The following is a 72089-nucleotide window of genomic DNA, read 5'->3' as shown; positions in this document are numbered from 1 at the left end:
CCATCTCTACTAAAAATACAAAAATTAGCCAGGCGTGGTGGCGGGTGCCTGTAATCCCAACTACTTGGGAGGCTGAGGCAGAATGGCTTGAACCGGGGAGGCGGAGGTTGCAGTGAGCCAAGATCCTGCCATTCCACTCCAGCCTGGGTGACAGAGTGAGACTGCGGCTCAAAAAAATAGAATAAATAAAATAAAAATTGTACTGCGATGAACCTTTAGGACATTATGCTAAAAGAAATAAGCCAGTCACAGAGAGATAACTACTGTATGATTCTACTTATATGAAGTACCTAAAGTAGTCAAATTTATGGAGACAGAAAGTAGAATGGTGGTTACCAGGGGCTGGGGAGGGGAAATGAATAGTTGTTGTTTAAAGGATAGAGTTTCAGTTTTGCAAGATGAAAAAGTTCTGAAGATCGGTTGCACAACAATGTGAACATACTTAATACTACTTAACTATATACTTAAAAATGATTAAGATGATAAATTTTATGTTGTGTATGTTTTACAATTAAAACATTTAAAAGATATATTTGGGCCGGGCGCGGTGGCTCAAGCCTGTAATCCCAGCACTTGGGGAGGCCGAGACGGGCGGATCACGAGGTCAGGAGATAGAGACCATCCTGGCTAACACGGTGAAACCCCGTCTCTGCTAAAAAATACAAAAAAAAAAAAACTAGCCGGGCGAGGTGGCGGGCGCCTGTAGTCCCAGCTACTCCGGAGGCTGAGGCAGGAGAATAGCGTGAACTCGGGAGGCGGAGCTTGCAGTGAGCTGAGATCCGCCACTGCACTCCAGCCTGGGCGACAGAGCAAGACTCCGTCTCAAAAAAAAAAAAAAAAAAAAAGATATTTGACTGGTAAATTTGACATAGGCCACTATGCTACATACAATACAGTATACAAAGTTCAGAGAGAATTAACCCTAGATTTTAGTCATGATGGAATACTGGAAATACCAATGACATTCTGGGTAGAATTAATGACAGTTTCAATTTCAGCTCTTCCTCTTTTTAGGCACGAGACTATTAAAAAGTTGCTTCATTTTCACTTCATCTTAAAAATAAGTATGAACATTCTTATCAGTCAATGCAAAGATATTTTTCGACAAAGAATACTGTATAGAGAATTTACCAGTAATATTCTAGACTTAAGGCAAATAATCAACAAAGTTCTCTCACTTTAGAAGAGAAATCTCAAACTAGTAATAAAACAATATCAAGCAGTGACTCTTGCAACATATGCATACAATTGAATCTAAATGGATGATGACGGGGCATTTGGGTTTGTTGTTGCCTTTTTTTTTTTTTTTTTTTTTTGAGACGGAGTCTTGCTTTGTTGCCCAGGCTGGAGCGCAATGGTGCGATCTCTGCTCACTGCAACCTCCGCCTCCTGGGCTCAAGCAATTCTCCTGCCTCAGTCTCCTGAGTAGCTGGGATTATAGGCACCCACCACCACGCCCAGCTAATTTTTGTATTTTTAGTAGAGACAGGGTTTTACCATGTTGGCCAGGCTGGTCTCGGACTCCCGACCTCAAATGATCCCCCCACCTCAGCCTCCCAAAGCACTGGGATTACAGGCGTGAGCCACTGTGCCCAGCCATGACTGGGCATTTGAAATAAATATTTTCTACTATAAGGAAAAAAACAATAATAGCTCAGGACTTTATTTTTATTAAAGTAAAATAAAATATAGCTACATAAAGCCATGTAACACCAAAGTATAGCTTAACTGGTTCTTACAAGGCAAACACCTTTGTAACAACCACCAAATTCAAGAAAGAACTTTGCCAGACACCCCAGAAGCCCCATCCAATTTCAACTCACCAACTTTGAGCTTGACTTTATAGTAATTACTTCCTTGCATTTCTTTGTAATTATATCACCCAAGTGCACATCCTCAAACATTATACATTAGTCTTGCTCATAAAAAAATGATTAATTTTTAAAGTCTCTTTTACTTTCAAGGTCCTCACTCAAATCTAGATTTTTCACAGCCTGGATTGGGTGATTGCATGCGCATGGCAATGTATTTCTCTTTACTCCACGTTTCCTGCAAATTGGCAGGTCCAGGAAGGGGCCAGATCTGGTTCAAGCTTAATTCCTCTATCAAGACTACAGGTGGTGGCATGTGCTCTCATCAGGGGGCACAGAATATCTGGTTGTCACTCTTGTGATGTTAGCAGCTGAGATGCTTCAATGCCTAGAAGATCCATGAAATTCACTGGTGGTTGCAAAATGATAATACAAATTCCAACCAACAATTCTTTTTCATTTATTAATTGCAACACTTTTATAGAGATGCTTTTGTTCATTTATCATTTGGTTACTGATACTACAGTTTATTTAGGAAAGGCAACATAAATGCTTTATTCTTTGTCCCTTTATCGGTTTTCAAGAAAATGATTTGGTTCCCTATCATTCTCCAAAGGTAACTATTTTTAAAAAGATCATTGTGAACTCATGAATTTAAGCATATTAGGCAGGGTTCAGTCAAATTGCATTTATTAACTTCTTGAAGTTCAAATTGTCTTATTTACGGCCCATGAGAGACTCCTGGAGCTGGTTCCCACATCCTTTTGACTTGACCCTGATAGATATTAACAGCTTTCTCACTCTCTGCTCTTATGACAAGATTCCAGCATTATCTTATATATTTCCAGCACCAGATCTGGTACTGATTCCTTTTCACGGGAAATGGAATGTCAAGGTCACAATTTGGGTGCCAAGGTTGCTCATTACTGCTGTGTTGGTTGTTGTTTGTAGGCCTTTTCAGCAGACAGCACTATAAAGTGTGTGTGTGTGTGTGCGCGCGCACATTCTTTTTAAAATAAACTCTCGTGAGATCATATTGATATCTCCAACTCAAATTCAGGAATATAGCTGTTTTCTTTTTTTTTTCTTTTCTTTTTTTTTTTTGAGACGGAGTCTCACTCTGTCGCCGGGGCTGGAGTGCAGTGGCCGGATCTCAGCTCACTGCAAGCTCCGCCTCCCGGGTTCACGCCATTCTCCTGCCTCAGCCTCCCGAGTAGCTGGGACTACAGGCGCCCGCCACCTCGCCGGCTAGTTTTTTGTATTTTTAGTAGAGACGGGGTTTCACAGTGTTAGCCAGGATGGTCTCGATCTCCTGACCTCGTGATCCGCCCGTCTTGGCCTCCCAAAGTGCTGGGATTACAGGCTTGAGCCACCGCGCCCGGCCTCTTTTTTTTTTCTTAAGCTCTTCTGTATTGTATCTGTATTCTCTTTCTTTCTTTCTTTCTTTTTGAGACGAATTCTTGCTCTGTCACTCATGCTGGAGTGCAGTGGTGCGATCTCGGCTAACTGCAACTTCCGCCTCCAGGGGCTCAAGCGATTCTCCTGCCTCAGCCTACCAAGTAGCTGGGATTAGAGGCGGCCACCACCATGTCCAACTAATTTTTTGTATTTTTAGTAGAGATGGAATTTAATCATGTTGGCCAGGGTGGTCTCGAACTCCTGACCTCAGGTGATCCACCTACCTCAGACTCCTAAAGTACAGGGATTATAGACATAAGCCACTGCACCCGACCTGTATTCCATTTCTTTCACAACAAAACTACAAGTTCTCAAAGATGCAGGGATGATAGAATTGGAATATCTCATAATTATTAATTTACTTTACCCTATTCTGTTGGGGGACCCAGGACCACCCCCCACGTTCAGTGACTTGCTGGAAGAACTCACAGCACTGAGCATAGCATATAATTGTCCTCACAGCTAAGGTTTATGACAGCAAAAGGATATGTGACAGAATTGCCAAGGTAAAAAGACATAGGCCGTGTGTGAAGGATGCTGTACACAGGCCTCCTCATGCTGTCTCCCCCTCCCAGGAGGCTTGCACAGAGCCATCCTTCTAGCAACAAAAATCCAGGAACACACGTGTAATGCTTCTCCCCAGGGAAGCCCATTAGAGGTTTGGTGCTCAAGGGTTTCATTGGGGGCTGGTCACTAGGCACCCTCTACCTAGTGCTTACCAAAATTCCAGCTCCCAGAATGAAAGCCGGTGATCAGCAGAAACCACTGTTTGCACAAACAGGTTGGGAACAGTACGCCATCCTTATCAGTTAAGGAATTCTGGAAATACTCCCAAAATCCAAGTTCCCAGTTGCCAGCCAAGGGCCAAGCTTGTAAGCAGCACTTTCAAAGGATAGTAGTTACAGGACTGCTATGTTAACCCCCTTCTGCTTAGTCCACGCCTTGGCCCTGGCATCTTCACAGCAAAATTATCAGTAGGACCCCATGCAGCCAGGTGAGACCACCCTGCAGATTTAACCTCACTTATACCCTCCAGGGGTCCTGGATTTAGCCAGTTAAAACAAATTCCAGGTGGGCCACAATGGCTCACACCTGTAATCCCAGCGCTCAGGGAGGCCAAGGCAGCAGGATTGCTTGAGCCCAAGGGTTTGAGACCAGCCTGACCAACATAGTGAGATCCCCTGTGATGGTTAATACTAAGTGTCAACTTGATTGGATTGAGGGATACAAAATATTAATCCTCGGTGTGTCTGTGTGGGTGTTGCCCAAAACAGATTAACATTTGAGTCAGTGGGGTGGAAAAGGCAGATCCACCCTTAATCTGGTGGGCACAATCTAATCAGCTTCCATCGAATATGAAGCAGGCAGAAAAACGAGAAAAGAGCAACATGGGCCTAGCCTGCTAGCCTCCATCTTTTCCCTGTGCTGGATGCTTCCTTCCCTTGAACATTGGACTCCAAGTTCTTCAGTTTTGGGATTCAGACTGGCTTCCTTGTTCCTCAGCTTGCAGACAGCCTATATATATATACATATATCCTATTAGTTCCGTCCCTCTAGGAGAACCTTAATACACCCCCCATCTCTACAAATTTTTTTTTTTTTTTAATTTAGCTGGGCATGGTGGCATGCGCCTGTAATCCCAGCTACTTGGGAGGCTGAGGTGGAAGGATCACTTGAGCCCAGGAGTTTGAGGCTGCAGTGAGTTGATCATGCTACTACACTAACACTGTCTCAAAACACACATACACACAAAAAGAAAAAAAAAATCCATTAACCACAAAAGTTCATCGTCGTGAGTCAGGGGCTTCTTCCTTAAATTTCTGTATTAACCCCCTTTTGCCTAGCCTGTCACATCAATTCAGGCTCAGCACCGCTCTGGCCAGTAAACTGAAGCTGATGTCAGTGTCTTCTGGGCTGAGGCAGTGTCAGGATGGTTAGGTTGCACACGCAAGTACAATCCCAGAGGGAACACGTGATAGCCCTGGAAACCAAGAGTTTACAATTGTTTGGGTACCCTGAGCAGGGCATACATTAGTCAGCCGGGGCAGGTTAACAGGGTTCCCAGTGTGGCCTCCCATGGGGAAAACTCCCACCGAGTCTTTTCAAATAATTCAGTTTGGTCCTTGGTTTCAGCGGGACTGCCCAGAGGTAGTCAGGTTCCCTCAGTTTTGCTTATCCATGACATCAGTTCATCCCTCTCATGCATGTGGATGGCACCTGCAGGTGTTCTGCTGGCAAAGCATAGGAACAAGTGCCACCCTGCTGTGTCATAGTCAGTGTTGTCAGGGGTGATCAGAGGCTCAGCAGCCAATTTACATTCAAAGCACTCACAGCAGCTTGGAAATGAAACATGGGGCATTCTTCTACAGAAAGAGGGGAAAGCTGCCAGGAGCCGTTCTGAAAAAACAAAGATCATTAATACTCTCTCTACACCCCGGCACCTCTCTGGGCTTTTCTTTTTTCTCCATTGTTACAAAATCAGTGAGTCTCATTCAGTAATCATGACTTCATATTTCCAATCATTTTACTATCATCCAGACCATTTGTCTGGAAGGGTTAGATGCTAGAGGGAAAGAAACACTTTTCCAGGGAAATATTTTTATGCAATTTAACCAGAAAGACACATCATGTCCAGGAATTGGTCAGGAAGAATCCTGAACTTTCCAATTTTTCAAAATGGGTTTCCATTAACTTCCCATTCCTTTCCTCCTCATCATTTACCCAGTGAGCAGCCTAGGGGGAAAAAAAATCAATCTCTTGCTGGGGACAGCTGCACTGAATAATCAAACTGTTTTACTAAGATGTGTGCACCAGGAGAAGGTGAGGGTAGTAGGCTAGGCTCAGTGGCTCATGCCTGTAATCCCAGCACTTTGAGAGGCCAACGTGGGCGGATTGCTTGAGCTCAGGAGTTTGAGACCAACCTGGAAAACATTGGTGAAACCTCATCTCAAAAAAAACAAAAAACATGAGCTGGGTGGCACGAGCCTGTAGTCCCAGCTACTCGGGAGGCTGAGGTAGGAGGATCACCTGAGCCCAGGAGGTCGAGGCTGCAGTGAGCCATGATCATGCCACTGCACTGCATCCTGGGTGACAGAGTGAGACCCTGTTGAAAGAAAGATAGAGAGAGAGAGAGAGGAAGGAAGGAAGGAAGGAAGGAAGGAAGGAAGGAAGGAAGAAGGAAGGAAGGAAGGAAGGGAAAGAAAGAAAGAAAGAAAGAAAGAAAGAAAGAAAGAAAGAAAGAGAAAAGAAAGAAAAGAAAAGAAAGGTGAGGGAAATAGAGTCAGGCTATCAGTCCATTGGCACAAAATACATCTAATCCTGAAAGCTGAATGATGCAACAAGTCAACAGCAATGAGACATCTCAAAGAGGGGCACCAGTCCAAACTGTGTGAAGTAGGTGAAGGGGTCACATTCCTTGTTATGTGTCCTTCCCTGACCTGAAGCTTTCAAGATAAATCACAAGTTAGGAATGCAATAGTCTCTGTATCAGAAATCTAGAGCCATTCAGCCACCCAATTTTAGATGGTCTCATGAGACACACCCTTTCCTGTTGGCATTTTTATGTGACCCAGACAGTTGGTCAGCGTCTGTATTTTCGTCATTTATAGCCTCACAGAGGCTGTCTTAAATGGGCAACAATTCAGAATCTGAGTCCTGTTCTTTGAGATGAGCCTTCAGTTCCGCACAGCTCACCGCAAGGCTGAAACAGCTGCAGAAGACAGCATCAAGTTTCAGCTCAGAAGCAGGCACAGGCAATTAGGATCTATGAATCTGGATTTTTAAAAAGCCCCTGGCTTTCCTTCAGTAGCAGCAAAGCTGACACAAGGAAGAGCCAGACAGCTGTGTTCCAAGCCCAAGTGACACACAAGACTTTTCTAAATGTCCTTTTTATCTTGTTCATTTTAGAGGCAAAATAGACCTACTCAAATATATGCACAGCAGGCTGAAAACCATTAGCCTCTATGGGTCAGGCAGTTCATGGCAGCAAGAGCACATTGACAAACTAAAAGCTGTTTTTGAAAACTCCCAAAGCATGTTTCTACCTGGGGATTGCCTCTCTTTTTCTGTTCTCTCCCTTTTTCCAGAGGCTCCAGTGGGCAAAAATCAGTGGCTATGGAGACTTGTTCTGTTTCCAATCCTCAAAGAGTTTAAATTGCAATCCACCCACAGGCAGCAAAAAGCAACGGAGCTCTGATCCACTAACACTGTTTTTTGTTTTTTGTTTTTCTTTGCAGCTTTCCCTATCAGGATGATCTGTCTAACATGATGAAATAAAGCAGATAATATTTTACATCAGATTTTATCATACACCCAGATGCGACAGCCACAAAATACAAAGCCTTTGATAAAACATTCCCCTCTGTTTTCCCCAAACCCCTAACTGTAAAATCAGCATGTTCCACAGTGAGCAGGTCTATACAAACCTATCCCCAAAGTCCAAGGAAGCTGAGAGGCCAAAGAAAGAGGCTGACATATCCAATTTTAATTTCTTAGAAGGAAACATTTATAGGGACTTGCAAACAGAAGCCATGCCTGCATCTCAGGCAGCGGTAAGAGGAGAAAGTGGATCCCTGTGCCATCATTCCCCAGACTCAGGGCTTATATACCATAGGGAAGGGGTAATTCAGAAGTGATGTGTAGAATTGAAGAACAAACATATTGAGGTTATTTTAACCTAAGCGTAGGATTTACGGTAAGTATGTGCTTTTACACAAGGAAAGATAGCTAGACTGGAAATCTGAGAGGCCTTCCTGCACTGGAGTTAATCTGAAGTCAACATGGTGGATTAGCATCCAAGATGGAGTTGCTTTAGTTTCCACACAGCATTTACAAGGTTAACATTACAGCTGCCGGAGATGAAGGTTGCAGTGTAAGGAGGGCTTTGAGTTGCAGAGGCAGCTACTAAGCTGTAGAAAAGGCTGGAGTGGTTTTCTTGTTTGGGGGGAATGTTTTTTACTTTCTCCCCCTCTGGTTTATCTAAAGCCTTGCGCCAGCCCTGGGAACTGATTTAACTATTTTTCTTCCACTTGGAGGAGCGAGCAGTGCAAACTTTGAACATTCTCGATCCACCCAAAGCCTGCCTTCAGAAATTTTCTGACCCTTCCCCCTCCCACCTAGAAGAGAGAGCAACTCCATGAACTGTTATTGTCTTTTCGTCGGTTGTGTTTTGTTTTTTTTGAGACAGAGTCTTGCTCTGTCGCCCAGGCTGGAGTGCAGTGGCACGATCGCGGCTCACTGCAACCTCCGCCTCCTGGGTTCAAGCCATTCTCCTGCCTCAGCCTCCCGAGTAGCTGAGACTACAGGTGCGTGCCACCACACCCGGCTAATTTTTGTATTTTTAGTAGAGATGGGGTTTCACCATGTTGGCCAAGCTGTTCTCAAACTCGTGACCTCAAGCAATCTGCCACCTCAGCCTCCCAAAGTGCTGGGATTATAGGCGTGAGCCATTGTGCCTGGCCTGTCTTTAGTGCATAGGAAGCTCATTGAGGGGAATGTTTGGGCCCTTTTTCCTCCCAGTTGGAGGAGAGAACAAAACCAAAGTCATCCTTTGAGCTGCACTTCTTCCTATTTTTAGCCAGCATGGCCAAAAGCAGCCAGGACATCCAGTAAGCCAAGTGTCTATGGCTGGATTTATCATTTTCAAATGCCAAGGGTAACTTTTACCTCTCATAAGAGATAGCAAGCAGCTTAGCTGCTGTTTTATACCATAGGTAACTCCATAGCGACCCAGGCATGATTTTCTCATCCCTCCCAGGAAGGCTCCCACATCGTGCACCCTCCCCCAGCATCAAAAATGCAGCAACAAGCATGTCATGTTTCTGCCCAGAAAAGCCCATTAGAGACTCAGTGTCAAAGGTTTTTATTGGGAGTTAGGCACTGGGTGCCCTCTGCCTAGCATGCACTAATATTCCAGACTCCCAGAAGGGAGGCAGATGGCCAGCATAAACCAGACTGTCAGCACAACGTAGACACAGTGAGACACTCTTATCAGTTAGGGAAAAGTGGGAACCCTCCAGAAATCCAAGTTCCCAGACACCAGCCAAAGGCAAACCTTGAGAACAAGCTTTTCTCAGCATAACAGTCTCAGGCCTGCTCTGTTAATCCCTTTCTAGGCACCCACATTATCCAGTCTCTGAATAACAATACTGAAATGCCCTTGCAAAAATTATAACTGAAAAAACATATGACAGTGAAAGAGATCTGACCTAACCGACCCTATCTTGCCCTTAACCTCCAAACCTCCAAACTGCCCTTGTTCATTCCTGGGCATAGGCTAGGCCAAGCTAACTATTGGAAAAATTTAGTTTATAAGTTTTTTTTTTTTTTTTTGAGACAGGGTCTCATTCTGTCACCCAGGCTGGAATGCAATGGTGTGATCTTATCTCACTGTAACTTCTGCCTCCCAAGTTCAAGCGATTCTTCTGCCTCAGCCTCCCGAGTAGTTGGGATTACAGGCGTGTGCCAACATGCCTGGCTAATTTTTTTATTTTTTGGTAGAGGCGGGATTTCACCATGTTGGCCAGGCTGGTCTCAAACCCCTGACCTCAAGTGATCCACCTGCCTCGATCCCTTAAAGTGCTGGGATTACAGATATGAGCCACTGTGCCCAGCCTTAGTTTATAGTTCAACTTTGAAACAAAGATGATAACAGGCCTTTCCCAAAGCAAACACTGTTTTTGCCTGGGGACCAAACAGCCTTTGTAAAACTAACAAATTAGCCACAAGATTAGAAATTCCTGTTTAGAAGTCATGCTGCCGGAGGTCACAAGATTCCTAACCACTCCAGTTGCTCCTTTTGATAACATCACTATTGCAAAACCTGATTGGTGCTTGAGATATTTTTCAGAACTGCATTCTTTTTTTTTCTTTTTTTTTAAATTCTTTTTTTCAAGACAGGCTCTCACTCTGTCACCCAGGCTGGAATGCAGTGGTGCAATCTCGGTTCACTGCAACTTCCACCTCCTGGGTTCAAGGAGTTCTCATGCCTCAGCCTCCCGAATAGCTGGGACTACAGGTGTGTACAACCTTGCCGGCTATTTTTTGTATTTTTAGTAGAGATGGGGTTTTGCCATGTGCCAGGCTGGTCTCAAACTCCTGGCCTCAAGTGATCTGCCCGCCTTGGCCTCCCAAACTGCTGGGATTACAGGCATGCACCACCATGGCCAGCTCCATTGTTTCATATATTTTATCATTTTTGTAATTGCTTCAAGTGAAAGAGTAAATCTGGTTCCTGTAACTCCATCTTGACCAGAAGCAAAAGGAAGTCTGATGTGCTCTTTCAATATGTAGTTTCAATTCTTTTTTAATTCCAGGAAGTTTTCTTGAATTATAGTTTTTAGTATTTGTTTTCATCCTTTTGTCTTTGTTTTCTTCAAGGACTCCTAGGGTATATGAATTGGATCTTCTTTTTCTAACTCTGATATTTGTCATTTGTCCTCAAATACTATTCTTTCACTTTTTAAAAAATATGTTCCTCCTTTCCACCTTCTATTTCTTTTAAGCCATCATGTGTTATGTTTATTGGCTCTGTGTTCTTTGCAGTTTAATTTTCTATTCTGAAAGATTTTTTCTTTTATTTCCAAATATTTTCTGAGATCTATCATAACTTGAGTTTTTCTAGTTCTTATTTATGTTATTCTTTCATTGTCTTACATCATTTTCTTAATGTTGTTTAGCTTGTTCAAAATAGTTGGCTATAATTTTGATCCATTCTGTGAGCATGTGTTTTTGGCATTCTTTCATTGTGTCCAAGAATGGTATTCTACCCCTTATTCTTTTATTCTTACAGCAATATTGTATGGGATTTGTCCTCTGTATGTTTCCATTGCTTTTCTTTATATCAAATTAGTTTTCCTGAACTTTCAGAAGGAGGCGGGGTTCAGGGTAGCTTTTCAAATGTCAGAGCTCCCTCTTCTGTTGTTTTTGCATAGTGCTAAAAATTACGGAAGCTTGTTCTTGGCTCTGTTCCCCCACTTTTATTTAGACAGTTTCTTCCCTTATTGAGGTAAGCCAAATAATGACTCCCCAAGAGAAATTCCTGGAACCTGTGTATGTTACCATATGATAAAAGGACTTTTGGGGTGTGATTAAGTTGAAGATTTTGAGATGGAGAGATTATTCTAGATTATTAACATAGGCCCTAAATGCAATCACAAGTGTTGTTATAAGAAGGAGGTAGAGGAAGATGACACAAATAGGAGAGAAAATATGAATACAGAGGCATAGATTGAGTGTTGTGGTCACAAGCCAAGGAATGCCAGTGGCCACCAGCAGCTGGAAGAGCCAAGGAATGCAGAGAGTACGGCTTTGCCAACGCCTCGATCTTGGCCCAGCCATACTGATTCTAGATTTCTGGTCTCTAGAATTGTGAACAAATAAATTTCTGTTGTTTTAAGTCACCAAGTTTGTGGTAATTTGTTACACTAGCAAAGGAAACTGATTTGGTAACAAAAGTGCAGTGTTGCTGTAAAAAATACCCAAAAATGTGGAAGTAGCTTTGGAATAGAGTAATTAGATAATAAGTGGAGGCTGGAAAATGTTGAGAAACATTATAGAAAACTCCTAGATTACCCAAAACACCCTGTTGGTAGAAATATGGATGTTGAAAGCACTGCTGGTGAGGACTCAGAAGAAGTAAAGAAGATGTTAGAGAAAGTCTATATCATCTTAGAGAAGACATGTATCATCATAAGCATGTTAGTATAAATATGACCATTAAAAGTGCTGCTGGCTGGCCGGGCGCGGTGGCTCAAGCCTGTAATCCCAGCACTTTGGGAGGCCGAGACGGGCGGATCACGAGATCAGGAGATCGAGACCATCCTGGCTAACACGGTGAAACCCCGTCTCTACTAAAAAATACAAAAAATGGGCCGGGCGCGGTGGCTCAAGCCTGTAATCCCAGCACTTTGGGAGGCCGAGACGGGCGGATCACGAGGTCAGGAGATCGAGACCATCCTGGCTAACATGGTGAAACCCCGTCTCTACTAAAAAATACAAAAAACTAGCCGGGCGACATGGCGGGCGCCTGTAGTCCCAGCTGCTTGGGAGGCTGAGGCAGGAGAATGGCGTAAACCCAGGAGGCGGAGCTTGCAGTGAGCTGAGACCCGGCCACTGCACTCCAGCCTGGGCGGCAGAGCGAGACTCCGTCTCAAAAAAAAAAAAAAAAAAAAAAAAAAAAAAAATACAAAAAATGTAGCCGGGCGAGGTGGCGGGCGCCTGTAGTCCCAGCTACTCGGGAGGCTGAGGCAGGAGAATGGCGTAAACCCGGGGGGCGGAGCTTGCAGTGAGCTGAGATCCGGCCACTGCGCTCCAGACTGGGCGACAGAGCAAGACTCTGTCTCAAAAAAAAAAAAAAAAAAAAAAAGTGCTGCTGGTGAGGGCTGAGAAGGAAAATCTTATTGGAAACTATAGGAAAAGTGATCATTATAAAGTGACAGAAAACTTGGCAATTAAGTTAATTGTGTCCTACAGTTATATTAAAAGCAGACTTATAAGCAGTGAACTTGCATATTTAGCTAAGGGGATTTCCAAGCAAAGTGTTGAAGTGCAACCTGGTTTTCTTGCTGCTTATGGTAAAATGTGAGAGGAAAGTGACAAACAGAGGAAGAACTGCTAAGCAAAAATGAATCAGGGCCAGGCACGATGGCTCCCGCCTGTAATCCCAACATTTTGGGTGGCCGAGGAGGGAGAATCACTTGAGGTCAGGAGTTCAAGACCAGCCTGGCCAACATGGCAAAACCCTATCTCTACTAAAGATATAAAAAATTAGCTGGGTGTAGTGGCACATACCTGTAATTCCAGTTACTTGGGAGGCTGAGAATTACGTGAACCCGGGAGGCGGAGATTACAGTGAGCCAAGATTGCACCACTGCACTCCAGCCTGGGTAAGAGAGTCAGACTCCATCTCAAAGAAAAAAAAAACAGAAAGAAAAAGAAAAAGAAAGAATCAGGACTTGATAATTTGGGAAATTCTTAGCCTATCCAGGTTGCCAAAGCTACTAAAATTAGGACATTTGGGTTTAGGAAAGCATGCTCTGGAGAGAAGAACAAAGGTATGGCTGGGCAACCTTTTGCTACTACCGAAGAGATTAGGCATGTAATTCATGGATCCCCTCAATCTTCACAACAGAAGCCAGAAGTAGAGATGGGATTAACAAGGAAAAGCCTGTGGAAGGCCCTCTTGCCTGATGGTGTGAATCCCTGTGATATATACAGGAGATCCACAAGGTTTTCAAAGAATGTTATGCCAGCAGAAACATTGCCAGCTTATACTGAGAGACAGAGATGGAAAGAAATGAAGGAAGGCTTCCAGATTCCAAGGATTCTTCAGGCAATAAAACTACTAAGCTTCAAACCTGAACTAACCTTCAATAAAAAGGAAGAATGACTCCAAGGATGGAGTTTTGGGCCCATAGTGTCAATTCACGAATTACAGAGGATTATTTCAAAGCCTTGAACCCTAATGGAATCTCTCCTGCTGGGTTTCAAAGTAGCTTGGTAACTATGACTTCTTAATTCCTTCAATTTTTCTCCCTTTTAGAATGAGAAAGTCTATAACTGTTATCCTATGCCTGTCCCACGCTTGTATTTTGGGAATAGATAACTCATTTTCTTGTTTCGCAAGGTTCACAAATGAAGGGGAATTGTACCCTGGGTTGCCATAGAGTCTCACTGAAACCTGATTTACATGATGAGATTTGAGACTTCTAAGCTGATGATACTTAGCTAAGATTTTGAACTTGAGTTGATGCTGTAATAAGTTGATGCTTTTGAGGGTGTTGGGATAGGGTGAATGTATTTTGTATGTGGGATGAACATCAATGTTTGGGAACCCCAGAGTGGATTGTGTAGGTTGAATAATGACTGCCTAAAAGATATATTATTTGGCCATAATTGGCATATTTGGCTATATTATTTGGCCAAAAAAAAGGACTTTGCAGATGTGATTAAGTTAAGGAACTTGCCATGAGAAGATCACCTGAATTATCTAGATGAGCCCTAAATGCAATAATAAATGTTCCTATAAGAGAGGGGTAGAAGGAGATGGCACAAAAGAAAAGACAATGTGACTACAGAGGCAGAGGCTGGAGTGATGTGGCCATAAGCCAAGGAATCCTGGCAGCCTCTGGTGGGAGCAGGGTCCTGCTGATACTTGATTTTGGCCCAATGATATTGATTTCAGACTTCTGGCCTCTATAACTGTGAGAAAATAAACTTCTGTTGTTTCAAGCCACCAAGTTTAAGGTATTTCGTTACAATAGCCACAGGAAATGAATACACAAGTTCAAGAGATCTATTGTACAACACGGTGACTATAGTTAATAACAATTGATATGGTTAAGCTTTGTGCACCCACCTAAATCTCATCTTGAATTGTAATCCCCGTAATCCCTATGTGTCAAGGGAGAGACCAAGTGGAAGTAATTGAATCATGGGGGCAGTTTCCTCCATGCTGTTCCCATGATAGTGAGTGAGTTCTCACGAGAGTTGATGGTTTTATTATGGGTTCTTCCCCCTTCGCTCGGCACTTCTCGCTACCACCTTGTGAAGAAGGTGCCTTGCTTCCCCTTCACCTTTTGCCGTGATTGTAAATTTCCTGAGGCCTTCCCAGCCATGCGGAACTGTGAGTCAATTAAACCTCTTTCCTTTACAAATTACCCAGTCTCAGGCAGTTCTTTATAGCAGTATGAAAACAGACTAATATGCAATGTACTGTATACATGAAAACTGCTGAGAGATTTTAAGTGTTCTCACCACAAATAACATTTGAGGTTATGTATATGTTAATTAGCTTGATTGGCCATTCTACAATATATACATATTTCATAACATCATGTTGTGCACCTGTGATATTGTGATTTATAATAAGATATATATATTGGTCTTCATCACCTGATGTGGTTTGGATCTGTGTCCCTGCCCAAATCTCATGTTGAATTGTAATATCCAGTGTTGGAAGAGGGCCCTGGTGGAAGGTGACCGGATCACGGAGACAGTTTCTTATGAATGGCTTAGCACCATCCCCTTGGTGCTAAGTTCTCAAAAGATCTGGTTGTTTAAAAGTGTGTGCAACCTCCACCCTCTCTCCCTCATGCGCTGGCCATGTTAAGACATGACTGCTTCCCCTTCGCCTTCTGCCATGGTTGTAAGTTTCCTGAGGCCTCCCCAGAAGCAGAAGCCGCTATGCTTCCTGTACAGCCTGTGGAACTGTGAGCTAATTAAACCTCTTTTCTTTATAAATTACCCAGTCTCAGGTATTTCTTTATAGTAGTACAAGAACAGTCTAATACATTCCCCATTTCCTGGCACAGAGTTCCTAAAAGTCTTGGAATCTCCAGAGTGATGAGTGACTTTTTACACTAATGAGATGATGATGACTGGTGGCCCCTAGATGGCCTCAGGATGGCGGATGGTCACCAGAAAGACCAAGGCATGATTAGAGGATTAAGACTTGCAGACTCACTATGAACTCTGGGGAGGGGAGATGGGCAAAATGTTGACTTGATTACCAATGGCCAATTATATAACCAATCATGCCTACATAATGAAGTTTCCATAAAAGCCCAAAAGAACTGGCTTTGGATGAGTTTCCAGATAGTTGAACACAGAGATTCCTAGAGCATGGCATGACTAGAGAGGGCATGGAAGCTCTGCATCCCTTCCCCCATTCCTCACTCTATGCATCTCTTCCATCCGCTGTTCATCTGCATCCTTTGTAATATCCTTGATAATAAATAGGTAAATGTAAGTAGTGTTTCCCTAAATTCTAGGAGCTGCTCTAGCAAGTTAATTGAACCCAAAGAGGGGGTCATTGATTTATAGTTGGTTGGTCAGACGTGTAGGTCACAACCTGGGACCTACAATTGGCATCTGAAGTGGAGGCAGTCTTGTGGTACTGAGCCCTCTAATGGTAGTATTTTCAGGGAGTGTCAGAATTGAATTAGAGGACACCCAGGTGGTATCCACTGGAGAATCTGATGTCAGAGGTGTTATGTTGGCTGTGTTAGGCTAAAAGAAACACTGTTTTGGCCAGGCGTGGTGACTCATGCCTGTAATCCCAGCACTTTGGGAGGCCGAGGAGGGCAGATCACCTGAGGTCAAGAGTTGAAGACCAGCCTGGCCAACATGGTAAAACCCCGTCTCTACAAAAATACAAAAATTAGCTGGGCATGATGGCGGATGCCTGTAATCCCAGCTGCTCAGGAGGCTGAGGCAGAATTGCTTGAACCTGGTAGGTGGAGGTTGTAGTGAGCCGAGATCATGCCACTTCACTCCAGCCTGGGCAACAGAGCAAGACCCTGTCTCAAAAAAAGAAAGAAAGACTGTTTTTCCCTCTACCTCTATTAATACCATAATACATACAATTTTTCTTTGTCAATTAAAAAAAAAAAAAAAACCATGAGAGCTGGGTGCGGTGGCTAATGCCCATAATCCCAGCAATTTGGAAGGCCTAGGTGGGTGGACTGCTTGAGCCCAGGAGTTTGAGACCAGCCTGGGCAACACAGTGAAACCCCATCTCTACAAAAAAATACAAAAAATTAGCCAGCTGTGATGGCATGCACCTGTAGTCTCAGCTACTCTGGAGGCTGACGTGGGAGTTTCACTTGAGCCTGGGGAGGATGAGGCTGCAGTGAGCTGTGATTGCATCACTGCACTCCAGCCTGGGCAACAGAGCAAGACCATCTCAGAAAAAAAACAACAAAAAAATTACATTTACTATTGCCCTATCCTGCTCAATTTTTGTTTCACTCCCAGCAGTTTCTTAGTGTAGTCTGCTGTCCTAGAAGAGAGCCCTGGTAATATCATCATACGGTAAAGAATTAACTTAGGAGGTCTGGGTTGTTTAAACCTTGTGCATTCCAAGGAAAGGTTTGGCCCTTGCCCCAGCTCCTGGGATATAACCTGTAAGTCAGGGGTCCCCAGCTGCCAGTCCACAGACAGTACGCGTCCATGGCCTGTTAGGAACTGGGTCGCACAGCAGGAGGTGAGCAGCAGGCAAGGGAGCAATACTGCTTGAGCTCCACCTCCTGTCAGATCAGTGGCAGCATTAGATTCTCATAGGAGCATAAACTCTATTGTGAACTGTGCATGCAAGAGATCTAGGTTGCACATCCTTATGAGAATCTAATGCCTGGTGATCTGAGATGAACAGTTTCATCCTGAAACCATCCCCCTCTGCCCCATGTCCATGGAAAGATTGTCTTCCACAAAACTGGTCCCTGGTGCCATAAAGGTTGGGGACCACTGCTCTAAACCCTTGAAATATACTGCCTGTTAAGAAACCTTTGTTTACTTGAGTGTATGAGCCATGCCAGATAGCTGTGATTTTTGGTATGAGTCTTGGGCTGTGCAGTATCGGCGTGAACCTTGGAAGGACTGAGTAAGGTCAACCACGCAGGTAGTTGGCCATGCCTGAAACTGACTCCAAATAAAAGCCACAGACACCGAGGCTCAAGTGAGAGTCCATGGTTGGTAATACTTCATGTACATTACACCACATCTTGCTGGGAGCATTAAGCACTGGCCGTATGACTCCACTGAGAAGGGAGAACCCAAAGCTTGATCCTTGTTTCCCCTGGACTCTGCCCTATGTGCCCTTTTCCATTGCTGAATTAAGTCTCTATCCTTTTGCTCTAATAAACTGTAACCATCAGTATAGCAGCTTTGCTGAATTCTGAGTCCTTCATAGTGAATCAGTGAACCTGAGGTTGGTCCTGGAACCCCCAGCACAGTCAGTCTTAAGAGTTCATAGAAGGCTGGGCATGATGGCTCACACCTATAATCCCAGCATTTTGGGAAGCTGAGGCAGGAGGATCACTTGAGCTCAGGAGTTCGAGACCAGCTTGGGCAACATAGCTAGACCTTGTCTCCACTAAAAATTTAAGAAATTAGCTCAGTGTGATGGCATGTGCCTATAGTCCCAGCTCTTCGGGAGGCTGAGGGGAGAGGATTGCTTGAGCCTGGGAGGTTGAGGCTTAGGTGAGCCAAGATCATGGCACTGCACTCCAGCCTGGGTGACAGAGCAAGACCCAGTCTCAAAAAAAAAAAAAAAAAAAAAAAAAAAAGGAGTTCATAGGAATTATTATAGTCTGCTCCAACCCCTTCCAACCTTCCTGCAGACCCCTCAAACTCACTTGTTGCTGAATTTTGCAAAATTCCTCAGTTTCAGCTGCTGAATTCAAGTTGGTCTGTCATGCCCACTGGCTGTTTTGGTATTGTGTTCTCAGGTCTAGCAAATGCTACTTACTTCCCCCTGCTTTTTCCTATACAGATAATTGTACCATGAAGTTGTTGTGGCTATTGGTGACTTGTCCTTACTCATGCGTATTTTGATATTCATGGATATTTCAGCTATCTATTGCTGTGTAAATAAACCACACCAAAACTTAGTGGATTAATAACTATTTTATTGCTCACGAATCTGGGCGTGGCTCAGTGGGGATGGCTCGTTTCTTCTTCTTTTCTTTTCTTCCTTCTCCTTCTCCTTCTCCTTCCTAGAGGTGGGATCTCGTCCTGTTGACCATTGGAGTGCAGTGGTGCGATCACAGCTCACTGCAGCCTCAAAATCCTGGGCATGGCAATCCTCCTGCCTCAGCCTCCCGAGTAGCTGGGACTACCAGCATGTGCCACTGTGCCTGGCTAATATGTTTTAGTAGAGATGAGGTCTTGCTTTGCTACCCAGGCTGGTCTCAAACTCCTTGCTTCACTGCTTCAGATGATCTGCCCGCCTCAGCCTACCAAAGGGCTGGGATTACAGGTGTGAACCACCACGCCCAGACTTGTTTCTTCTCTATATGATGCCTGGGGAAGCTGGAATGGTACTGGAGGATGCAAGATAATTTCATCACATGACTGGGACCTCAGTGCTAGCTGCCAGCAGGGGCCTCAGTTATGTACATGGCCTATATTTAAGAGTCTCATGCTCTACCGACTGAGCTAGCTGGGTGGCCATCATAGCGCTGCATGACCTATTTTTAAAAGGTGTCTCATCCTCCAGGACCTCTGTCTTCAGAAGAACAGCACAGACCTCTTTACAGGGTATCTAGGTTCTCCTCTCACTAAAGCAAAAGTTCAATGTCTTTTAAGGCTGGGCTCAGAAGTCCCAGAATGCCATTTCTACCATACCTTATTGGTCAAATGGAACACAAGGCCAGCCCAGACACAAAGGATGAAAAAATAGGCTCTATGTCTTGATGGGAGGGTGGCAAACACGTACAGGGTTGGAAATACAGCTGGCAGCCCTATCTGCAGAAAATCTGCCACACTGGGGACACTGTGTCCACTGGCCCCACCATAAATGTTGTCCATGGGTTTTGATTTTGTCATCTGGTTGCTCTGTCTGTATGCTGGCATAACAAGAGAGTGGAAACTACACTGCTGCCATCATATTTCCAGTGTCTCTTCTAATTAAAAAAAAAAAAAAACTCAGAAAAGAACAGAAATTTTGGGTGAGGGTAGAATGAAGAGGTAAAAATATTCTAAATGGTTCATTCTCCTGAGAAATTAGGAGTGAAGGCCAGTAACACATCTGTGTATGTGTGCCCATGTGTGTGCTTAATCTACCAACAGAGAAAACGTGAATTATGCTTATAAGGAACAGAAAGATAATCACCAGAAGAATTGATAAGCAGAGCAGAAGTTCCAAATTACTAAGGGAGGGAGAAGGGAAATAAACAGATGCTTGACAGAGCCAACAAATGTAAGGAAATTGAAAAGGTGGTAACAATAACAAAATCAAAAAAAAGGAAACGAAGTCCAATGGAACACACAAAAACAGGCATATCGCTGATAAACTGAATGGACTGGGTTCTCCTATAAAAGAGAGGGACTATAAAATTGGGTTATAAAACAAAAGTTATGTGTTATTTACTAGAAGCACTTTGTGTGTGTGTGTGTGTGTGTGTGTGTGTGTGTGAGAGAGAGAGAGAGAGAGAGAGAGAGAGATGGAGTTTTGCTCGTTGCCCAGGCTGGAGTGCAATGGTGTGATTTCGGCTCACTGCAACCTCCGCCTCCTGGGTTTAAGCAATTCTCCTGCCTCAGCCTCCCAAGCAGCTGGGATTACAGGCATCTGCCACCATGCCTGGCTAATTTTGTATTTTTAGTAGAGACAAGGTTTCTCCATGTTGGTCAGGCTGGTCTCGAACTCCCAACCTCAGGTGATCCGCCCGCCTCGGCCTCCCAAAGTGCTGGATTACAGGCATGAGCCACTGCGCCCAGCCTACAAGCACATTTAAAATAAAGAGACTGGGGCTGGGTGTAGTGGCTCATGCCTGTAATCCCAGCACTTTGGGAGGCCAAGGCAGGTGGATACCTTGAGGTCAAGAGTCTGAGATCAGTCTGGGCAACATGGTGAAACCAAGTCTCTACAAATACAAAAATTAGCTGGGCATGGTGGTGCATGCCTGTAGTCCCAGCTACTTGGGAGGCTGAGGTGAGGGGATCGCCTGAGCCTGGGAGGTAGAGGCTGCAATGAGTAGAGATCATGCCACTACACTCCAGTCTAGGTGACAGAGTGAGACCTTGTCTCAAAAAATAATAATAAAAAATAAAATTAATAGCCAATGAGCTTAGTGGCTACCTTATTAGACAGCTAATACAGTGAAAAAATAAGAAATAATCATATCAAATGTCAGATAGGGAATATTATCTATATCTGATATGACTATACCATTAGAAAACCTAAGAAAAAACTGTACTGAGAAGCTACCAGAATAGGTAGATAGTTTTGATAAGGAGCTGGATACAAGATAAAATTATTACCTGTAGTCCCAGCCATTTGGGAGGCTGAGGTGGGAGAATAACTTGAGTCCAGGAGTTTGACACCAGCCTGGGCAACACAGGGAGAACCTATCTCTACAGAAAAATTCAAAAATTAGCTGAGTCTGGTAGTGCACACCTGTAGTCCAAGCTACTTGGGAGGCTGAGGAGGGAGGATCATTTGAGCCTGCACGGTTGAGGCTACAGTGAGCTGTGATCATGCCAGTGAACTTCAAGGCAAGATCCTGTCTCAAAAAATAAAAATAAAAGAGAAAATTATAAAAATAGATTCTTCCTATACTAGCAGTAAGCAGATGGGACTAGCAAAAATAAGTCTTAATGACAACAAAAATATAAATATGCAAAAATAAATTTAACCAAAAAAGATAAAAAGATGACGGATTTCGAAAATTATAAATATCATTGCAGCATATAAGACATAATCCAACAGACACATCAATCCCTAGATACAAAGAAAGGCTTAATGTAATAGAAACATTAAATCTCCCTAACTATTATATTAATGTAAATATAATTCCAATCAAAAGCATAATAGTTTAGTTTTTTTGTTTTTTGTTTTTTGTTTTTTGTTTTTTTTTTTTTTGTTTTTTGTTTTTTTTTGAGACAGTCTTACTCTGTCGCCCAGGCTGGAGTGCAGTGGCACGATCTTGGCTCACTGCAACCTCTGCCTCCCGGGTTCAAGCAATTCTCCTGCCTCAGCCTCCCGAGCAGCTGGGATTACAGGCGTGTGTCACTGTGCCTAGCTAATTTTTGTATTATTAGTAGAGACAGGGTTCACCATGTTGGCCAGGCTGGTCTTAAACTCCTGACCTCAAGTGATCCGCCCACCTGGGCCTCCCAAAGTGCTGGGATTACAGGTGTGAGCCACCTCGCCCAGCAATAGCTGAGGTTTTTTTTTTTTTTTTTTTTGAGACAGTCTCACTCTGTTGCCCAGGCTGGAGTGCAGCGGTGTGATCTCTACTCATTGCAACCTCCATCTCCTGGGTTCAAGCAATTCTCCTGCCTCAGCCTCCCAAGAAGCTGGGATTACAGGTGCATGCCACCAGGGTGGCTAATTTTTATATTTTTTAGTAAAGACAGAGTTTCACCATGTTGCCAGGCTGGTCTCAAACTCCTGGCCTCAAGTGATCTGCCCGCCTTGGGCTCCCAAAATGCTGGGATTATAGGCACGAGTCACCTTGCCCCGCCACAACAATTTAGTTTTGTAGTGTTTTTGGATTTTTTTGGGGGGGGGGTGGGGGACGGTTTGGTAGCATTCATTTTGAAACTTGATTAAATGATTTTAAACTTCAGAGAATTCCTAAAAAATAAATTTGCAAGAACAAAAATCCCTTGAAATCAAATAGATTATAGACACAAAATAGAGTTCAGGTCAAGCTAAGTATATTTGTGACCTTATATGACTGAATTGTGGGTACAAGGTGGTATGTTTCATAAATGGTGCCAACTGACAATACTGAATTTTACCTCAGCCTGGTGAGCAGTGCAGGTCAAAAAATCCCCTTACTCTAAGGGAAAATGGCTTTTCTGGAAAATGGCTTACTGCAAAGAACCATCCTTCCCCATATGACTTAGAAGTCACAGATGTCCCGTTTACCTATGAGAAGGCCTGACACCCACTCTCCAAATTCCCATTCTTTGCCTCATAGATGACAAGCCTAACTGCTTGTCCCCACTGATCAATCGGAACGAAATGCTCTTTAGCCAAACTTGAACCAGGCTTCTTTCCTTCAAGCTCCTAACTCTGCTTGCCCCTAAGCCTGGGCAAGCATCAAAAAAAGTCGAAATTCCACCCCTCCCGACGGACCCTGCTTCTCAGCTTCTCCTGGGAATGGGCAGACCACAGTGGGACAATTTCCTGGCAGACCCCACTGGCCATTACCCCTTGTTTGTGCAGCTTCCTTTCCACAGATTCTGCTTATCTCTGCCTGCCTCCCTATCCTCTACAAGAAAAGCCTTTTTCTGTTTGGTTTCAAGATGCTCTCAGGTTTCTGAGCTGGGAGCATTCTCCCTTTTGCAATAGTCTGTCTTTCTAATTAAAGTCTCTGATTTTATTTGACACAGAAAAAAGCGTGACACAGGCTTCTTGTTCAAGCTTGATCTTGATTTCATACCATATACCACAGTAAATTCCAATTAGATTAAAGTAGAAAAAAATTAAAGCAATAACAACACTGAAATAAATGTTAAGATTATCTTTCTATCTGGAATAGGGAAGGAAACTAGGCAAGATGGGATATACAAAAGCCATAAAAAGAAAGTTTAGACATATCTGATCAGAGGCTACATTTCACTAGTTACATATTACACATAAAATTTTTCTTTCTTTCTTTTTTTTTTTTTTTTTTGAGATGAAGTCTTGCTCTATCACCCAGGCTGGAGTGCAGTGGTGTGAGTTCAGCTCACTGCAATCTCCACTTCCCAAGTTCAAGCGATTCTCCTGCCTCAACCTCCCAAGTAGCTGGGATTACAAGCAACCACCACCATACCTGGTTTTTGTTTTTTTGTTTTGTTTTGTTTTGTTTTTGTAGAGATGCCACACCCAGCTACTTATTTTTTATTTTTTATTTTTATTTTTAGTAGAGATGGAGTTTCACCATTTTGGTCAGGCTGGTCTCGAACTCCGGGCCTCAGGTGACCCACCAGCCTCAGCCTCCCAAAGTGCTGGGATTACTGTGCCCAGCCCACATAAAATTTTTCTAATTGCACATTTAAAAAAACATAAAATGCAAAAGACAAAAGGAGTTTGGGGGAAAATACTGCAATGTAACTGACAGATGGTTAATAGCCTTAATGGACAAAGATGTTAATATCTCTAATGTAATATCCCTAATGTACAGTGTAACTGACAGACTGTTAATATCCCTAATGTACAATGTAATTTGTACACTGTTTACAAATTGATAAGAAAAGGACAAATCACCCCAGAGAAAACTGGACAAAGGATATGAACATTTGCAAAAGAGAAAAGCCAAATGGCCAACAGACCAAAACAATCCTCAATTGCACAAGTAGTCAGAAAAATACAAAATTAAAGACAGCATCAACATCCAGCGCTGGAAGGGATTTGCTTTAATGAACTTAATGATTTTGCTGGTAGGACTAGGAAACCTTATAATCTTTTGGGGAAGGAATTTGGCTATTATCTATTCAGTAATGAAACACCGTTACCTGCAGTTAATAAAACTTCAAAACATAGGAAGCAAAAATTGAATAGCACATGCAAAAATCTGACAATACAGTCTCTCTTTCTCTCCTCTTCCCCCCCCCCCCGGCCCACATCACCCCCAGTTGACAAGCTGAAGGAAATTATCAGGAAACACACATTTTAAAAGGCCCAACGCACAAGCTTGAACCGATAGAGCTGTCGAGTACGATAAACCCAACAACTAGAAGATACAGTGTTTTCAATCAAGACACAAAACCATTTTTGAAAGCTGGCCTCGTACTCGAGCCTTAAGCAAGTTTCATCAAATTTCAAGCTCAACATTCTTGGGCCACAAGGCAAAGGGCTTAGAAATCACTAACACAGGCCGGGCGCGGTGGCTCAAGCCTGTAATCCCAGCACTTTGGGAGGCCGAGACGGCGGATCACGAGGTCAGGAGATCGAGACCATCCTGACTAACACGGTGAAACCCCGTCTCTACTAAAAAATACAAAAAACTAGCCGGGCGAGGTGGTGGGCGCCTGTAGTCCCAGCTACTCGGGAGGCTGAGGCAGGAGAATGGCGTGAACCCGGAGGCGGAGCTTGCAGTGAGCTGAGATCCGGCACTGCACTCCAGCCTGGGCGACAGAGCGAGACTCCGTCTCAAAAAAAAAAAAAAAAAAAAAAAGAAATCACTAACACAGGATTAACTTCTTGTTCGTTTGCGGAAATGCAAAATGGTGTTAAGACCTGTAACATTTTCTGCAGTCCCTCTACATTCCTTCTTTGAATAATCGATTCCTAGAACAGGACGCGATGGACCAAGCTGGGTCAACCTGCCGACAGCTCCGTTAGGCAGCATGTCCACCCCTGATGACCAAAGCCCACCAAACGTGCAGCTGGCACTCGGCCGCCTTGTTTCCTTCCCCTAGAATAAAACTCCGCTGCTTTCCCACGTTCCTGGAGCAGCTGGAATAAAGCGCCCATGGCCTTGCCCTTTGAGTCTCAGAGGATGTTTGCCACTCCGACAATGGACTTTTAAATAACTCGGGGTCAAAAGGCGTGTGTGGGGGGAGAGTTACAAATCAGCACTTGAAACCGAACACGAACAAAAATCAAATCCGAACTAATACAACAAATCAAAACTTGGATCTTTAGAAGAAAACTTCAACCTTAATGCTTCCAGGAGAAAAGCAAAAAGGCTAGACTGAATTGTGAAAACGAGCCAAAATGCTCCACCCCTGATGTCACACACACCTATGACTCCCTGCACAGATCCACGGTCCCGGGCGCTGAATCCCCGCAACCCTCCGCGCCCACAGAGGTTAAACTCTCGCTGCCGGCAACTTCCGCTTCCTGGCCTAAATCTGACACGCACGACTCCCCCCGCGGCAACTGCACAGGTTCGGTGACAGCCGAGACGCCGGGCGTTTCCCGCAGCCGGCCTGGGCCCAGGTCGGAGCTGTAGCCAGCAGGGCCGCCAGGTGGGCTCGGGACGGGGCGGGTGCTGGGTCCCGGCCGCCGCGGGAGAGGGGTCGCCGCGTCCCACAGAGCAGTGCGGCGGCGGGGGCGGGGGCGGGGCCGGGTGCGTCTCGGGACCTGCTCCTGGGGGTGGGGGCTGGGCGATATTTAAAGAGGCGGAGGCTCCCGGGTGGGGACGGCCTGAGGCCGAGTGCACCCTGAAGGCGGAAAAGGTAAAGCGCCCCGCCCGCCGGGGCCTCAAAGGTGACTGACTCCTAGAGGCTGCGGCGGAGGGGAGAAGCCTGGTGGTACATTCCATGGCCCAGTGCCTCGGCCACTGGAAAATCCCACAGGGGTATATCGAGTAGGGTACCGTGGGCTCCGCGGCAGATCACCCTTCCAAGATGGCGGCTCCCGTAGAGACACTCCCAAGGGGACAGCCATGTTCCTTGCCTGACAGTCACTGAAGGAAATTGGAAAGCCCGCCTCTCCTTCGACGCACACGCGCACGCACGCTCCGGCGCGGCGTAAGGGCACCAGGTGTAATTGTGGGCGAGCGGCCGCTTCGGAGCTGACACTAAGCATGTGCAGATCAAGTCCAGAAGCGCCGGGGTCCCTCGAAGCAGTTTTCAGGACTTAAGACTCTGGGAGTGAGTTTAACAGATGGACTTAGGGCCACTTAAGCATTGAGATAATTATGGAGATGTTAAGACATGGATCAAGCGTTGAGATAATTATGGGAATGTTATGACATGGATTTTCTACTCGATGATGCTCAGTGGGGTGAGTGAAGAGGCTTCTCTGGGGTCATTTATAGGGAGGTGCAGAGAGTGTGATTGGGGTTTGTGGGTGAGTGATGGGTCACTAGGGAAAGTTGATGGGTAGCCTGTGGGATGAGTGTTGGGGACACCGGAGTGAATGATAAGGGGGTCTGTGGGGTGAGTGATACAGGGTCTCTAGGGTGAGTGATAAGGTATATGTGAGATGAGTGATGAGAAGTCCGTGGGGTGAGAAGGGGCTGTGCGGGGTGACTACTGGAGGTCTGTGAGGTGTAGGATGGGGTTTATTGGGTGATTGACCAAGGTTTCTGCCGGGTGAGTGATGCGTTTATTTGGGACTGGTGATGGAGGGCTGTGGAATCAGATATGCGGCTTCCTGGGGTCAGTGATAGGTGGTCTTTAGGTCTGAGATGAGGTTGTTTCAAAAACCTACTTTTGATTTTGTTGGTCCTTCTGTGTCTTTGTTTCTCTGTCATTAATATCTGCCCTTAACTTCGTTATTTCTTTTCTGTTTTTTTCTTTTGTTCTCATTTTTAAAGTCCTGAATTGAATACTTATCTCTTACTATCCAGTCATTTTATTTTATAATATAAACATTAAGTTTATAAATTTTTCTCTAAGAACTCTTTAGCTCCATGTCACATGTTTTGTTGTTGTTGTTGTTGCTGCTGTTCGGTTTTGTTTTGTGACAGGGTCTCACTCTGTCGCCCAGAGATGGAGTGCAGTGGCACCATCATGGCTCACTGCAGCCTCAACCTCCTGTGCTCAGTCGATCCTCCCAACTTAGCCTCCCAAGTAGCTGGAACTACAGGCATGTGCTGCCACACCCACTAATTTTTTATTTTGTGTAGACACGGGGTCTCACTATGTTGCCCAGGCTGATTTTTTTTTTTAAGATACAAGAATCTCTCTCTGTTGCCTAGGCTGGAGTGCAGTGGAGCCATCATGGCTCACTGCAGTCTCAACCTCCTAGGCTCAAGTGATCCTCCCACCTCAGCCTCCCAAGTTGCTGGGACTACAGGCAGGCTTGCCCAGCTAATTTTTAAATTTTTGGTAGAGATTGGGGTCTTGCTATGTTGCCCAGGCTGGTCTTGAACTCCTGGCCTCAAGCAATCCTCAAGTAGTCCTCCTAGCTCATCCTCCCAAAGTGCTGGAACTACAGGCATGAGCATCCAACCCACAAGTTTTGGTATGTAGCATCTCCACTATAGTTTCCTTCTAATGTTTTCTAATTGCAGTTGCAATGTTCACTCTTACCTCTGGGTTATTTAAATATGAGATTTTGATTTCCCAAAACATTGACATTTTTGTTACTGATTTCTAAATTGTAGTTAGAGTCTGTCACCTGAGTGATCATTACGTGCAGGAATGATGCTTTTGGCCGGGCGCGGTGGCTCAACCCTGTAATCCCAGCACTTTGGGAGGCCGAGACGGGCGGATCACGAGGTCAGGAGATCGAGACCATCCTGGCTAACACGGTGAAACCCCGTCTCTACTAAAAAAATACAAAAAATTAGCCGGGCGAGATGGCGGGCGCCTGTAATCCCAGCTACTGGGGAGGCTGAGGCGAGAGAATGGCGTAAACCCGGGAGGCGGAGCTTGCAGTGAGCTGAGATCTGGCCACTGCACTCCAGCCTGGGCGACAGAGCGAGACTCCGTCTCAACAAAAAAAAAAAAAAAAAAGGAATGATGCTTTTAAGTTCAATGCATACCACCATACTACTTTCCAAAACTTTTGTAAAATTAGAACTCCCACCAGCAACATATAAAAAGGCTTCTTCCAAATCCTCTTCCCACTGGATTTTTTTTTTTCCCCATTCTGAGGGCCAAACACAAGGGTATCTAGTTTGCCTTGATGTACATTTTCCTGACAACTAGTGGCTGAACATTATTTCATTCTTATTGGCCATTGAAATATATATTTAAACTTTTTCATGTCCTTTGCCGTTTGTTTCCTTTAGGTGGTTTGTCTTTCTTACTAATTTGTGAGTATTAACCTGTATTGTAACTATATTTCCTCTATCTCTGTATTTTGACTTTTGAAAGATGTCTTCACCTTTGATTTTTAAAAAATCATCTATGAAGATATATCTGCCTTTTTCCTTTACAAGTTCTGAGTGTATTGTCTTGCCTAGTGACTTCTCCTCATTTCACGTTCAAACAAATATGCCTTAAATTTATATTTAATGTATTTATTGTTTCAATTTTAAAGTTAAATTTTAATCTAACTGGAATTTATTTTGGTGTATGGTATGAGATGGATCAGTTCATATATTCCATTTGGATACCTAATTTGCCAGCACCAGTTGTTAAATGAATACCGTTTTCTAATTCAATTAAATGCCACTTTTGCTAACGTTCATTGTCTTTTTAATTCTAGCCTTCCTAGTAGGTGTGAAGTGGTATCTTGTGGTTTTGATTTCCATTTCTCTAGTGGCCACTGATGTTGAGCATCTTTTCCTGTACTTATTGCCCATCTGTATATCTTCTTTGAAAAAATATCTATTCAAATCCTTGGCCTATTTTTAAATTGAATTGTCTTTGTTTTAATCAAGTTGTAAGAGTTCTTTAGATAATCTCATAGAAGTCCTTTGTCACATATGTGATTTGCATGTATTTCCCCTCATTCTGTGGGGTGTTGTTGTTGTTGTTGTTGTTGTTTTTCTGAGACAGAGTCTCGCTCTGTTGCCCAGGCTGGAGCACAGTGGTGCCATCTCGGCTCACTGCAACCTCTGCCTCCCAGGTTCAAGCAATTCTCCTTCCTCAGCCTCCCAAGTAGCTGGGATTAGAGGTGCGCACCACCACACTCAGCTAATTTTTGTATTTTTAGTAGAGACAGGGTTTCACCATTTCAGTCAGGCTGGTCTCAAACTCCTGGCCTCAAGTGCTCTGCCTGCCTCGACCTCCCAAAGTACACGCCACCGCGCCCAGCCTCTGTGTCTTTTCACTTTCCTGATGGTGTCCTTATAGTTTTCATATGTTCCTATGTTGATTTGTATTTTTCTTAGGAATGGCTCTTGAATTATGTCAGATGCCTTTTTGATGTAATAGCCTAATGATGTTACTTTCCTAAATTGGTTGTTGTAATGAATGATACTGATATATAAGGCGGATCCATCCTTGCCTTGCTGGGATAATTCTGTTGGTCAAGGGCAATTTTTCTTATGAGTCATGGTCGTATTTGAGTTAGTAATGTATTTTTTTCTTTTTCCTCAACTCCATGGCCCCCATTCACAGTTCAGACCATGACTAGGGCCTGGGCAGAGACGTATATAGGGTAGGATCTCTTCTTTTTCTATACAGTCAGTATAAGAACAGAGAAGGCAGGCCCACTTCTTTTTCTATGCAGTCAGTGTCAGAACACAGCCTGTGGTAAGCACCAGGAGGCCTCAGTTAGTAATATATTATTTAGAATTTTTGCCACTATAAAAAATTTGCTTATAGTTTTCTTGTTTTTACTATATTTAACAAGTGTTGGTATTAAGGTTATGCCAGGTATTAAAAGGAAATCAGGAGATTTCCATTTTGTATGTGTTAAAATAGCATAGACATTCTCTTAAGTTCAACTATATGCGCATTTAGAACTAATGTCTTTTTTAAAATGGCAATTTTTAACTATTTTGTTTTCTCTGATTATTGCTCTACAGATTTCTAGTGGGGGGGATTAATTTTGATAGTGTATGTTTGCTAGGGATGTTATGTTTTTGTGCATTTGTGCATAATGCTCCATTAATTTACCTTGATCATTTCCATACCTGTGGCAATAGCTTCTTTTTTCATTCCTAAAACTGTGTGCATGCTTCTGATGTGTGTGGATGTATATATATATATTTTTTTTTTATATATATATATATATATTTCTTTTCTCTTTTACCTTGATCAGGTTTCTCATGAATATTTTGTTGTCTTCTTTTAATTTCTTTTTTTTTTTTTTCAGCCTCCCGAGTAGCTGGGATTACAAGCACACACCACCACACCCGCTAATTTTTTGTATTTTTAGTAGGGATGGAGTTTCACTGTGTTGGCCAGACTGGTCTCGAACTTCTGACCTCGTGATCCGCCCGGTAGGCCTCCCAAAGTGCTGGGATTACAGGTGTGAGCTACTGTGCCCTGACTTTTTTTTTCCTTTTTTTTGAGACAAGGTCTCCCTCTGTCATCCAGGCTGGAGTGCAGTGGTGCGATCTCGGCTTACTGCAACCTGCACCTCCTAGGCTCAAGCAATCCGGCTAATTTTTGTTGTTGTTGTCTGTCTGTTTGTTTGTTTGTTTGTTTTTTGAGATGGAGTCTTGCTCTGTTGCCTAGGCTGGAATGTAGTGGCGCAATCTCGACTCACCTCAACCTCTGCCTCCCAGTTTCAAGCAATTCTCCCCCCTCAGCCTCCTTAGTAGCTGGGATTACAGGTGTGTGCCACCATGCCTGGCTAATTTTTTGTATTTTTAGTAGAGACAGGGTTTCACCATGTTGGCCAGGCTGGTCTGGAACTCCTGACCTCAAGCGATCCATCCACCTCGGCCTCCCCAAGTCCTGGAATTACAGGCGTGAGCCACTGTACCTGGCCTTTTTTTTTTTTTTTTTTTAATTTCTTAGATTGAACATTTAGTTCATTTACCTTTAGCTTTTATTTTTAAACATTAAAAATAATTTGGCCAAAATATTCTTTTTTTCCTCTGTGACTCTAGCCAAAGATAAAATGTTCTTTAAATATAGCTTTAGCTATGTCTCAAAATTTGTTATGAAGTCTAAAATTTTGTTATCAAATGCCATCTTCAATTCGTATATGTTTAGAGAATATTTCTTAATCGAAATCTGGATTTGGTAGTTTATCGTTTTATTATCTATGATTTTATAGGATTATAGTCAATTTAACCTGCCAAAACTCTAATTTTTAAATGTATCAAGATTTTTTCTTCGAGTCCAAGTTACATTATTTTAAAAATTTTTGTAAACTATGCCATGGGTCTAGGAGAAGAGAGTATATTCATTAGGTAAAGTTAAGTTATGTGTCTTGAGCCTAGCCTGTTGATTGTATTTCTCAAATCTGCTTTACTTGCTTTTTGTTTGTTTGTTTACTTGATCCATTACATCATAGAAGAGATACAATAAAATCTCCTGGCATAATTATGATTTTTCTTAAACTTTTTGTTTTGAAATAATTATAGATTCATAGGAAGTTGCAAACATAGCACAGAGCCCTGTATACGCTCACCCAGTTTTCTCCAATGATTACATCTTATAAAATCACAATACAATATAAAAATGTAGAATTTGACATTGGTACAAGGTGTATGCATAGTTCTTTTTGGTTTTTTTGTGTTTTTTTTCTGAGACAGAGTCTTGCTCTGTTGCCCAGGCTAGAGTGCAATGGCGTGATCTCTGCTCACTGCAACCTCCACCTCCCAGGTTCAAGCAATTCCCCTGCCTTGGCCTCCCAAGTAGCTGGAATTACAAGCATGCGCCATCATGCCCAGCTAATTTTTGTATTTTTAGTAGAGACGGGTTTTCACCGTGTTGGCCAGGCTGGTCTCAAACTCCTGACCTCATGATCCACCTGCTTCGGCCTCCCAAAGTGCTGGGATTACAGGTGTGAGTCACTGCACCAAGCCTAGTGTGTGCATAGTTCTACGTCATTTTGTCATGTGCATAGATTAATGTAACAGCCACCACAATCAAGATACAGAACTACTACTCCTTTATAGTCTTTTTTTTTTCTTGTGAGACAGAGTCTCGCTCTGTTACCTAGGCTGGAGTGCAGTGGCGCAATCTCGACTCACTGCAAGCTCCACCTCCCGGGTTCACGCCATTCTCCTGCCTCAGCCTCCCAAGTAGCTGGGACTATAGGCACCCGCCACCACCACGCCTGGCTAATTTTTTGTATTTTTAGTAGAGACAGTGTTTCACCGTGTTAGCCAGGATGGTCTCGATCTCCTGATCTCGTGATCCGCCCACCTCGGCCTCCCAAAGTGCTGGGATTACAGGTGTGAGCCACCGTGCCCGGCCTAGTCTTTTTTTTTTTAAAGACAGGTTCTCACTGTGTTGCCCAGGCTGAAGTACAGTAGTGCCATCATCACTCACTGCAGCCTCGAACTCTTGGGTTCACGTGATCCTCCCACCTTGACCTCCTGAGTAGCTGAGACTATAGGCGCATGCCACCATGCCTGGCTACTTTCTAAATTTTTTGTAGAGATGAGGGTCTCACCATGTTGCCCAGGCTGGTCTCAAACTCCTGGCCTCAAGTGATCCTCCCACCTTGGCCTCCCAAAGTGCTGGGATTGCAGGCACGAACCACTGTGCCCAGACCTTTTATAGTCTTTACTCCCACCACCATCCCTAACCCCTGGCAACCAACCATCTGTTTGAACCATACAGACTGTGATTTATTTTATTTATTTATTTATTTTTTTGAGACGGAGTTTCACTCTGTCACCCAGGCTGGAGTGCAGTGGCACAATCTTGGCTCGCTGCAACCTCCTCCTGGGTTCAAGCAGTTCTCCCACCTCAGCGTCCTGAGTAGCTAGGATTACAGGCGTCTGCCACCACACCCAGCTAATTTTTGTATTTTTAGTAGAGATGGGGTTTCACCATGTTGGCCTGATCTCAGGTGATCTGCCCGCCTGGGCCTCCCAAACTGCTGGGATTACAGGCGTGAGCCACCGCGCCTGGCCCAATGTGTGTGATCTTTTGAGGTTGGTTTTTTCACTCAGCATAATGTCCTTGAAAACCATCCAAACTGTTGCTAGAACAATAATTCATTTCTTTTTGTTGCTGAGTAGTATTCCATATTATAGATTTACCACAGTTTGTTTAGCCATTCGCCTATTGAGAGCCATTTTGCTTGTTTCCAGTCTGAGGCTATTACATATAAAGCTGTAATGAACAATTTTGTACAGGTTTTTGTGTACACATAAGATTTCCTTTCTCTGGGATGAATGCCCAGAAGTGCAATTGCTGGATCATGTGGTAAGTATTTTAGTTTTAAAGAAGCTGCCAAACTATTTTCCAGAGTGGCTGTGCCACTTTACATTCCTGCTGGCAATGTGTTAGGGATCCAGTTTCCCTGAGTCCTCTCCAACATTTGGTAAAGACCAATATTCAAAGAAAGGAAAATAATTAAAATGTGCCATTTTTAAAAGGCACCAGTTCTAAATGTGTTTATAGCTAAGCTTTAAAGAAGATAGTATCTATGCCATTTTAACACATAAAAATAAATTTCCTGAGTTCCTTTTAAAAACTGGCATAACCTTAATAGCAACACTTGTTAAATATAATACAAAAACAATATGACTTTTAAGACTTCATGTGGTTTAATGCATTTGTGCTGGTTTTATTTGTATGTGTTGAATGATCCTGAAGGCTTATGCTAGTTAGTACTTCTTTATTGTTTCTTTTATTATTAAAAGATATTCCCCTTTTTTGTTAATCTGTTGAATGCTTTGGACCTTAATTTCCCCCACGATAATTGTATTTTCAGACCTCCTTTCATTTTCTTGGTATTTGCCGAGTAAATTGTATAGCTTTTAAATCCTCATTGAAATATTACATAATACAGAAAAGTGCACACATTGTACATATTTAGCTTGATGATTTTTTAACAGACCAAACAAACCTGCATAGCCACCACCTAGATGAAGAAATGTTACTATCTCTCAAGAAGTCATATTTTTTAGCTGGGTGTGGTGGCATGCACCTGTGGTCCCAGCGACTTAGGAGGCTGAGGCAGGACGATTACTTGAGCTCAGGAGTTTGAGGCTGCAGTGAGCTATGATCGTGCTACTGCACTCCTGGCTAGGTGACAGAGCAGGATCCTGTCTCTAAAAAAAAAAAAATTTTTTTGTAAGGCCAGGTGCAGTAGCTCATGCCTGTAATCCCTGCACTTTGGGAGGCCGAGGCAGACGGATCACGAGGTCAGGAGTTCGAGACCAGCCTGGCCAATATGGTGAAACCCTGTCTCTACTAAAAATATAAAAATTAGTCGGGCGTGGTGGTGGGCGCCTGTAATCCCAGCTACTTGGGAGGCTGAGACAGGAGAGTTGCTTGAACTCGGGAAGCAGAGGTTGCAATGATCCGACATCACACCACTGCACTCCAGCCTGGGTGACAGAGTGAGACTCTGTCTCAACAACAACAACAACAACAATTTAAAGAAGCCATGTTTCTTTGGGGGGCCAAGGCAGGCTGATCACGAGGTCAAGAGATCGAGACCATCCTGCCCAACATGGTGAAACCCCATCTCTACTAAAAATACAAAAATTAGCTGGGCACAGTGGCGCACACCTAGAGTCCTAGCTACTCGGGAGGCTGAAGCAGGAGAATCGCTTGAACCCGGGAGGCAGAGGTTGCAGTGAGCCGAGATCACACCACTACACTCCAGCCTGGGCTACAAAGTAAGACTCCATCTCAAAAAAAAGAAAAACAAAGAAAAAAGTTTTAAAGAAGCCATGTTTCTTTGAGAGGCTGAGGCAGGCAGATCACGAGGTCAAGAGATCGAGACCATCCTGCCCAACATGGTGAAACCCCGTCTCTACTAAAAATACAAACATTAGCTGGGCATGGTGGCGCACACCTGTAGTCCTAGCTACTCGGGACACTGAAGCAGGAGAATCACTTGAACCCGGGAGGTGGAGGTTGCAGTGAGCCAAAATCTCACCACTGTACGACAGGCTGGAGACAGAGCGAGACTCTGTCTCAAAAAAAAAAAAGAAGCCATGTTTTTGAAATGTATATAAACGTAACCATATGGCATTGCTTCATTGCTCTTTTGAGTCTGGCTTCTTTAGCTTAACAGAGTGTTCATGGGACGAGACTCATGCGTGTTGAGTACAGCAATTTGTTCTTTCTCATTGCTGTATAGCATTTCCTTGTATAAATATAACACAGCTTGTCTATCCATTCTGATGTTGATGGGCATTTACATAATTTTTAGTTTTGAATAAAGCTACCATGAACATTATCATCTCTTTTAGTAAACATATATTTGCGTTTCTCTTGAGTGAGAGAGAACTGGAGTCAAACAGCAGGGTCATAGGATATTGCATGTATTCACCATTAATAAAGACTACCAAACACGTTTTCAAAGTTTATGTACTAGTTTATGCTCCTAACAAGCAATCTGAGTTTTGGCTGCTCCACATCCTTGCCCGCTCTTGTTTATTTCCCATCTTTTTCATTTTGGCAATTTCTGGTGGGATTATCTTATTGTAGATATGGAGGATTATGTGGAGGATTATCTTATTGTAGTTTAACTTCTATTTCCTTGCTAACTGGTGAAGTCAAGCATCTTTTTATAAGCTTGTTTTCTATTTGGATATTTTCTTTGTGAAATGCCTGTTCCTTTTGCCCTTTTTCTGTGGCTCTTAGTGATTTCTAGACATTCTTGATATATTTGAGATATTAATCATTTGTCAAATATAGGTATTACAGTTACCTTCTCCCACTGTAGCATTTGCCTTTACATTTTTAATTTTATCTTCTGATTAACAGAAGTCCTTAATTTTAATGTAGTCCAATTTAGGTATCCTTTATCAGGACTTAATATAAAGCACATTAATTAAGACTATAACACTGGTCCAAGAATAGACAAATAAACCAATGAAAATACAGAGTTCAGGAATGGCCCCCACATATATGATCACAAGGAGACACTACAGAGCAATGGAGAAAGGATAGTCTTCATTTTTTTCTTTTTTTGGGGACAGAGTCTCACTCTATCCCCCCAGGCTGGAGTGCAGTGGCGAGATCTCAGCTCACTGTAACCCCCATCTCCCAGGTTCAAGCGATTCTCCTGCCTCAGCCTCCCGAGTAGCTGCGATTATAGGCGTCTGCCACCACGCCTGACTAATTTTTATATTTTTAGTAGAGATAGGGTTTCGCCATATTGGCCAGACTGACCTCGAACTCCTGAGCTCAGGTGATCCACCCACCTCGGTCTCCCAAAGTGTTGGGATTACAGACATGAGCCACTGTGCCTGGCCATGGGTAGGCTTTTCAATAAATGGTGCTGGATTATTGAAGGGGTGGCCTGCCCCTCCACACTTGTGGGTGTTTCTCGTTAGGTGGAAACGAAAGACTTGAGAAAAGGAATAAAACACAGAGACAAAGTGTAGAGAAAGAAAAGCGGGGCCCAGGGGACCGGCGCTCAGCTTACAGAGGACCCACGCCGGCACCGGCCTCTGAGTTCCCTTAGTATTTATTGATAATTATCTTTGCCATCAAAAAGATAAGGGAGTGGCTGGACAATAGGATCATTGTAGGGAGGAAATCAGCAGTAAGACATATGAACAAAAAATCCTTGTAACATGAATGAGTTTAAAGGAAAATGCTGTGCCTTGAGATACATATGCAAACTTCTCCATAAACCTTTAGCAGTATTGCTCCAGCAAGCCCCACCTTATTCCTAAAGGTGGTTTTCTCCTTGCTCAGTAAACAAAACACACAATGGGTGTTACCCGGAGATGTTCCATTGCCCAGGGAGGGGCAGGAGACAAATGTTTTTCTCTTTCTTGAGATTTAAGAGAATGGTGATGACCTTTAACCATAAGCAGCCTTTAGGCACTTGTTTAACAAAGTACATTCTGCACCGCCCAAAATCCTTTTAACCTTAAGTCACCTTCGCACATGTCTCTTGCAAGGACAAAGTTGAAGGTAAGGTCACAGATTAACAGCATCTCAAATACAGAACTAAATGGAGTCTTTTATGTCTACTTCCTTCTATATAGACATGGTAACAAACTGATCTCTCGTTCTTTTCCCCACAGATTATCTTGCTTCCATATGAAAGAAATGAATCTTGACTCTAACCTATACCACACGCTAAAATCCTTCCCAGATGGACTGTGGGTCTACATGTGAAAGCTAAAATGATAAAACTTTTACATGACCCTGAGATAGGCAAAGGTTCCTAACAAGACATAATGCATGCCAACCATAAAGAAAGAATGATCAATGATATGGTGTATTTCTATCAAGTGCTTCGTTTCACATCTTCATCATTTTGTTTTAACATACTTGATTTTATGCCTCCTATTATTTTTTTCCTTTTTTTCTCCTATTATCTTTCGTTTGCTTTTTTTTTTTTTTTTTAAACAGAGTCTCACTGTGTCCCCCCAGGCCGGAGTACAATGGCACAATCCCGGCTCACTGCAACCTCTGCCTCCTGGGTTCAAGCGATTCTCATGCCTTAGCCTCCCAAGTAGCTGGGAATACAGGCGCCTGCCACCACGCCCGGCTAATTTATGTGTTTTTAGTAGAGATAGGGTTTCACCAGATTGGCCAGGCTGGTGTCAAACTCCTGACCTCAGGTGATCTGCCGCCTTGGCCTCCCAAAGTGCTGGGATTACAAGTGTGAGCCACTGTGCCTGGCTGGTCATGTTTCTCTTTTTTTTTTTTGAGATGGAGTCTCGCTCTGTCACCCAGGCTGGAGTGCAGTGGCAAGATCTCGGCTCACTGCAACCTCCGCCTCCTGGGCTCAAGCAATTCCCCTGCTTCAACCCCCTGAGTAGGTGGGATTATAGGCATGCACCACCACACCCAGCTAATTTTTGTATTTTTAGTAGAGACGGCGTTTCACCATGTTGACCAGGGTGGTCTCAAACTCCTGACCTCGTGATTCGCCCGCCTCGGCCTCCCAAAGTGCTGGGATTACAGGTGTGAGCCACTGCACCTGGCCTCATTCATGTTTCGCTTAATCCCCTTTTAGGTTTTTATTACTTTTGAGTTTTGATTGTTTGGAATTTTGATTTTTTTTAATGAATTTCTGTTAGTAGTTGCCTTTACCTTCCTTACAAATATGATTGTATGTATTTTCTATATTACTAAATCCAAATAATATTGTACCGATATCTGCCCATGGAAATTTATAATTTGCCTTCTCCTCATTTTGTTCAGTAAATTTTCCCAGGGAATTTTTTTGTTTGTTTGTTTTTGTTTTTTTGAGACAGTCTCTCTCTGTCACCCAGACTGGAGTGCAGTGGCATGATCTCGGCTCACTGCAACCTCCGCCTCCTGGGTTCAAGCGATTCTCCTGCTTCAGCCTCCCAAGTAGCTGGGACTACAGGTGCATGCCACCACGCCCAGCTAATTTTTTGTATTTTTAATGTTTCACAGTGTTAGCCAGGATGGTCTTGATCTCCTGACTTCATGATCCGCTCGCCTTGGCCTCCCAAAGTGCTGGAATTACAGGTGTGAGCCACTGTACCCAGCCAGGGAATTTTTAAGTTTCCACATAGTTAATAGTAACAGCCTTATTTACTACAGATGCCCAATTACGTTGTTTTTCTTTATCCAGATGTAATTATATATCAATTGCAAGAATCCTATCTCAAAACTGCTTTCCTATTTTGAGAGTTTTTGTTTCTATTCCGTTTACCATTGTTTAGACTATTCCCTTGAGTGTTCTCCTGAGAATGGAATATTGGCATAAAATGCTAGAAATGCTTTTATGTCTAAAATTGTCTTTCTTTTGCTCTGACAATAGAGTGGTATCTAGCTAGGGTGGGTTTAGAATTCTTGGATCTCAGACCTTCTCTCGCAATAATTTGTAGAGTTTTCTTCTAACATGGCCTCTGTTTTTGTAAATACATCTAGTGCCACTGTGATCCCTTTTCGTTGTAAATGACGTGTTGATTCTGCCTGGAAGTGTTGGAAATGTCAGTATCTGAGGTCATCGATTCAGTCCATGAGAGTTTATTGATTGGGGTGCTAAGGTGGTGAATGATTGCAAGTCTGGGATTCACAGGGATTACAAGTCAGTTTTGGGGGGCCTGTGGCAGTCCTGGATTGGGACCTATGGACATTGGTTATTATAGTACTGTGTGAGTTGCTATGTGATGAACTGGAACTTCTATTACTGAGAGTTTTATGGGAGTCATTGATCCTATTGATGATGTGCTGCCTGGGTTGGTGATAACTTGAGGAGCCTGTGGAAACCAGTTGATGACATCATTTGGTACACAGTTTTTGTCAAGCAATGTGGGCTATAGGGATTTAGGAGACTGTGCAGACCTGCTGGTTTTCAGGGCCTGATAGGAATTGCAGAAGAGAAGGGACAAGTTTGAGTTTTCATCTTTGACAGAAGAGGGTGGGCTCTGTTCTTTGCACAGAATGTACACTGAATTACACAGAAGCTCAGTTTATACTCAAGTGGCATGGTCAGTGCTCAGCCAGAGCACTTTGAAGGTAGCAGGAACCACAGTGTTTATTGTGATTCTGCCTTGAATAGAGTACCAAATGGCTCAATAGTTAAGAAAGTATGCTTTGGAGCCAGGCATACCTGAGTTTGAATCCTTGCCCTTCCCTCTTATCTGAGTGATCTTGGGGTAAATTTCTTAATATTTCTGAACAGCTCTATCTGATGGTAAATGGGATTAGTAATAATAGTAATGCCTAGTCCACAGGATGAGTGTGAAAATTAAATGAGGTACCTAATAAAACATGCCTTGCACCTTGTAATAATAGCACTATTTAAAATGAGTTGAGCATGTTCCAGGTACCAAGTAGGTGTGCGTAGAAGCATCATTTCATTTAATTCTAACAACCCTATGAGATAAGTATTTTCATCCTATTTAAGATGAAGAAACTTCACATAAAATGACTTCCTCAGGTTCTAGCTAGAACATAGAAGAGCTTGAATACAAATGCTCATTCATTTTACACCAGATCTTGTGAATTTTCCCCATGTTTTGCTTTAATACTTGGTGTGGGTTTTACCGAACTTTTCTGTTCTGCAGCATCCAGCACAGTGAGCTTCCCCTGGGCACCACCAGAAAATATTTATGGGTGAACGTGGAGTGATGACCATGTGGACACTGTCTTTCCAGGGTTTCTTGGAGCCTCTGCAGAGTCTGGGGGCTAGGCTCCTTAGTGGAAACTGCAGGATCTTCCTTCTGACTCCTGCTTGCCTCGCCCCAGCAGCTCCGGTTGAGTCCACAGATGCCAGCTCAGCTTCCAGCTTGGGAAAGAGTGGGGTTGTCAGCAGGAGAGCCTGAGGGCTGAGGCCCAGCGTGAACATGGCAGCTAATGGGGACTCTTCCCCATGGTCCCCGATCGTGGCTGCAGAGGGACGTGGCAGCTCATGTGAGGTGAGGAGGGAGAGGACCCCGGAGGCAAGAATTCATTCAGTGAGGAGATACCCTGACCTGTCTCCAGGGCCTCAGGGCAGGAGCAGGTGAGTCAGGGGAAGCGGCAGATTCCGGACCTGCTGCCCTGGAGACAGATCAGGGTCCTCCCACTGAGAGTGAGCACCACTTGACTGATACGGCCACATCCAGAGCCCCACGTGTTTCAGTGGACAGGGTAATGTGGCTGATTACACTAGAGGAGAGGGAGGATGTGGAGGGTGAGCCCCACAACCTAGGGAGTGGGGGCAGCTCCCTGCAGGGCAAATGAGGGTGAGGTCCAGGTGGAAGCAGCCACTATCCATAGCCAGGGAGACTCCATCCCCCACCCCAGCACCAACCCTTCCCTCTCCATCGGTCTTTACAGACGTCAGCTGATCCCCACCAGTGCCCCCTTCCCCCAGGTCTCTGGGGATCTGGCAATTTCTCCTCTATCCTGATTTAGGTAGAGAAAAATCCTTTTTCTTTGGAACTTAGAGACTGGCAGGGTAGTAGGGCCACCATAGTCTCTGGGGCCCTTCTGGCTCTCCCTCTTCCTTTCAAAGATGAATAAAATGGCCAGGCAGAGTGGCTCATGCCTATAATCCCAGCACCTTTGGGAGGCTGAGACGGGTGGATTGCTTAAGGTCAGGAGCTCAAGACCAGCCTGACCAACATGGCGAACTCCCGTCTCTACTAAGAATACAAAAAGTTAGCTGAGCTTGGTGGCGCATGCCTGTAATCCCAGCTACTTGGGAGGCTGAGGCAGGAGAATCGCTTGAACCTGGGAAGTAGAGGTTGCAGTGAGCTGAGATCACACCACTGCACTCCAGCCTGAGTGACAGAGTGAGATTCTGTCTCAAAAACAAAAAAAAAGATGAATAAAATGCCCCAGAAGACACATGACTCGCCCAGGCCTCTCAGGTTGGCGGTGACACCACTAGACTGGAGTCAGGTCTCCTGACTGTGTCTTCCACCCTCACCGCACCACAGCTGAGATTAAGTTTCCTGCTCAGAGCTCCCGTTCAGATAGAGTTCCCATTGAGATTCTGTAAGCCGAGGAGGACCACGAGCGAGCCAGACCCTGCCCAACAGCTCCCTCCTTTCAGACTTGCCTGTGGATGCTGTTGACTCTGGAAGGGTTCATTGTCTCAGGGGCTCAGGGTCATGTGGTCATTAGGATAACATTAAACTTTTAAATATTATTTTTTTGGTCATTTTATAACTTCATAATAAAATATTAGAAAGTATAGTTTAGCAAATAGAAGAAACTAAAAAATTACTTGTCGTTCCAACATTACCCAAAGCTAACCAGTGTTAACATTTAGCTGTATTTCCTTTCAGTGGTTTTTTCCTTTGTGTATGCATGTGTGTGAGTATACGTGTGGGGCCTGAGTGTGCATGCATACTGTACACATACACATATATAGCTAAAGTTTTAAAAAAGAATGATACTCTTTGGTTACCTCATTTTTAACTGGGCAGTTTAACATGATTTGCTAGGCAGCAAGTATTTTTCTTCATACACTTATGATGTCCATAATTTAGCCAGTTCGCTATTTTTTAAATTTTATTTATTTATTTTAATGTTTTTTCCTCTGAGGCAGTCTCCCTCTGTTGCCCAGGCTAGAGTGCAGTGTTGCAGCCTCAGCTCACTGCAGCCTCAACCTCCCGGGCTCAGGCGATCCTCCCACCATAGCCTCCCAAGTAGCTGGGACTACAGGCACATGGCACCACACCCAGCTGGTCTCAAGCTCCGGGGGTCAAGTAATCTTCCTGCCTTGGCCTCCCAGAGTGCTGAGATTACAGGCGTGAGTCACCACCATGCCCTGCAAATTTTATTTTTAATTGATGAATAATAATTGTGTATATTTATGGGGTACAATGTGATGTTTTGATATTTGTATACATTGTAGAATATTTAAATCAACCTAATTAACATATCCATTACTTCAAAGACTTATTTCTTTTGTGATGTGAACAATTTTTTTTTTTTTTTTTTTTTTGAGACGGAGTCTCGCTCTGTCGCCCGGGCTGGAGTGCAGTGGCCGGATCTCAGCTCACTGCAAGCTCCGCCTCCAGGTTTACGCCATTCTCCTGCCTCAGCCTCACGAGTAGCTGGGACTACAGACGCCTGCCACCTCGCCCAGCTAGCTTTTTGTATTTTTTAGTAGAGACGGGGTTTCACCGTGTTAGCCAGGATGGTCTCGAACTCCTGACCTCGTGATCCGCCCGTCTCGGCCTCCCAAAGTGCTGGGATTACAGGCTTGAGCCACCGCGCCCGGCCAATGTGAACATTTAAAATCTGCTCTCGGCCGGGCGAGGTGGCTCACGCCTGTAATCCCAGCACTTTGGGAGGCCGAGGCGGGCGGATCACGAGGTCAGGAGATCGAGACCATCCTGGTGAACACGGTGAAACCCCGTCTCTACTAAAAATACAAAAAAAATTAGCCGGGCGTGGTGGTGGGTGCCTGTAGTCCCAGCTACTCGGGAGGCTGAGGCAGGAGAATGACATGTACCCGAGAGGCGGAGCTTGCAGTGAGCCAAGATTGTGCCACTGCACTCCAGCCTGGGCGACAGAGCGAGACTCCATCTCAAAAAAAAAAAAAAAATCTGCTCTCTTTGCAATTTTGAAATAACATTACATCATTATTAACTAGCCACCAAACTGCAATAGATCTCAAAAACTTACTCCCTCTAACAAAAACTTTGTATACTTTGACCAGTGTCTCCCCATCCCCCTACAACCAGTCCACTAATAATGTGCATTTAGGCCGGGCGCGGTGGCTCAAGCCTGTAATCCCAGCACTTTGGGAGGCCGAGGCGGGCGGATCACGAGGTCAGGAGATCGAGACCATCCTGGCTAACACGATGAAACCCCGTCTCTACTAAAAAGTACAAAAAACTAGCCGGGCGAGGTGGCGGGCGCCTGTAGTCCCAGCTACTCGGGAGGCTGAGGCAGGAGAATGGCGTGAACCCAGGAGGCGGAGCTTGCAGTGAGCTGAGATCCGGCCACTGCACTCCAGCTTGGGCAACAGAGCGAGACTCCGTCTCCAAAAAATAATAATAATAATAATAATAATGTGCATTTAGGGTATTTCAGGTTTTCTATTGTGATTAAACTACTATGATAAAATTCCTACATTTAAATCTTTCTGCCAGCTGGGCATGGTGGCTCATGCCTGTAATCCCAGCATTTTGGGAGGCCAAGGCGGGCAGATCGCTTGAGCTCAGGAGTTTGAGACCAGCCTGGGCAATATAGTAAGACTCTGTCTCAACAAAAATACAAAAATTAGCCGGGTGTGGTGGTGTGCACCTGTAGTTCCATGTACTTGGGAGACTGAGGTGAGAGAATCACTTGAGCCCAGGAGGTTAAGGCTACAGTGAGCCAAGATCACACCATTGCACTCCAGCCTGGGTGACAGAGTGAGACTCTGTATCAAAATAAATAAATAAGTAAATAAATAAATACATCTTTCTGCCAAGTCATTGAAATTATATTTTTCAGTCAAAGGTATAGGGGCATTAAATAGCAAGTGAATCAATGCTCGACAGTAGTACACTTCCACCTTGTCTAAGCTCTGCTCAGTCGTGTCAGTCACGGACCCACAGATTAGGGCCATGACGATGTGGTCCTCCCCACTCCTGCACATGGCCTCTTGCCCAGCCAACAGTGGGGATTTCTAGAAGAATGATTCTGGAAGGCACATTTCTCCATTCATCTCTTCCTTCCTAACCACAGATCTCTGACCCACCTCAAGAAGAGATGGAAATGACCGAGACCCTGGGGGGAATATTATTTATTGACTTATTTATTGGTTAGGGTCTTGGTTTTTTCATTAAACATCAGGGAGCAGGGTATAGGCAGAGATACTTAGGAACCAATAAAAATGTCCCCAGGGTTTGAGGAGCAGCCAGTTGTACCAAGAAACAGTGGCTGAAGATGGAGAATAAGCAGAGGGATCAGTAAGGTAAAGAGGGCTGGAGGGAGCCACAAGGGAATAAGGAACAGGGACCATGGCGCACTTACTAGAGATGAAGAATAGCCAACGGGCCCAGGATACAGGTGGAAGAATAATGAAACAAACAGGACATGAGTCAGACGCTGGAGCCAGAGACCAAGAAACAGCGGCTGAGGCTGGAGAAGTGATCATTGGGGAGCAGGGAAGAGCCGAGGGTTAAAGAACAGTGAGAAGGATCATGAAATAGGAGGAGGTACCAGGAAACAGAGGAACCAGAAAGCAGCCAGACGGAGCAGTCAGTATCCAGAGGGGTGAGGAAGCAGAAGAATCAGATAAAATGGAAAAAGCAAACATATCCAAGGAACTGGGTATGAGCCTGAGGGACAAGCAACTTCCCGAGGAACCAGGAAGCAGTTCCTTAGTTTAGAAGACAGCTTGAGGGTATAGGCAAAAGACAGAGATACCAGGGAACAAGAAATGGGAAATATGACCCAGAGAATGGGTTGCAGCCAGAGGAACCAGGAGACAATTGCTGAGGCTGTAGAATGGGCAGAGGGATCAGGGAAGGGACAGAGTCCATGGAACAGGTGGAAAGATGAGAGAAGAGCCTCTGAAGCTGCAGAATGGCCTAGAGTACTGTGGAACACCTGGAGCAAGGAACGGTCACTGAGGCTGGAGGGCAGCCAGAGGGAGCAGCCAAAATGTGCTTGGGGCTGAGGGTCCACCAGAGGCCCTGGGAAGTAACCAGAGGAATAGGGAACAGGTCAAGTGAGCGTTAAACATGTATCCAGTGTGGGGTAGCAGCCTGATTGACCAGTGGCCAGCTAGAGAGACCAGAGGAGAACCAGAAGGAATGGTATAACTGAAGCGAGTTAACAGCCCAAGGGCCCATGCAGTAGTTACTGGCGTGAAGGCACAGTTGGAGAGGCTGGGAAACAGCCAGAGTTCCCAGGACCATCCTGGTTTGCCTGTGACTGAGGGGACATGGGACTTCCAGTGCTAAAACAGGAACATTCCTGGGCAAACTGAGACACTTGGCCACCCTACCCAGGAAGCAATCAGAGGAACCAGCCAATAGTTAAATGTAATGTGAGTAATGGAGGCAGTGCAAGTACAGAATCCAGCTGTGGCATAGAACACGCAGTAGTGCGTTTTAATGGGTAAGGGCGTAAGCTAGCTAGTTAGGTACTGCTCAAAGTGTGGTCCACGGACCACATGGGTGAACATCGCGGGAGAGCATAGTAGAAATGTATTCAATGGCCAGGCACAGTGGTAATCCCAACACTTTGGGAGGCCAAAGCGGGAGGATTGTTTGAGGCCAGGAGTTCAAGACCAGCCTGGGCAACATGGTGAAAACCCATGTCTACAAATATATATATATATCAAAAAAAACTAGCCAGGTAGGGTGGTACTGAGGTGGGAGGATCATCTGAGCCCGGGAGGTAGAGGCTGGTGAGCCATGATTGTGCCACTGTACTCCAGCCTGGGTGGCAGAGTGACGCCCCGTCTCAGAAAGAGGAAGGGAGGAAGAAGGGAAGGTAAGAATGGAAAGAAAGAAATGTACTCAAGGAACTGTCCAAGGACAAGGAAGAATCAGGAGACTAGAGATTAGTCAGCAGAATCCAACAGCAGTCAGTCTGTGTGAGCCAGGAACAGCTGGAAGGAACAAGAAAGGTCCTTAGGGACCAGGGAACAGTCAGGTAGACTAGCACACAATCAGAATGGTGCCACAGAACAAGGATCAGCTGGAGGGACAACAAAGGGAGCACAGGGCAGTCAGAACAGGAAACAGGAGGCATGAATAGTTAGAGGGATCCAGGTAGAGTCAAAGAAGCAATAAAAGAACGGGGATACTCAGAAGGAGCAAGAGCCATTTAGAGGGAATAGGAAAGAGAGGAACCAAGGAAAAGTCAGAGGGAACAAGAACCAGCAGAGGGAGCAGGGACAGATCTGGGCAGGCAGAAACAGCTGTACAGGAAGCAGCAAGGGAAGCGGGGAAAGCCAGAAAGAGGGAAGAACAGTTGCAGGGCCACAGAGAACAGTCCCGGGGAATAGGAAACACTCAGATGGACAGGGAGGAGTAAAAGTAAAAATATAATTTAAAAATTAGCTGGGCATGGTGGGGTGCACCTGTAGTCTCAGCTATTCAGGAGGCTGAGGCCGGAAGGATCCCTTGAGCCCAGGAGTTTGAGGCTGCAGTGAGTCATGATTGCACCACTGCCCTTCAGCCTGGGCAACAGAGCAAGACCGTGTCTCAAAAAAGTAAAAAAAAAAAAGAAAATATCCTTCATGTTTTTTTCACAAAGACCGAAGCAGGGTCTCTGCGTACTGGCTACCAGCTTGTCTACGTCCCATGAGACAGAAACACCCATGCACACAAGTTACATGGAGCAGGCTTATTACAGGTAGGCAGCGAGGGACAGCAGAAGCCTATGATTCATTGCAAGCTGGTCCCCCAAGGCTCATGAAAGCTGCTTGGTACAGCTGGAGTCTCATCTGCGCGTGCCCCACTTGCGCCACAGCTGAGGGATCCCAGAAAGCAGCCCGCGTGGGGTTTTATACCCTAGGACAACCCAACGTTCAGGGCTAAAGCACTGGACATCCTGTTTCCAGGAGAGCCCCCCAGCTCTCTCTCCTGTTTAGACCAGTCCCTCCACAGCTCAGGATGTTCCATTTCCAGCACATTCCCTCGCCCCAGGCTTACTTCCAGCCATGCTCCTATGTGCCCTGGAAGCCCTTCTGCTAGGCCTGGGGCAGAGTGAAAGGGCAAGATCACACCAGGAGGTGACAAGTATCCTGAGGCAGGAGTGAGAGCAGCCCCGAAGCAGGAGGCCTGAGCCCCCAGCCAGCTGCAGGGTAGGACAGAGCAGGTGCCTAAGGGATCAGGGACAGACTGGGCAGTCGGCAGCCAGTCCTGGCAACAGAGTATACCCCCAGGGGTGAGGGTGCAGAATGTGCTGGGACTGAGATGACCCTGAATGGAGACATTGCTGCATGACTAGCTGGAGAGCCATGAGGCTCTGGGATGGGGGCCCTTACCTAGTATGAGGAAGTCCTTGTAGGAGTCCTTGTGGTGGTAGGGACACACGCCATCCTCCATGGTAGATACTGCCCAGAAAAATGACACCTTTTCATATGTGGCAGGTGAGGCTGGAATCTGGGTGTGTCTGTGTTATCAGCTTTCTCCCCACATCTCTCCAGAGCCCTCTTTCACCACCCTACACATTCCTTCCCAGCCATGGTGGAGTCCAAAGCTTCTATTTTGGTGGGGGAAGGGACCAAACAGGGCAGTGTACCTTGTCTGTATTTCTATTGCATCTGTCAATGCTTGTGATGCCTGGCATGGTGTTTGTGCATGTGAATGTGGCATTGTTAATGTGACCTTCATGACTTCCAGGGAGGGAGAGACAGGTGAGGTGGTTTTTTGTCTACCAGCTCCCAGTGCATATAATAAAAGTTTTTACAGCCGGGTGCTGTGGCTCATGCCTGTAATCCCAACTACTTAAGAGGCAAGAGGGTCGCTTGAGCCCAGGAGGGAGGCCAGCCTGGGCAACACTGTGAGACATCCTCCCCCCCTCCACCATCTCTACAAAAAAGTAAAAATAAAATTTAAAAATTAGCTGGGCATGGTGGTATGTACCTATAGTCTCAGCTACTAAGGAGGCTGAAGCAGGAAGGATCCCTTGAGCCCAGGAGTTTGAGGCTGCAGTGAGCCGTGATTGCACCACTGCATTCCAGTCTGGGCAACAGAGCAAGATCCTGTCTCAAAAAAATAAAAAAAGAGGCCAGGCATGGTGGCTCACACCTGTCATAGCAGAACTTTCGGAAGTCTAGTGGGCAGATCACTTGAGGTGAGGAATTCTAGACAAGCCTGACCAACATGGTGAAACCCCATCTCTACTAAAAATACAAAATTAGCCAGGCATGGTGGCAGGCGCCTATAATCCCAGCTACTCAGGAGGCTGAGGCATGAGAATTGCTTGAACCCAGGAGGCAGAGGTTGTAGTGAACCAAGACTGCACCACTGCACTCCAGCCTGGGCGACAGAGTGAGATTCCGTCTCAAAAAACAAAAAAAAAAAGGAAAAAAAGAAAATATCCTGGCCAGGCGCGGTGGCTCAAGCCTGTAATCCCAGCACTTTGGGAGGCCGAGCCAGGTGGATCACCTGAGATCAAGAGTTCAAGACCAGCCTGGCCAACATAGTGAAACCCTGTCTCTACGAAAAATACAAAAATTGGTTAGACACGATGGTGGGTGCCTGTAATCCCAGCTACTGGGGAGGCTGAGGCAGGAGGATCACTTGAACCTAGGAGGTGGAGGTTGCAGTGAACCAAGATCAAGCTACTGCACTGCAGCCTGGGCGACAGAGTAAGACCCTGTCTCAAAAAAAAAAAAGAAAAGAAAAAGAAAATATCCTTAATTTTTTTTTACAAAGACAATAGATACTGTACATATATTGAATACTGATTTTTTTGAATACTGATTTTTAAATCACTGTTTTTAAACCTTTTTATCATGAAATATTATATATATTTTAAATAATGCCACTAGAAATATTCTTGAATGCATCTCCTATTGTACATGTGCATATATTCCACGTGAGTGTATATATTTCCATGAGTGGACTCACTGTGTCATATTGCTTGCATGTCTTCAACATTACCACTTAGGGCCAAAATACTTCTCAGCATGATTGTAGCAATTCCCACCTCCTCCATCAGCAATATGAGAGTTCTCCTTGCACCATATTCTCTTCAACACTTGGTACTATCAGTCTTTTTCATTTAAGACTTTCTACAGGTTGTGTAGTGGTATCCATTGTAGTTTTAATTTGTATTCCCTTGCTACTAAGAAGGTTAAATCTTTTTTATATGTTTATTAAAGCCTTGGATTTCCTCTTTTGTAAAATGAATGCTTCACCCATTTTTCTACTAGGTGGTCTCTTTTTTCTTACTGGTTTGTACAAGTTCTTTACATCTTCTAGCTCTGAGCCTTTTGTTGATAATGTATGTTGGAGATATCTTCTCCTACTCTGTGGCTTTCCCTTTGTTCTCTTTTAATGCTATCTTTTAAATGAATAGTAGTTCTAAACTTTGTTTTAGAAAGACTTATCAATTTTCATGGTTCATGTTTGAGAACTATTTTCCTAATTCAAGGTCATGAAGATAGCCATCCGTATTATCTTCTAAAGGCTTTATACTTTTTGCCTTTCACATTTAAGTCTATAATACATCTGGAATTATATATATTTTTGAAATGGGATCTCACTCAGTCACCCAGACTGGAGTACAGTGGCACAAGCATGGTTCACTGCAGCCTCCACCTTCCAGATTCAAGAGATCGTCCCGCCTAGCCTCCTGAGTATCTGAGACTGCAGGCACATGCCACCCCACTCAGCTAATTTTTATGTATGTGCTATATATTTTATTTTTTTGTAGAGACAGAGTCTCGCCATATTGCCCAGACTGGTTTTAAATCTGGACTCAAGCAATCCTCCTGCCTCGGCCTCCCAAAGTGCTGGGATTACAGGCATGAACCACAGCACCTGGCCTTGGAATTGACTTTTTTTTTTTTTTTTAGACTGAGTCTCGCTCTGTTGCCCAAGCTGGAGTGCAGTGGCCTGGTCTCGGCTCACTGCAACCTCCGCCTTCTGGACTCTAGCAATCCTCCTGCTTCAGCCTCCCAAGTAGCTGAGACTACAGCCATGTGCCACCACGCCCAGCTAATTTTTGTATTTTTAGTAGAGAAGAGATTTCTCCATGTTGGCCAGGCTGGTCACCAACTCCTGACTTCAGGTGATCCACATGCCTCGGCCTCCCAAAGTGCTAGGATTACAGGCGTGAGCCACTGCACCCGACCTGTACTCTATATTCTGTTGCAATGGATTATTTGTCTATCCTAGCACCAGGACAACAATGTCTAAATTTCCATTGCTTTGTAAGTCTTGAGGTCTTGTCAAGTATGTCCTCCCACATTGCTTTAATTATTCTAGAGCGTCTTGGCAGGCCGGGCACAGTGACTCACGCCTGCAATCCCAGTGTTTTAGGAGGCTGAGGGAGGAGGATCACTTGAGGCTGGGAGTTCTAGACCAGACTAGGCAACCTAGGGAGACCCCCATCTCTACAAAATACAAAAAAAACGAAGCAGGATATGGTGGCGTATGCCTGTGGTTGAGGCTGCATTGGGCTGTGGTTGTGCCACTGCACCCTAGCCTGGGTGACAAAGTGAGACCATGTCTCTGAAAACAAGATACAAAATAATTTTTTTTAAAGAAATTGTCTTGGCTATTCCTGGCCATTTGCATTTCCACAGAAATTTTAGAATTGGTTTGTCAGATTTTACAAAAATCCTGTTGTGATTTCAATTGGGATGGCATTGAATGTATTGATTTCTGCTTTTTAAAGACTTTCTTTTGGGTTTTGCTCTATTGTTATTTTTATAACGTCTTTATTTCAATACTTAATGCATGGAATTTTGGACTTTATTCTTTTGTAATATAAGCACTGAAGACCCTAATTCCCACTTTAGTTACCATTTCTTAATCCAATAAATTCTTACATGTACTGATTACATTGATATTTAGCGTATCTTCTTAGACGATCAGTTATTTTGAACTGTATTTTTAAACTTTAAAATGATGATTTCTGAAAAGTTTCTTCTTATTACTGATTTCTGACTTAAATACACTTGGTTTAGAGATGGTCTGTAAGAGACGGTTTTTGTATATTCTCTATCTGTGTGCCCTTCCTGGGCCATCTCATCTGTTTCCCAGCTCTATATGAGAACTCCCAGATCTTATCTCTATTCTAGCCCAACATCCTATTGTATAACTCCCTGCATGTTTTATTTCAACATGGACAAAATGTAACATTATGTTTCATTCTTTATTTCACCTTTATTTCAACATGGACAAAATATAACATTGTGTTTCATTCTCTTCCCTACTCCCTTCCTAATCTACTAGCCCCTCTCAGTATGTACCACCACCCTCTGCATGGTTGTACAAAACCAATAACTGAGAATTGCCCTAGAATTCTTTCTTTTTCTCACTCCCATAATTCAACCTCTTTAAAACACAGTATCAACACCTTCTTTTTGTTTGTTTATTTGTTTGTTTGTTTTTGAGATGGAGTCTCACTCTGTCGCCCAGGCTGGAGTGCAGTGGCATGATCTCAGCTCACTGCAACCTCTGCCTCCTGAGTTCAAGTGATTCTCCTGCCTCAGCCTCCTGAGTAGCTGGGATTACAGACACCCACCATGCCTGGCTAATTTTTGTATTTTTGGTAGAGACGGGGGTTCTGCCGTGTTGGCGAGGCTGGTCTCGAACTCCTGACCTCAGGTGATCTGCCTGCCTCAGCCTCCCAAAGTGCTGGGATTACAGGCGTGAACCACCACGCCCACCAACACCTTCTTTTACTTGCCCATGACAACTACTGCCTTAAGTCCAGATTGTCTTATTCTCTCACATAAACTCTGTAGTGAGTCTCCAGATCAATCTGGACTCACCCATTTCAAACATTCCTCGTGATCTATCCTTTTTTTTTTTTTTTTTTTTTTTTTGAGACGGAGTCTCGCTCTGCCGCCCAGGCTGGAGTGCAGTGGCCAGATCTCAGCTCACTGGAAGCTCCGCCTCCTGGGTTTACGCCATTCTCCTGCCTCAGCCTCCCGAGTAGCTGGGACTACAGGCGCCCACCACGTCGCCCGGCTAGTTTTTTGTATTTTTTAGTGGAGACGGGGTTTCACCATGTTAGCCAGGATGGTCTCGATCTCCTGACCTCGTGATCCGCCCGTCTCGGCCTCCCAAAGTGCTGGGATTACAGGCTTGAGCCACCGCGCCTGGCCCTTTTTTTTTTTTTTTTTTTTTTAAGAAGGAGTCTCACTCTGTGTCACCCAGGCTGCAGTGCAGTGGTACAATCTCAGCTCACTGCAACCTCTGCCTCCGGGTTCAAGCAATTCTCCTGTCTCAGCCTCTCAAGTAGCTGGGATTACAGGTGTGTGCCACCACGCCAAGCTAACTTTTGTATTTTTAGTAGAGATGGGGCTTCACCATATTGGGTCATGCTGGTCTCGAACTCCTGACCTCAGGTGATCCACCCGCCTCGGCCTCCCAAAGTGCTGAAATTACAGGAGTGAGCCACTGTGCCCAGCGTGATGCATGTTGAATACTGTTTGAAATCACACAATTACGATCATATCTTTTCCTGCATATAATTGCAGTCCATTCTCTATTAGAAAAAAAGACTCGTTCCTTGTTCTGATGCTAGTATATCTCTACTGGATTTTCCTCATAGTCACCTTCTCAATATACTACACAGACTCCTTTCCTTTATATGGAACTACTTGCAGTTCTCAGAATCTACCATGTATTTTTCTGTTTCCCTTTCTCCACACTTTTGCTCATGCTTCTCCCTTCTAGATAACTCTCGCCCCACTGTCTCTATGAAGTCTAACATTATACCTCCTATACTTTTCTTCCAAATTCCTAAAGCTCCCTTTGTGTCTTCTTCTGTTGGTTATCCAAGTCTTTAAGTTGCTTTATATTTTACTCAACTCTTTATCACCATTGCCTAGAACATCATCTGACACATAATCGGCCAGTATCTTGTTTTTAAGTTAGCTAGAGGACTTAAAGAGAGCTCATTTAAAATCCTCATTTTGAAGAGAGAATGAATGAATAAACTAATGAATGTAGTATACAACAAATGTCAAGATACTGGAATAAGTTTTTTTTTTTTTGAGACAGAGTCTTGCTCTGTCACCCAGGCTGGAGTGCAGTGGCCAGATCTCAGCTCACTGCAAGCTCCGCCTCCCGGGTTTACGCCATTCTCCTGCCTCAGCCTCCCGAGGAGCTGGGACTACAGGTGCCTGCCACCTCGCCTGGATTTTGTAGTAGAGACGGGGTTTCACCGTGTTAGCCAGGATGGTCTCGATCTCCTGACCTTGTGATCCTCCCGTCTCGGCCTCCCACAGTGCTGGGATTACAGGCTTGAGGCACCGCGCCCGGCCTGAATAAGTTTTTTAACTCTCACAAAATAAAATACAAAACTAGGTACTTAGTGAAAACCCTACATGATACATTACGGTAAAAAGCATTAAAAACAGCTTGCTATCTACCTTCTTCCATCCCCCAGTGCTGACCATGCTGCCTTGAACAGGATTGTGTCGTTACAGGCTTCAGTGTCATTTGAGGATGTGACTGTGGACTTCAGCAGGGAGGAGTGGCAGCACTTGGATCCTGCCCAGAGACGCCTGTACTGGGATGTGACACTAGAGAACTACAGCCACCTGCTCTCAGTGGGTAAGCATAGCTGCCCTATGCATCTGCTAGTGAGGGTATTTCCATTCTCGGCTGCTGAGTGCTGCCCGACACCTAAACTATGTGATGGTGTCATCCTGGATTTGTCTGGGATTCAGTTCCTTTTCACCTCTATGATTATTACTCTATTCCCAGTGAAATGTGTTTATTTTTCTGAAAAGCAAAGGGAAAGTATCAGTGAAAGGCCCCTGAAATCCAATCAGCTGGACCCAATCATGTATCATGTCCTGTTAACAGGGTACCAAGTTCCCACGTCAGAGGCCGCCTTCAAGTTGGAGCAAGGAGAGGGGCCATGGACGCTGGCAGGGGAAGCCCCACATCAGAGCTGTTCAGGTGAGTGGGTGTGACCCAGACAGACAGGGACATGGAAGTCAGTCTCACTTTCCCTAGGAAAGCCTGATGCCTTTGAAACACTCTGAAGATAACCCATCTTGAAAGTTCTAAACTTTTGGAGTCAATTGGAGATAGTTTACAATAGCCCTCAAATACCTAAATGCCATTTCCATGTATGATCCTTGCCACATTATTGTCTTCTTTGATTGGCCTTTTGGCAAGAGAGCTGTCTCTAGTCTCTGTACTGTGTATCACATACCACCCTGTCTTATCTAGTACCTTTTTGTTCTTCCTACTCTACCCCTGCCCCCCATCTTAGTCTTTTCTTGTACATCCAAGTGTTTTAAAATTTCTGTTGCCCAGGCTGGAGTGCAGTGACATGATCTCGGCTCAATGCAACCTCCACCTCCCAGGTTCAAGTGATCCTCCCACCTCAGCCTCCCAAGTAGTGGGGACTACAGGCACACGCCATCATGCCCAGCTAATTTTTGTATTTTTTGTAGAGACGTGATTTCACCAAGTTGGCCAGGCTGGTCTCGAACTCCTGGGCTCAACTGATCTGCCTGACTCGGCCTCCCAGAGTGCTGGGATTACAGGTCTTTGCTGGGATTACAGGTCTTTTAATTTTAATTTTTATTTTTATTTATTTATTTTGAGACGGAGTTTTGCTCTTGTTGCTCAGGCTGGAGTGCAATGGCACAATCTCATCTCACTGCAACCTCTGCCTCCCAGGTTCAAGCGATTCTCCCGCCTCAGCCTCCCTAGTAGCTGGGATTACAGGCGTGTGCCACCACGCCCAGCTAAGTTTGTATTTTTAGTAGAGATGGGGTTTCTCCATGTTGGTCAGGCTGATCTCGAACTCCCAACCTCAAGTGACCTGCCCGCCTCGGCCTCTCAAAGTACTGGGATTACAGGCATGAACCACCGTGCCCGGCCAGGTCTTTTCTTTTATTCCAGTTCTCCATATCCATTCTTTATGCCTCCTCCCATGGGCAGCTGGTCTACTGTGTTTGAACCTTGAAATTGTGTGATATTCTCTTAAAGCCTGAAGTATTGGTTTATAAGTATGTATTTTTAGTATATATAAAACATATTATACTATGTTTCTCAATTCTGTTCCTTTTTTTTTCCACTCATTCCTATGGTCTCTCCATATTTTAGTGTGTTTGTCTGAGTTTGTTCTTTAAATTGCTACGTAGTATTTCACAATGTCTCCAGCACCACATCATACTTAACCACTCACCTAGTCATGGATGCTGAGCATTGTGTCCAAGTCCCATCTAATACAAACAATTCTGCAATCAACTTCTACATAAATGTTTCCTTACAGGGTGTGAGAATTTCTCAGGGATGTGTAGAGAAGAGAGGATTTGCGCCTAATCATGGAGTATCTCATCCAGAATAGGACTGAGTACCACCATATTATTCTCAGATTAGCTGCACTGTACAAGGGTTCTGGCTTCCTCAGTGTTTCTGCCTACCTTGGCCTCCCAAAGTGCTGGGATTATAGGTGTGACCCACCGCGCCCAGCCAGCTCCATATTTTCTGCTGCCTGAACTGCAATTATTCTATTCCTGATTTGATTTGCTGATTCCATTGTTTTTACTACTTCATATTAAATGCTAATGACAGATATCTTTACCTAAAACATTCTATTTCTCTTGTCATGAGCATTATGAAACAAACCTACAACTGTTCTCCATTACCTAGTATATGACAATTAAACTCTTCTTTCAAGGAGATAAAAAACATGGCCACATATTTCCAATTCAACTCATATCTGTATATTTTCTGTAACCTCTGCTCAACTCCATTTTTAATATTTTCTTAACGTTGACCATATCTGATAGTCCTCCCTGAATCTGACTGTTGATTCTGTGCTCTATTCAGATGAGACATTTTCCACCTTGTGATCAGTTCTCACCTGTCTCACAAAATGGCTCTTAATTATTCCAGCCTATATGGCTCTTTCCTTTTTCTCATCCTCCATCCCACAAGAATTCTGAAAAAATCACAGGATTTTAGCATATAGGGTAACTGAGGCTTTTACCTCTATGTTTTCAGAAAGTCTCCAGAATTAAGAGCCTATTTCAGGCTGAGTGTGGTAGCTCATGTCTGTAAACCCAGAACTTTGGGAGGCTGAGGCAGGAGGATCACTTGAGGCCAGGAGTTCAAGACCAGCCTGGGCAACACAACAAGATTCCATCTCTATTTCAAAAAAAAAAAATTTTAAGAAAAAGCCTGTTTCTTTTTATAGAAAAATCTATTAATTTGACAAAAAAGAATTGCGTGTATTCATCATGTGCAACATGATGTTTTGAAATATGTATACATGAAGAGCCTATTTCTTATAGTATAACTCAGGGTCTTACCGAGGGAGAAACCACAGACTAATGGGAACAGAGAATGGTTAACATAAAGATTCTTTGCAGCCGGGTGTGTGGCTCACACCTATAATCCCAGCACTTTTCAGGTGGATCACCTGAGGTCAAGAGTTGAAGACCAGCCTGGCCAACATGGTGAAACCCCACCTCTACTAAAAATACAAAAATTAGCTGGATGTGGTGGCCTACGCCTGTAATCCCAGTTACTCGGGTGGCTGAAGCAGGAGAATCACTTGAACCCAGGAGGTGGAGGTTTCAATGAGCTGTGGGACTGGAATAATGAGGGATTTGCTAGCAAAAAAAGAAACTCTGAAGAATAAAGGAATAGCAGATAGAAAGCACAGCAGGTTCTTCTAGGATTGTGAGCGAGTACCCACGGAAGAGGCTCCCTACTTCCCAGGGATGAGATTCAGACCTTGTAGGGAGGGCACAACCATGGCTCGAGGCAGGTAGAATACTTGCTATGGTGCTGTCCTGGTGGAACTTGCTGGAAATCTGCCCTCTAGGATTCCCGAGAAAACTGTTGATACGGAGGTGACTCACTGGAGCTATTCCACTACAAATCATCTGAGAGTAAACTGGGGGGTGTTGGGTGCTGCTGACTATACAGTGCTACAGGGGCCTGCAGGAACTAGTTGCTTGGGAAGCCATATGAGCTGCAGGAGCTGGGTGCTGGAGAAGTCACCCACACTGCAGGAGCCGAGCTCTAGAGAAGACCATGAGCCCTGGGTACTGGGAACACTACATGTGCATCAGGAGCCAAGTGTTGGCAAAGATGCCCACACTACATGAGCCTGGTGCTGGACAGGCTACCCCTGCTGGATGAGCCTGTTGAGTGAGCACCCTAGAACCAGGAAGCAAACCCCCTCTTGCTGCAGTGTCTCTCTAGCATCTTACACTGACAAAGTTTAGTATCATGCCAGCTGGCAGAAGAAAAAAATATTTAAAGAGGCTGAGATCCACTTTTTAAGTTTTTAATTTTTATGGGTACATAGGTATATATATTTATGGGGTACATGGGATATTTGGGGGTTTTGGAGTTTTTTATTTTTGAGAAAGAGTCTCACTCTGTCACCCGGGCTGGAGTGCAGTGGTGCAATCTCAGCTCACTGCAGCCTCCACCTCCTGGGTTCAAGTGATTCTCCTGCCTCAGCCTCCTGAGTAGCTGGGATTACAGGTGCATGCCACCATGCCTGGCTAATTTTTGTATTTTCAGTAGAGATGGGATTTTGCCATGTTGGCCAGGCTGGTCTCAAACTCCTGACCTCAGGTGATCCGCCCGCCTCGGCCTCCCAAAGTGCTGGAATTACAGGCACATGCCACCATTCCCAGCTAATTTTTGTATCTTTAGTAGAGATGGGGTTTTTCCATGTCTCAAACTCCTGGCCTCAAGTGATCCACCCACCTCGGCCTCCCAAAGTGCTGAGGATTACAGACAAGAGCCACCGCACCCAGCCTGCATGGGATATTTTGATACAGGCATACAATGTGTGATAATCACATCAGGGTAAATGGGGCCAGATCCGTTTTTGTTGAGCAGGCAAGGAAGGGTGAATTTGGAACTGAGAGGCAAAACATTGATAACCAGCACACTTATTCTTCACTTTTCTGAAGTGGAGCATGTAGAAAATATTTAGTAAATGAATTTTTTGAATTTGGGGATATAGGCAGAGGAGGAGATTTTTTCTCTTTCAGATGAAATTTTCAAGTGTCTGCTCAGAGGAATTCAAAGGAACATACAGTATATTTGGAAAGGGAAGATGACTGCATGAAATGTTAACACTCTCACCCTTTGTGTATTTGTCCTTTCTGTTATAAAACTGTGCCAAACTGAGTATCAATATGAATGGTACAGTGTCTGCTTTACAAATTCATAGCAAACATAAGCTCCCTAGAAGTATACCAAAATTAGAACTAATATTTAGAAAGACAACACATTTTGGATATGCATGGAGGAACAAAACAAGAGGCTAAATATAGATGTATATCTTCCCCTACGTGATAATTCTGAGGTGAATGGGTCCAGTTCAAGAAGTCAACTCTAATCCTGATGGGTCATTCAGGGACCATGTTGTAAGTCACTCTTCTGGCATCTCCTGGGGCATCGTTGTCACCTGCCTGGTTAATGATGGGTCACTGTGGAGTCCAGTGGGAAGAGGGAAGAGGAAATAAAGGAGATTTGCCCACTGTCTTAAGGCTGGCCTGCAAGTAGCATATATCACTTCTGCTCGTATTCCACTGGTGAGAACACAGCGAGGCCAGTGGATGTAAGTCCCAGCCACATTCTAATCCTGTGAAAGACGGGGAGAATAGATCTCAGGGGAGGGCCTGCAGATTCTGCCACAGATAGCTTTTCCTTTCCTCTTTTATACTTCTTGTTATAAGCATGTATTCCTGGAACCAATAGAAACTTGCACCTGGGGCCGGCACAGTGACTCACACCTGTAATCCCAGCACTTTGGGAGCCCGAGGTGGGCAGATCACTTGAGGTCAGGAGTTCAAGACCAGCCTGGCCAACATTGTGAAACCCCGTCTCTACTAAAACTACAAAAATTAGCTGGGTGTGGTGGCAGGCACCTGTAATCCCAGCTACTTGGGAGGCTGAGGCAGGAGAACTGCTTGAACCCGGGAGGTGGAGGTTGCAGTGAGCCGAGATTGCACCACTACACTCCAGCCTGGCTGCAGAGCGAGGCTCCAGTTCAAAAAACAAAAAAGAAAAAAAGAAACTTGCAGCTGGTTATAGAGTTGGAGTGCAGATATCTATTTACTGTTTGTCTGTGTCAGGATGGCGTGTTGCAACTGGTTTTTCTATAGATATAAAGAAATTGGTGTTTGAGGCATATAGATTTAATGTTCAAATTCACATTAAATTTGAAGAGCTCCACTCATAATGGTATAGAGGGAAAAGCAAGAAGAAGCAGGGAGCTTAGTAAAGTGGTGGAGCTGATATGTATTAAGAACATACCTTCTGAAATATTTCTTCCATGCCAGGCTTCCCCTTCACAGGCTACAGTTTCTTCTGATTACTCTACTCACAATCCAGGCCTCTTACATAGTGGAACTGGACTCTGAGGGTTCAAATCCCATCTCTCCCACTTATTGAGCTATTCGATATTCAGCAAGTTGCATGACTTCTCTGTGCCTGTTTTCTCAATTGTAAAACAATTGATAATCATAGCTACCTCATAGGGTTTAGTGAGGATTAAATGAGCTGTTTCATGTAAAGCACTTGTAACAGTCCCTGTGCATCATAAATGGTATATAGTTGTTTTGCATTTATTAAGTGTTCTATAAGAATGTTGTGTTGCTACATGATTGCTACTGTATTGTTCTATGGGCTCTTCCGTTTATCTGTGTTCATCTTGTCTGAACTACATGTCCTCTCTAGCCTCTGCTAATTGTTCTTTGTGTCGTTTTCATTTCTTTCTTTTTCTTTTTAGGTGAGGCTATTGAGAAAATGCAGCAACAGGGAATTCCTGGAGAAATTTTCTTCCACTGTGAGAGATTTGATAAACCCATAGGAGAAGATTCATTGTGTTCTATTTTAGAAGCACTGTGGCAAGATAATGACCAGTTAGAGCGATATCAGGAAAACCAGAATAACCTTTTAAGTCATGTGAAAGTATTGATTAAGGAGAGGGGCTATGAACGTAAAAACATTGAAAAAATAATTCATGTGACTACCGAGCTTGTTCCTTCAATTAAAAGACTCCATAACTGTGACACAATTTTGAAGCATACTTTAAACTCACATAATCATAATAGAAACAGTGCAACAAAGAACCTTGGCAAGATTTTTGGAAATGGTAATAATTTCCCCCATAGCCCTTCCTCTACTAAGAATGAGAATGCTAAGACAGGAGCAAATTCCTGTGAACATGATCACTATGAAAAACATCTCAGCCACAAACAAGCTCTCACCCACCATCAGAAAATTCATCCTGAGGAGAAGCTTTATATGTGTACTGAATGTGTAACAGGCTTCACTCAGAAGTCACATCTGTTTGAGCATCAGAGAATTCATGCTGGAGAAAAGTCCCGTGAATGTGACAAGAGCAACAAAGTCTTCCCCCAGAAACCCCAGGTTGATGCACGTCTGAGTGTTTATACAGCAGAAAAACCCTATCTGTGTACTCAATGTGGGAAAGTCTTTACCCTCAAATCAAACCTCATTACACATCAAAAAATTCATACCGGGCAGAAACCCTACAAATGCAGTGAATGTGGAAAAGCCTTTTTCCAGAGATCAGACCTCTTTAGACATCTGAGAATTCATACAGGAGAAAAACCTTATGAATGCAGTGAATGTGGAAAAGGCTTCTCCCAGAACTCAGACCTCAGTATACATCAGAAAACTCATACCGGAGAGAAACACTATGAATGCAATGAATGTGGGAAGGCTTTCACAAGAAAATCAGCACTCAGGATGCATCAGAGAATCCACACAGGAGAGAAACCTTATGTATGCGCTGACTGTGGGAAGGCCTTCATCCAGAAATCACATTTCAACACACATCAGAGAATTCACACTGGAGAAAAGCCGTATGAATGCAGCGACTGCAGGAAATCCTTCACTAAGAAGTCACAACTCCATGTGCATCAAAGAATTCACACCGGAGAGAAACCCTATATATGTACAGAATGTGGAAAGGTCTTCACTCACAGGACAAACCTCACCACACATCAGAAAACTCATACTGGGGAGAAACCCTATATGTGTGCTGAATGTGGAAAGGCTTTTACTGACCAGTCAAATCTCATTAAACACCAGAAAACTCACACTGGAGAGAAACCCTATAAGTGCAATGGCTGTGGGAAAGCCTTCATATGGAAGTCACGCCTCAAAATACATCAGAAATCTCATATTGGAGAGAGACACTATGAATGCAAGGACTGCGGGAAAGCCTTTATCCAGAAATCAACACTAAGCGTGCATCAGAGAATCCATACAGGAGAGAAACCCTACGTTTGTCCTGAATGCGGGAAGGCCTTTATCCAGAAATCACACTTCATTGCGCATCATAGAATCCATACTGGAGAGAAGCCTTATGAATGCAACGACTGTGGGAAATGCTTCACTAAGAAGTCACAACTCCGTGTGCATCAGAAAATCCACACAGGTGAGAAGCCCAATATATGTGCTGAATGTGGGAAGGCCTTCACTGACCGATCAAATCTCATAACGCATCAGAAAATCCACACTAGGGAGAAACCCTATAAATGTGGTGACTGCGGGAAAACCTTCACCTGGAAGTCACGCCTCAATATACATCAGAAGTCTCATACTGGAGAAAGACACTATGAATGTAGTAAATGTGGGAAAGCTTTCATCCAGAAAGCCACACTAAGTATGCATCAGATAATTCATACAGGAAAGAAACCTTATGCTTGTACAGAATGTCAGAAGGCCTTTACTGACAGATCGAATCTCATTAAACACCAGAAAACGCATAGTGGAGAGAAAAACGCTATAAAGCCAGTGACTGAGAAAGTCTTCACCTGGAAATCACAACTGGGTATGCATCAGGTATCTAATAGTAGGGACGAGGAAGGCCTGATGCTGCAATCATTGTGCAGGGGGAAATGGATATGAGAGACTGAGGCTTGAGTGAACTGAAAGCAAACAGAGCCAAGTATCCTTCAGTCCACTGGAAAGACAAGTTCCTGCATCACCACAGTGTATATGCAATTCGACGCATAGGAAGAGCCTTTAGAGAAAGCATTTGAGCCATAGTCATGTTTGGTGACATGATTCATACAGACCTCTGGAAATAGTAGAATTAAGACCCAAGGAGATGACTTGTCATCTCCTATGCTTCACTTTTTGGATAAAGAACTTTTTAAATTCAGTACTGATTAGTTCAGCATATCCTGGGACATAAAAGTACTCACTACTGGGAAACACTTTTTCAAATTTCTAGGTTGGGGAGAAGAGTTTTCATTGTCCAGACACTGGCAGGGCACTGACATCAAGGCAGGAAATCTACTTGGGAATGCAGATTTCTGTTTTTGTGATCATTGGCACTTCAGACACAGAAAAGATTCCCATGAAAAACTGTTTTTTCTCTTCCCTTGGGAAGTCCTCATGGTATATGTATTTTAAGTGCAACAGAATTTTTAAATTTAAAGGTATAACTTTATGAATTGGGAAATTAGGCCTAGCTCTAGCCTGTGTTACAGAAATATAGTCATTGAATGATACAGACATATAAAGGTAGTAGTTGTCTCATTATTAATTCCCTGCTGGGAGAGCAGGTGAGTCATACCCTATAAGAGGTATGCATGCCTTCTAACCTGTTTCCCCAAAGCTGTTATTTGCATAAGCTGCAGGCCATAGATTCCTTATCCCCTCAGTAACTGACCCTACAACAATAGAACTGATCCACAGCACTCTAGATTTTCAGGCTCACCCACCAACACCCCTGCATTCCTTGGGATTCCTGTTTGAAAAAGAACGGTTGAAAAATTGGGTTTCACTTCCTAGTATTTTGTTTTTCTTCCTATTTGGTTAAGGTATATTCATTTCATTTCCTACATGCACATTAAGGGTAGTTTTGTGTAGACTGCTATGGGATAAATTCATGTTGCATTGCAATTAGTTTTTCTAAAACATAATTACAGTTTATCATAGTTGAATAACGGGAAGACTTCTCAAGAAAGATCACTGCTCTTTTTTGACACTGATATATAGACACTTTCTCATTTTCCCTTAAACTTTTTTTTACAATACTCATAAAAAGGAACTTTCTTTCTAGCATGCAATTGTATTTTTATTTTATTTTAAAATATTTTTATTAAACTGTATATAGAAAATGCATATATCATAAACATACAGCTCAATGCATTCTCAAAAACTGAACATACTCAGATCAAGAAACAGAACATGACCACACCCCAGAAGCCTTCCCCACTTTCCCTTCCAGGCAAGCCCCCAAGGGTATACACTATCCTGACTTCTCACAGCATAGATTCATTTTGCCTGTTTTGTATTTTATATAAATTGAGCCAAACAATTATATATCAAATAATTGAGCAATATACTCTTTGGCATCTGTCTTCTGTCATTCACATTATGTATGTGAGAGTCATCCATATGTTGCATATAGTTGTAGATAATTCATTCTCACTGTCATGTTGTATCCCATTCTGTGAATATGCTGCAATATAATTTATCCATTCTACTGTTTGTAGACATTTGGGTTGTTTGCAGCTTGGGCTATTAGGAATTGTGCTGCTGTGTATTGGTGAACATATGTGTGTATTCCTGTTAGGTATGTACCTAAGTGTATCCATATGTTCAGCTATATATTATAAAACCAATTTTCAAGTGGTTGTACCAATGTACACTCCCAGCAACACAGTATGCGAGTTCTAGTGCTCCACATACTTGCCAACATTTGGCATTTTCCATCTTTTTTACTATAGCTATTAGTGGTGGGCATATAGTGATATGTCAGTTTTCGTTTTTCGTTTTTTTTTTTTTCTTGTCCTCCAAACAGATTTTCGTTTTTATTTTCTTGTCCTCTGAACCATTGTAGTATCTCCCCACGTTAGATGAGTGATGGCTGAGACCTGAGACCTAGGCCTGTTCCTCACATGACTGTACCATTTTACATTCTATCGATGTATGAGGGTTCCGGTTTCTTCACATCCTTACCAACTCTTATTATTATCAGTCTTTTTTATTATAGCTATCCTAGTACATGTGAAGTGATATTGTGATATTAATTTACATTGCCCTAATGATTAATAATATTGATCATCTTTTATTGAGAATCTTTGATGAAGCGTCTGTTCAAATCTTTTGCCCATTATCAACCGGGTTGTTTTTTTACTGTTGAACACTGAGAGTTTTTAAAAATATATTCTGGGTATAACTTCATTATCAGTCCATTATCCTTGCAAAGGTTTTCTCCCGGTCTCTGGATTGTCTTTTATTCTCTTAAGAGTGTCTTTTGACGAACACAACTGCTCATTTTGATGAAGTCCAATCTTTCCATTTGTTCACTTCTGGGTTGTGCTTTGAGTGCTGTATCTAAGAAATCCTTGCCTAATCAAAGATTACAATGATTTTTTTCCTGTGTTTTCTTCCAAAGGTTTTAAGTTTTACATCCAGGTCTGGCATCTATTTTGAGTTATATGGTGTGAAATATGGATCCAAGCTCTTTTTTGTTTTTGTTTTGTTTTTGTTTTGTTTTTGCTTATGGATATTCAAATGTTTCCACACCATTTGTTTAAAAATACTACCCTTTCTCAATATTTTGACTTTTGTCAAAAGTCACTTGTCCAGGCCAGACATGGTGGCTCATGCCTGTAATCCCAGTGTTTTGCAAGGCTGATGAGGGGGGAATCACTTGAGGCCAGGAGTTCAAGACCAGCCTGGGCAACATGGCAAGATCCTGTCTCAAAAAATTTTTTTTACATTAGCCAGGTAGTGGTGCATGCCTATAGTCCCAGCTACTCAGAAGGCTGGGTGGGAGGATCGCTTGAGCCCAGGAGCTAGAGGCTGCAGGGAGCTATGATCCACACCACTGCACTCCAGCCTGGGTGACGGAGTGAGACCCAGTCTCTTAAAAAAGAAGAAAACAATCACTTGTCCAGAGGTAGAGCGTCTGGAATGGTAGGGTGAGGAGCTCATCAAAACCCCTCCCCCAAAAGCAACTATAAAACATTTTTTAAGTGGTCAAAAATGAGCATTTTAGAACACTGGCAATTCACCAAAAGCATGTGTCAAATTGAAAAGTATTATTGATGGAAAAACTACCAAACCTTGATAAGAACAGTGGGGTCTGTGGCATTTAGACTTGGAGCTGCTCCCGTCCTCAGCTCTGTGGGCATGGTAGCCATGAGGAATGGAAGCCTCACTGTAAATGGAGGGAGCTGACCTGACTCTGAGCTCCAGAGAAAAGCTCCATGCTAGGGGTATTGTCAAAAACAACAACAATGTTGGTAGCAAGTAATTGGGGAAGGCCAACCTCACAACTGCCTGAGACTGCAGCATTGTTTGGGTGAACAGCAGACCAGACAAAAAAATTAAGGGGATATGGAAAATAAGACAGCAATAGTGGGAATTGATAAGCCCATGCATATGCGTGAGGATGTGGAAGGCTGTGTACATGACCACAAAATATCAGGTCCCTGGATGAATGTGAGACCCTATGCAAGCCGAAATGAATGCCAGCACAGACTTACAAGCAGCCCGAACTTAATATGTGTACTCAAACTCAACACATTTATCCCCTTAGTGGAAGCCATACTGGTTTGAGGTGTATAACCACAACTTTTAAGCAATCATTGGATAAAAATAAGCTATGCAGACCCACAGGTGACCCCAAGGAAGCCAGGTATAAAAACAGAAAGAATTATTTAAAAACTAACCAGCCAGGTGTGGCGGCTCACACCTGTAATCCCAGCACTTTGGGAGGCTGAGGCAGGCAGATCACCTGAGATCAGGAGTTCGAGACCAGCCTGGCCAACATGGTAAAACCCCATCTCTACTAAAAATACAAAATTAGCCAGGTGTGGTGGCACATGCCTGTAATTCTAGCTACGTGGGTGGCTGAGGCAGAAGAATCTCTTGAACCTGGGAGGTGGAGGTTGCAGTGAGCGGAGATCACACAACTGCACTCCAGCCTGGGCAACAAGAGTGAAACTCCGTCTAAAAAAAAAAAAAAAAAAACTAAGAGGCATCAGTAGCTGCACACTGAGGGAAGAAAAACTCTACAGAATTAGTCCCCACAAGTCCCTAAACAAAAACAACAGCAAAAATAATAACTGTGGAGGGTGGGATCATAATCCAGAATTACTAAAATATATTATCTATAGTGTCAACTTTTTAACAATTATGAGACATGCAAAACAAACTGCACACCCAGAATTCTGGTCCATACACAGGAAAAAAAAAAAATACCAGTCCACTAGAAACTGTCTCTGAGGATGTCCACATGTTGCATTTAATAGATAAAGACTTGGTGTCTGTATGTATTGAATAGCCAGGTGTGGTGGTACATGCCTGTAGTCCCAGCTAATCAGGAGGCTGAAGCAAAAGGATCGCTTGAGCCCAGGAATTAGAGACTGCAGTGAGCCATGATAGTGCCACTGAACTCTAGCCTGGGCTACAGAGCAAGACACTGTCTCAAAAATAACAAATAAAATAAAATATCTAGTTAACAAAAAAAAAAAAAAGAACAAAAAAGATATGAGAACTAAGGAAAACATCTCAAAATGGCAGATGTAAATCTAACCATATCAATAATTATATCAGAAATAAATTGACTAAATTCTCCAATCAAAAGGCAGAGGCTCTCAAATTAGGATAAAGAGAGGATCCAATCGTATGCTACCTATAAAAGCCACACTTTAGATTCAAAGTTACAAATACATTGAAAGTAAAATGATAGAAAAATATCTAACATGCAAAGAATAACATAAATGAGCTGGAGTGGCTATACTGATTTCTGGCAAAATAGAAATTTAGTTGGAAAATGTTACTAAACACAAAAGGGTCATTTTATAATGATACAATGGTCAATTCATCAGAAAAATATATTTTTAAATTTTATATAAATGTATAAAATTTTATATAAATGTTTATTTTATTTAAAAATATATTTAATCTATATTTATAAAACTGTGTGTGTGTGTGTATATATATATATATTATATATATATATATATATATACACACTCTAACAAAGGAGCTTTGAAACACACGGAGCAAAATCTGACAAAAACAAAGGGAAAAATAGACAATTCAGAAATAGCAGTTGGAGAATTCAATAACCCATCCTCAGGAATTAGTAGAACAACTAGAATGAAATCATCAAGGATATAGAAGACTTGGACACCATAAACCTGATGTGACCTAGCTGACATCAATAGAACACTGCAGTCAACAACAGCAGAGCCGGGCGCGGTGGCTCAAGCCTGTAATCCCAGCACTTTGGGAGGCCGAGACGGGTGGATCACGAGGTCAGGAGATCGAGACCATCCTGGCTAACACCGTGAAACCCCGTCTCTACTAAAAAATACAAAAAACTAGCCGGGCGAGGTGGCGGGCGCCTGTAGTCCCAGCTACTCGGGAGGCTGAGGCAGGAGAATGGCGTCAACCCGGGAGGCGGAGCTTGCAGTGAGCTGCGATCCGGCCACTGCACTCCAGCCTGGGCGATAGAGCGAGACTCCGTCTCAAAAAAAAAAAAAAAAAACAACAGCAGAATACACATTATTTTCAAATACATATGGAACACGCTCCAGGATAGATCTATGCTAGACCATAAAACATGTTTCAAAAAATTTTTAAAGGGCTTAAATTCTACAAATATATTTTCTTACTATAACAACTAGAACTCGACAAGAGAATGAAATTGGGGAAACCCACAAATATTTAGAAATTAACACATTTTTGTTTTGCTTCATTTGTTTGTTTTGTTTTTGTTTTTTGTTTTTTGTTTTTGAGACAGAGTCTCGCTCTGTCGACCAGGCTGGAGTGCAATGGCATGATCTCGGCTCACTGCAACCTCCGCCTCCTGGGCTCAAGCAATTCTCCTGCCTCAGCATCCTGAGTAACTGGGATGACAGGCGCTTGCCACCACACCCGGCTTATTTTTGTAATTTTAGTAGAGACGGGGGTTTCACCATGTTGGCCAGGCTGGTCTTGAACTCCTGACCTCAGGTGATCCACCCGTCTCAGCCTCCCAAAGTGCTCGGATTACAGGCATGAGCCACTGGGCCCAGCCAGAATTTAACACATTTCTAAATAAGCCATGAATCAAGAATAAATCACAAAGGAAATTAGAAAGTACTGCACGAAAATGAAAACAATATACAGGAATTTATGGAATACGACTAAAGCAGTGCCTAAAGGGAAATGTATAGCTTTAAATACCTATATTAGAAAAGGAGAGGGTGGCACAGTAGCTCCTGCCTATAATCCCAGCCCTTTGGGAGGTCAAGGCGGGCAGATTGCTTGAGCTCAGGAGCCGGAGATGAGCCTGGGCAACAAGGGCAAAACCCGTCTCTACAAAAATTAGCCAGTCGTGGTGGCACGTGCCTGTAGTCCCAGCTACTTGGGATGCTGAAGCGGAAGGATCACTAGAGCCCAGGAGGCAGAGGTTGCCATGAGCTGAGATTGTGCCACTGCACTCCAGCCTGGGTGACAGAGCGAGACTCTGTCTCAAAAAGAAAGAAAAGAAAAACGGAGAAAGATTTGAAACCAATAATCTAAGCTCCCACCTTAAAAATGTAGAAATGTAGCAATCTACACTTAAAGCAAGCAGAGTAAGGAAATGATAAAGATTTGAATGGAAATCATTGCAATGGAAAAATTTTAAAAACAATAAAGAAAATTTGTGAAACCAAAGTTGATTCTTTGAAAAGATCAAACAATTGACAAATATTAGATGGACCAAGAAGAGAGAAGACACTTCACCAAAATTAGGAGGCAAGACCACTGACCCTATGGAAAGAAAAGGATGACAAGATAATTCTATAAAAACTTTATGCTAATGAATTAGGCAACTTGGACAAAATGGACAAATTTGTAAAAGTACACCAATTATCAAAACTGACTCAAGAAGTCATAGAAAATATGGACAGATCCAGGCGTGGTGGCTCATGCCTGTAATCCCAGCACTTTGGGAGGCCGTAGTGGGCAGATCACGAAGTCAGGAATTTAGACCATCCTGGCCAACATGGTGAAACCCCGTCTCTACTAAAAACACAAAAATTAGCCGGGCATGGTGGCAGGCGCCTGTAATCCTCACTACTCGGGAGGCTGAGGCAGGATAATCGCTTAAATCCAGGAGGCAGAGGTTGCAGTGAGCCGAGGTCTCGCCACTGCACACCAGCCTAGCAACAGAGTGAGACTCCGTCTCAGGAAAAAAAAAAAAAAGAAAGAAAGAAAGAAAAACGGAGAAAGATTTGAAACCAATAATCTAAGCTCCCACCTTAAAAATGTAGAAATGTAGCAATCTACACTTAAAGCAAGCAGAGGTAAGGAAATGATAAAGATTTGAATGGAAATCATTGCAATGGAAAAATTTTAAAAACAATAAAGAAAATTTGTGAAACCAAAGTTGATTCTTTGAAAAGATCAAACAATTGACAAATATTAGATGGACCAAGAAGAGAGAAACACTTCACCAAAATTAGGAGGCAAGACCACTGACCCTATGGAAAGGAAAAGGATGACAAGATAATTCTATAAAAACTTTATGCTAATGAATTAGGCAACTTGGACAAAATGGACAAATTTGTAAAAGTACACCAATTATCAAAACTGACTCAAGAAGTCATAGAAAATATGGACAGATCCAGGCGTGGTGGCTCATGCCTGTAATCCCAGCACTTTGGGAGGCCGTAGTGGGCAGATCACGAAGTCAGGAAATTTAGACCATCCTGGCCACATGGTGAAACCCCGTCTCTACTAAAAACACAAAAATTAGCCGGGCATGGTGGCAGGCGCCTGTAATCCTCACTACTCGGGAGGCTGAGGCAGGATAATCGCTTAAATCCAGGAGGCAGAGGTTGCAGTGAGCCGAGGTCTCGCCACTGCACACCAGCCTAGCCACAGAGTGAGACTCCGTCTCAGGAAAAAAAAAGAAAAAGAAAGAAAGAAAGAAAATATGAAAAGAGTTGTAATAAGTAAGTTAAAATCTGTTCACACAAGAAAAACCCAAAGCCAGATAGTTTAACTGATTATTTTATTAAACATTTACAGGAGAAATAATACCAACACTACAAAATCTTTCAGAAGAGAGAGGAGGAATGAACACTCTCCAACCCTATGAAGCCAGAATTGAGACCTAAGAGACCTCTGAGATGTAAGCCAAACAGACACATCACAAGAAAACTAGCAAATTAAATTTAGCAACCTATCAAGAATTATACATATGACTAAGTGAGGTTTAATCCAGTGATTCAAGGCTGTTTAAACTTTTTTTTTTTTTTCTTTTTTTGAGACAGGCTCTCATTCTGTCACTCAGGCTGGAGTGCAGTGGGGTGATCACCAGTCTTACTGTAGCGTCAACCTCCTGGGTTCAACTAATCCACCTCAGCCTCCCAAGTAGATGGGAACACAGGCACACGCCACCACGCCCAGCTGATTTTTGTATTTTTTGTAGAGACAGGTTTTCATCATGTTGTCCAGGCTGGTCTGAATTCCTGAGCTCAAGCAATTCACCTGCCTCAGCCTCCCAAAGTGCTGGGATTACAGGTGTGTGCACCCAGCCAACATTCAAAATTGAATCAAAGTAGCTTGCACCGATGTGATTCTGTGTGGCTGTTCTCTGGAACAGTAGCCGTTTAGCTCCTTCCACCTTCCCTCCCATCTAAGTGCATGCCACCACCCCATGGAAGATTCAGTGGACATGGATATGAGCCCCCTGAGCTCCCAGAAGTATCTTTTTGGTTGCAAACTAAAGGCAGACAAAGATTGATCACTTTAAAGTGGATAATGATGAAAATGAGCACCAGTTATCTTTCAGAAAGGACAGTTTAGAGGCTGGTGCAAAGGGTGAATTGCACATTGCTGAAGCAGAGGCAATGTGTATGAAAGCAGTCCAATTAAAAGTAACACTGGTTGGCCAGGCACAATGGCTCACGCCTGTAATCTCAGCACTTTGGAAGGCCAAGGGCAGATGGATCACCTGAGGCAAGGAGTTCGAGACCAGCCTGGCCAACATGGTGAAACCCATCTCTACTAATAATACAAAAATTAACCAGGCGCGGTAGCGGGTGACTGTAATCCCAGCTACTCAGGAGGCTGAGGCGGGAGAATTGCTTGAACCTGGGAGTCAGAGGTTGTAGTAAGCCAAGGTAACGCCACTGCAGTGAGCCGGTCGTGCCACTGCACTCCAACCTGGTGGCAGAGCAAGACTGTCTCTGAAAAAAAAAGTAACACTGGCAACTTTGCAAATGTTTGTACAGCCAACAGCCTCTCTTGGGGGCCTGGAAATAACACTGGCTATTGTCTTACAATTGAAGTGTGGTCTAGGGCCTATGCATATTAGTAGCACTTAGCAGCTGTGGAAGAGTCAGATGAAGAGGAGGATGTCAAATCCCTAAGTCTATCTGGAAAGGAATCTGCCCCGGGAGCAGTAGCAAGTTTCCACATTAAAAAACTAAAACTTGCTACTGATGAATATGATGAGGAAGAGGATGAAGATGATGAACATAATGAGGAAACTGAAGAAAAAAACCCCAGTGGAGAAATCTATACGAGGTACTCCAGCCAAAAATGCACAAAGATCAAACGAGATGAAAATGACTCACTACCATCAACACCAAGATCAGAAGTCAAGAATCCTTCCAAAAACAGGAAAAAACCTCCTAAAACATTGAAAGGACCCAGTTCTATTGAAGACATTAAAGCAAAAATTTGACGGGGTGCGGTGGCTCACACATGTAATCCCAGCACTCTGGGAAGCCAAGACGAGAGGATCGCTTGAGCCCAGGAGTTCAAGGCTGCATTGAGCTATGATCACACCAATGCATTCCAGCCTGGGTGACAGAGTGAGACTCTGTCTCAAAAAAAAAAAAGGACGAAACAAAATGCAGACTGGGAGAAAACACTGGCA

General features: G+C 43.8%; 1 protein-coding gene and 1 pseudogene across 1 annotated transcript; one reads left to right on the top strand and one right to left on the bottom strand.

The window, feature by feature from the left end:
* The first annotated feature begins 25551 nt into the window (after positions 1-25551).
* On the top strand, positions 25552-62147 carry ZNF41 (zinc finger protein 41). Its single transcript, XM_033200980.1, is given in 6 exon segments — positions 25552-25676; positions 40244-40504; positions 53653-53779; positions 54035-54130; positions 59955-61972; positions 61975-62147. Coding segments are annotated over 5 exon segments (2340 nt in total). The 5' UTR covers positions 25552-25676; positions 40244-40432; the 3' UTR covers positions 62002-62147.
* LOC117078658 lies at positions 29651-29821 on the bottom strand (annotated as a pseudogene).
* Positions 62148-72089: the final 9942 nt, after the last annotated feature.

The sequence above is a fragment of the Trachypithecus francoisi genome, unplaced genomic scaffold (assembly GCF_009764315.1).
Source record: "Trachypithecus francoisi isolate TF-2019V2 unplaced genomic scaffold, Tfra_2.0 Lachesis_group6, whole genome shotgun sequence".
NCBI lineage: Eukaryota > Metazoa > Chordata > Mammalia > Primates > Cercopithecidae > Trachypithecus > Trachypithecus francoisi.
Note: the sequence above shows the minus strand (reverse complement) of the source record. Positions and strands in the feature narration are given on the sequence as shown.